This window comes from Quercus lobata, chromosome 11 (genome assembly GCF_001633185.2).
Source record: "Quercus lobata isolate SW786 chromosome 11, ValleyOak3.0 Primary Assembly, whole genome shotgun sequence".
NCBI lineage: Eukaryota > Viridiplantae > Streptophyta > Magnoliopsida > Fagales > Fagaceae > Quercus > Quercus lobata.
In genome coordinates this window covers 18,167,239-18,239,327 of record NC_044914.1, presented here as the reverse complement: position 1 = coordinate 18,239,327, position 72,089 = coordinate 18,167,239, and the positions used below count along the sequence as shown (strand labels likewise).

The following is a 72,089-nucleotide window of genomic DNA, read 5'->3' as shown; positions in this document are numbered from 1 at the left end:
TTTGTGACCATTGCAAAACATCCATCTCACTATTTTGGTACATTTTAGAATTCATTTCCCTTCCTCTTATTGGATTCAAGAACATATGTTTTGACGAGTCATTCACTATTTTGGTGCATTTTAGAATTTCTTTCCCTTCTTCGAATTGTTGTAACTATATATTGGAAAGTGCTACGATCATTACATTTTTACAATAATTTATAGGTTGTTAATTATTATTGGTTTTAATTTAAATCTACTACTAAAATTACGTTTTTGTCAACCAATAACAATCGGTAACAATCTGTCATATATGATTTGTTGTGAAAATATTGTAAATATAACATTTCTTACTATGCATTTGCTCTATCTCATTTCTTTTAATTAATTACTTTATAATTTTGTAAAACTTCATTTTTTATTTATAATCCTATTTTTATTCATTTTTAATAAATATGTAAATAGACATGCTTACTATTTGTTACTTAAAGATTTCAGTAAGTTTGCCTCTATTTATTATATATATATATATAGTGAAAAATGTTAATGCTAGCTTGGGTATTTACTCCAATCTCCTTAAAATTTCTCCACATCTATTCGACGACACTATTTCCACACTAAGAGTATGTGTTTCCAAAAAACAACCCTCTCAATAGTAATAACAAACTCATTTTATATGAAAAACCATTTGATTTTATAGGTGATTCATATCTTCATTTTAAAAAAAAAAATTAGAAAACAATGGTAAATTTTATTATTCATAATCAATATATATAGGGATTGGATAGGGGTTAGCTTCAATACTCTACACAATGCAAACACTTAGCAAAAATTAAACATGTGTCTATATCGTATCGGTGGGGTTAGGGGCTCAAATCACATACTGGGCCTTGGGTCTTGTCCGAGGAGGTAAGTAATCCGAAGACAAGCAAGCAGTACAAAATGGTTTGAGTTAGACTTTACTAACAGAGCATGGATGGGAAGGTGGTCCGAGGAGGAGTGTCTCCTCGGACCGGCTAAGAATAGGTCAAACACAGATCCTAATGATCAAGGCGACCTTCCAAGAAACATCAGTGACAAGGACGTACCCCAGAAATGTGCAAGAGAGAAGGAAACCCCAAAAAATATCTAAGGGAAAGCTGCTACCACCGCATTGAATGCATTGCATCTATTTTTCTGGCCGCATTTATGTGGAGAAGACCCTTGAATAGTACTGCCTTGGCAACCGCAACTCACAAAAAGTCAAAGTGAGTGTCTGATGTGACAAGTACTCAAATAAAGATTCAGATAATCAACAAGTGTGGGATCAATATGGCCCAAAGAGGGCTATATAATGGGAGAGACCCTCCTTTTAAAGGGGGAGGGAAAAAGAAGAAAAATAGAAGAAACATTGTAGCAATCTAGAACCAGACTTGTAGTAAAGTTTTGAGAATAATATTTAAGAATCAGTCTCCTCGGACTTGGCCAGAGACTTTTTTTCTTTAGTGAACGTCTATTATCTTTCTTTTTATGTCATCAAAATCCATAGGTCGGTTACTTAATTCACTAAAACCCAGTTTTCCAACACATTCTCTACAAATTTATTACTTTGGGCTTTTTGGATTTAAGTCCATACATTTGTTGGGCTAAAAGTTCAAACTAGGTCCTTACAGTATCAATTCCAGTACACTAAAGTTAACTTGTATCTAGTTTGAAATAGCTCAAACTCCACACCCAGTGAAAGTTTTGTATGCACTCAACCTATGAGACTTATGTCTCATGACATGTAAGCCCTACACATATTAATGAGACATAAATCTCATATCCCGGGCACATAAGATACTAGCTCCATACCAAGAGGGGTAATATTCCCAAACAATGACAGCTAATAATTTGAAATAATGACCATAATTAATAGCAACATGGCATGATTTTTTTTGTATATGATATTAATAATAGGTCATGCTAACGGGTGCCTGTATTAGAATAGTTATCAATCAATTTTTTTTTTTTTTAAGAAAATGTTATCAATTAATTTTAGGAAAGTTTTGACATTACTTTTTTGAAAAATGGAAAAAACTGTCAAAACATTAATTACTTTTTTTTTTTCCCATAAAAATTTTCTTTAATTGGATTGTTAACCATTACCCTAAAAAAAAATTATTGTGTATTCCTAGAGTACCATAAATGTATACTCCCTCCTCTCACATGAATGGTATGTCCCACTAATTAAATTTATGATGGGATCTACTATTCAAGTGAGAGAGGAGACTATACATTCATGATACTCTGAAAGTACTTAATAATTTTCCTACCCTAAGAGCATTCATTAGCTTTCTCGTTAATAATTTAACAACAATTTTTACTTCCTTGCTTAAAAAAAAAAAAAAAAAAAACAAACAAACAGCAACAACAGCTTCCTTGAGAATTGAGAATTAAGAAAACGTGTGGATCGAAAATTATGTGAGCGTTTGGATTCAGCGTTTTCGCTAAATCCCGCGTCACATTTTGCTTCTTTTTTTTTTTTTTTTTTTTGCTTTCACGCGTTTAAGGGAGCAAAATTTACTGTTCATGAGACAAATTTTACTGTTTACGCACTGTTCCATCACTGTTCACGAACTGTTTATCACTGTAGCAATACTGTTCATATATTAAAAAAATATTAAAAATGGGTCCCACGGTACTATTCACACATTTAAAAATTATTTTATTACAATATTTTCAGTTTTTAGTTTCAGCAACAATAAATTCAATTCAAACAAAACTTCTACATATATATATATATATAGACTTGTGAACATCAAATTGAAGGCAAAAGAGGGACCATATATTATATTATATTATATTTTAGTGAGAAATGTAACTAGTGCCTATTTCAACAGCTCAAAACTCAAAAGGGCTTTCTCCAAAAAAAAAAAAAAAAAAAAAACCAGCTCAAAAGGGCCAGGCTCACCTGCATCAAGTGGCCAAGTGAGTACCAACTGTCAGAGCCACCTTTTTAGGCATACAATACAATACAATACTTTATAGGAGTAGGTGCTTTGTTTTAAAAAAAACTCATAATTAGGAGCTCACGGTTCCCTTCCAACTTTGGCTTTTTGTCAAGTTTTGTGGGACTGACTAGTACAGGTATTCCTCTGGTGTGACTGTGAATGAAATCTCAATATGTCCTTTTGCCTCACCCTGATTAGACAATTACCCTTCAATCTCTCTCTCTCTGCTTTCTCTCTCATCTGTACATATCCCTCATTTCTTCTGACTCCTTTTCACTTCCCCTTTACTTTTCTTTTTATTTCCTCTTCTGTATAATTATCTTTAGTCTTCATCAACCCAATATTTCTTTTCGGGTTTTACTTAAAAAAAGAAAAAAAAAGAGATTTAATTTTGATTTTTTTGGGTTGTTATTTAAAGTCTTTATCATATTGGTTTTGATTTTTTGTTTGACATTGATGGGTTTGGCTGGTTGGTTTTGGAGGTTTGCGTGAATCCAGGCCTTTGTGGATTCCTTTTCTTCATGCATGATTATTTTTCTTTTGTCTTTTTCTTTCTCTCTCTTTTTGAGTCTCTGAGTTTTGGCTCAGAGTTCGGAAAAAAATTCAGATTCCTTTTTCTCATAAGCTAATTTGGGTTCAGAAGGTATTGCGTTCTTAAAAGGTGAGATTTTTTTTGTTGTTGCAGTTTTTGGTTTTTTTTCATTGGAAACAAACACAGACACAACAACACACACACACACCCAGACTCTCTGTCTCTCGTGACACCTCGAAGTTCTTTGGCATTGCACGCGTTACTTTCTCTTTCTAGTACTTTGTTGTTGTTTTCTTGTGAATTCTGGTGTTTTGAAAAAAGATGGTTTTGAATCTTTTGATGGTGCTTTACCTGAACGCAGTTTGATGAGAGTATCACGTGGGAATCTCTTGGCGCTTTCTGCCTTGAGTTTGGCATCTGGGTTTGGATGCCTTTTGCTTCTTTCACCCATTTCATTTCCCATTTGAATTAAGGTGCAATGCAAAGCCTGTCAATTTTTTCATCCCTAGTCCTGTTCTAGATCAACCCCTTTTTTTTCTTTGGATCTTTTTATTGATTTATGGTTCTGTTAATTTTCAGGGTTAGGCCGATTGTGTGCAACTTTTCTCTGGATTGATGTGGATTTCTTGTGGCGTTCAAGTTGGTGGTGTTGGACTTGAACCCATAGGATTGAGTATTTACAAGTGAATCTTAAATGGACATATCATCGTCTAATTGTAAGCAATCCAAATTCTGTGGCCGGCATTTGAATTCAATAGCATGCAAATGTGTTATTTTGGTTGTGATTTCTCTGGTTATTAGAGCTGCTCTGCTTCCCACTATTACATACTCTGGCTCTGGTGGAATTGAGCAGAAAAGCTTGGTCTTACTCCACAACCGATCTTTGTCAGTGAATTCTGACTTGGGAATTCGAAAAGATAAGTTCTTGGAGGTTCCTCAGATTGTATGGGGTTTAAACAATCAAAAGATTGCATTTGCAAGAGCTTGTCTAACTGCTAGAATGCTGAACCGAACTCTTTTGATGCCTAGCTTAAGTGCTTCCTTGTTTTACAAAGAAGTTGATCTGTTGAAACCAATTTCCTTGGATAAAGTGTTCCAATTTGACAAGTTCAATTCACTATGCGCTGGATTTGTCCGATTGGGTCGATACTCGGATCTTTTGAATCAGACCGGAGTGTTTGAGCTTCATAAAGGAAGTGGAAGGAAGTGGACAATTGAGAGAGATTTAGATCAGTTGAGACAGCATACAGAGGACCCTATTGATGGATATGAGGTGATACGCATAGTTGGGAAGAACCCCTTTGTGTGGCATGATCATTGGCCTGTTAAGGACTATGCCAAGGTCTTTGAGTGCTTAGTTTTGGTGGATGAGATTACCAAAGAAGCAGATAAAGTTGTAACAAAGATTAGAGAGAAAGTACTGGAGTTGAGAAGCAATACCGAGCCTGTACAAGATGGGGCTAATTCTGAGGGGTCTACATTGCAGCTAGTGCCTTATGTAGCTGTCCATATGAGGATAGAGATAGATTGGATGATTCACTGTAAGAAGTTAGAGCAGAGATTAAACATAAGCCAAATTTGTAGCAGCAAGGAGGAGATTATTGAAAGAGTGAGGAACATTGTGGGCCTGAAGACTCCAACTGTAGTTTACCTTGCTGTGGCTGATAGTCTTCTTGAAGATTCTTCTATATTGAATGGTTGGAAGGAAGGCTTGCTTCCTTTGGAGAAGAAGAAATTGGGTGTTGATGGAATTTACAAGAAGTATCCCTATCTCATTCAATCAGCAATTGATTATGAAGTGTGTTTAAGGGCTGATGTCTTTGTTGGCAACAGCTTTTCTACATTTTCAAGTCTCATAGCTCTTGAGAGAACACAGAAGATGATCAAAATGGGCGTCACAAGCTCGTGCGGGATGCATGTAAGGTGGCCATCATATGCGTATAACATATTAGGGGAATCGAAGGGCCCTCGAAGCTGGATGACAAATATGTCAGATTCAAGCCTTCAAGCTATTAGCTATGGCTCTAATGACATCTCTTGTTGATGGTCATGGTATGTGATTCTGCTGCAATCTTTCCCATTTGATGGAGTTATTGAGGTTGCTTTCCTTTTTGAAATATATAGATAGTTAAACTGTCATACACTGGCAGAATTGGTTGGTATAGTTACAAGTTAACAGGGATTTTTATTTATTTATTTTTTGTAGACAAAATCAGTGATAGATAATGTCCAGATAGCAGTTTGATACTGAATTGGTACATTTTGCCTTTATGTAATTTTGTGTATTGCTTTTTTTTTTTTCTTCAACTCAGTGGCTACATCTTTTGTAGATTTCCCTACAGCACACTAATGTAATCACTTATACATTTATCATTCAGTAATAGAGATCCCTTCAGATTTCACATTACTTGTTGGATTTTCTATGTTGTTGAAGGTAAATATGTTGTGCTTTTTGGAAAAGTTGGATCCCAGTAATTATAATGATCTTGGGGAGCCTTAAATTTTTTGCAGGCTGCTATTTAGAGAACAAACGTCCTAACTATTTCTCTGTTTGTGGGCAATACTGTGAGTCTGAGGGAAATGAAAAGAAAATTTGAATTGAGTGGCACTGGTATGCTAGGTCTGTCTCAGTTTGCTGATCTTCCGAGAATTCAAACACAAGATTTCCTTTCTCTCCCCCCCCCCCCCCCACTTTTTTTTTCTTCTAATTTCCATTTTAGAACCTTCATTTTCATAGTTAATTTGACGTTCAGAGGCAGTCTATTGTGCTGAGGATCCAACTTTTACTCTTTTCTTCTAATTTCCATTTTAGAACCTTCATTTTCATAGTTAATTTGACGTTCAGAGGCAGTCTATTGTGCTGAGGATCCAACTTTTACTCTTGATGGATTTGATTCTTAAGTTACTTACATTCATCTTTGTCCTAAACTTTCATTTAGAATATGTCATTGTCACCTTTTCTTGCCAAATGGAAGTCAAACTTCATCTTATAAAGTTGCAAAATTTTCCTGATCTTGCACATGCAATTATGCAAATTAGCCCCCTTATGCATAATGTCATCTTTACCTGTTTTTGCCAAATGGAAGTCAAAGTTCATCTTATAAAGTTGCAACATTTCCTGATTTTGCACATGCAGATTAGCCCCCATTTGTAAAATGTCATCTTTACCTGTTCATGCCCAATGGAAGTCAAAGTTAATCTTATAAAGTCGCAAAATTTCTTGATCTTGCACATGCAATTAGATTTAGACCCCATATGCAAAATGTCATCTTTACCTGTTCTTGCCCAATGAAGTCAAAGTTAATCTTATAAAGTTGCAAAATTTCTCAGATCTTGCACGTGCAAATTAGTCCCCATAAGCGAAATACATCTTTCTCTGTTCTTGCATAATAAAAGTCAAAGTTAATCTTATAGAGTTGCAAAATTTCCCTGATCGTGCCTTTGCAAATTTCCTGAACTTGCATATATAAATTGTTATGCGTTTCATTTTGCATTTTTAAATTACATTTGTTATGTGTAATTATTTCTTATTACAAATGGTATGAGTAATGTTGCATTTATGCCATCATTTTCATTGATAAAGGACTTGGTGAATCAAAGAGTCTAGTATATATTTTGTACATAAGCAAATGCATTGATTTTAAATTTGATTAGACATTATTATTGTAAGAGAAAATCATATCATAGGAGTTCAGGAAAATGACAATTGGAATATGGGGGATCTCCAGGTTGCTTACATCTCAATGATCCTCTGCTTTTTATTGTGAACTTCTCCAAGTAAAGCTTCTCAAACAGCAGGAAACTAAATTTTTTCTGAGCTTTTCTCTTCCTCTTTATTCCTTCTTTTCTTTACTTGAAGGTTGGTGCAACTAGGAAAACGTTTAGCCAGTCACCCACTTTGTCACCTCCACAATAATTAAGGAATTATGGTCTCCTCCTGATAGTCAAATGTAAAGATTCTTTTGGCGTATACTCTTTGTTTTATTTTATGGTATAGTGCTTTTACTGAACATTTAGATAATCCTAGATTCCTTGAGTGGAAGTGGAAAACATTTACTGCTCAGAAGTTTAGGTAATGTGGAGTGTGGACTTTGATGGTGTGTCTTGCTATTTATCTTTGTAGCTGCTCTGATCAGGCTGTTCTCATAATTGAACTAGGCATCGCTTATGAGCATTTATTTGTTTAGCTTTTTAGTCAAATTTGAGGTCACGATAGCCACACTCTTCCATTAAATGTCAACATTGGGGCTTGAATAATTTAACTAGAGCAGTTTATGACATGACTGCAGATAAAATCATAAAAATAAAAAATAAATGCAGTCCTAACTTAGTAGGTATAAGACTGAACCAGTCAACCAGGCCTTTAATTTTAGGCTTTTACTAATTAGTTTACATCATACTTGAAATGATTAGTACTAAAAGCTATTTGAATGACCTTTTAGTTGGGTGAGTAAAGTACTTGAGTCTACTCTCTGCTTCAATTGTTTTGTGTTTCTTGCTGATTATATTATATAAGAATCTTTCAATTATGTTCTTAACACAAAACAGGATGGAGATTCTATTTTTTTGGCATACTTTCATTAGTGCAAATAAAAGTGTTGTCAGTGTGAAAGTGATTTTCTAATCACAATATTCCATGTTAACAGTTGGTGAAAAATTTTGTGTGCCTAGCATAATTCATGAATAATGGAATCCATTTCTTCGTCTGTTAAGAGTAGGTGTGACCTTTTGATAAAAGCTTCAACTTTCAAAGCTAATGTCCTGCGTGACAATTTTTCCTTAAGGCTAATGCAATTGCATGTTTTCTTTGGGTTAGTTATGCCTGACTATTCAGCCTTTTAAAGTAGTACCTGACCTCTATGTATATATATTTGTTGAAGGAAGCTATGAGTGGGAGTCAATGGGAGGTGTTAGGAAATAGGATACCCCGTTGAAATGAAATACATGGTAGGTACTATAAGATTATGATGTGAATATGGAGGTGGTAGATCGGGTATCCAATGTTTTGCCTCTGTATTTAGTATCTAGATTCTATACTTAGGCCCCGAGCTTGTGATTACTGTTTAGATTGTAGCCAACCGGCTCCCTTGACTGGCTTGTTAATAATAAAGATTGTATTTAGGAATTGGGTAATGAATATTTGTACTTTGCAGTCTGGTTATTTGTAATTGGTAATTTCTGGGTTGTTACTTGTTAAGCACGTCTCATGATTTCTTCAAATCAGCATCTACAATTAGGAATCCGGTAGTAGCGTTGGGCGTAACTCGCAAAAGACTTCACTACAGCCACAGAAATAATTGCTGGATTTTCATCAAATGATGCATGATTCTTTCTGAAGTCACATGTATATCAGGTTATGTAACTATAGCCTGTTTATAGGACTCGATAACGAGAATATGGTGGCGCAATGCAAGCGAAGTCATATCATCCCCAAATTCACCCACAAAAATTTGCATAAATAGCACTACAATAATCATCACTCTTGTTACACCCTTTGTTTTTTCGGCTTTCTAAACATTGGCTGTTTGAAAAAGCCACGCCTATAATAAAAGGGTTGTGTTAATGGGCACCGTGCGGTGCCCATTAACCACAGAATTTTTTTACTTTTTACTGACACAATTTGTCTTTTTTACAATTCATGTCATTTTTTTTCAGTTTTGCAGGTACTATGCAGAATTTTTTACTTTTTCTGACAATTTTTTTTGGGTCTTTTCTGCACTTAACCAGCACCAGCCGGTGCCGGTTAATATTCTCCATAATAAAAATTCCAAATATGAAGTTTTTAAAAGTTGTTACTTTGAAAATGTACAATTTCAAACGGAGCATGATATTGCTACACACTTGTAAATGAACATACCACCAAACTAAATTGATTAGCAAATACAACTGGGACACCCATCTGATGCCATTTGGTCCAAAACTGGTTAAAAGAAGCTCAACAATGAAAATTTCAGCAACTCCTATAAGATAACATAGAAGAGCACCAGTTTTGAATGATTTACCAAAACATTGCTCATCTAACCACAGATGTCAGTCATTAAAATGGAAATATATGTTTCATTAGCTTTACTTTTAAATTCAGTAACATAGTAAATATCCTCAGTTCACTAACATAAGAAATGTTCTCTATTCTATTTCCTTTTCTTTCGAGAAGAAAGCAATAAATCAAGCATAAATTCTTCTTCTCAATTTTATGCAAGGACCATCAGGATCACAATTTTCCAGTATGTAATGACTAGGAAAACTACGTAGAAAGAAAAGAGCCAATTTCTGCATGGGGCTGTGAATGAAGTTGGAGTGAGTAGAGTGAGAAACTCTCTCCCTCCCTTTAAGCATTGTTGGGAAGCTGCAACTTATTTCCTAATTTCAAGAGGAATCCTGTCTTTGCTTCATTGGATATAGTCTTCATAGTAGTTATCACTTATCACAGAAACAAACCTCTCAAGCCAAGGAAGCTGATGGATATCTTTCAAAGCATCTACGTAGGAGTCTGTACAGCGGGGTGGGGATTGGTAAGGGTGATGGTCACTCAGACTAAAACCTCCGGCAAGGAACCTTTGGATCAATGCCAACTGTGATCTTTCTTGGTCCGAGTATGCATCCATAATCATAGGGAGCGAATTGAAAGTCTCCCATGCCCATTGTTCCGATTCTTGCATAGAGTGGGTAAAGTCTTCAGAGTTGTCTTCATCCCAAAAGGCACATTGACAGGTCTGTTGGCCTTCACTATATTCCGCACCACAAGAATAACAGAACTCATGTCCACACCTGAAAATGAGAGATGTTAACAAAATTGTCTCTGGCAACTTAAAATCATGCCATCAAAGTTGAATATAAATATAATCCATAATTTGGCACTATAATGCAGTGCATTTGTGCATACAAAATATTGAAAGAATACCCAGCAAAGTGACGTAACAATCCTAAATCTTTCCTAAGGTACCAGAATCAAAATAGTTAGTTTTTACACTTATTGTCTTTACCTTAAAAAATCATCATACTTAGTTTACACTTTCATACTTTCATAAAGGTTTGGCTGGGTTATTTTGAGTATAATTATAAGAAATAAACATTTTGAACTTTATGGTTGCAGCTGTGCTTTGAGTGTTGAATCATCAACAGCTTACTCCCATCTTAATCAAATCATAAGATGCAGTCAACAGAAAATTCCACTCCATTTGTTAAATTAAGAGAAAGATTCCAAGTATGGAAGGAAATTCAACTAGTAAAGATCTAAATTTAGTTCACTCCAGGTGTCATCTCCCAGCAGAAAGAGAACAAAATGAATCCAGGTTAATCTTAACAAATACAAAGGCGAATATGATGTACGTAGAAATCAACTTTCTTAAAAATTAGTATCTAAATTTTCTAATCCAATCACTTATCCAGAGAGCTAAGAAAAATATGGGCATCAAAAGAACTTGAGAAGTTAGATTCACCGCATCAAGAAAAATCTGCATCTCTCTCTCACAGCTTTCAATTCCTTTCTTGGTTATAGAGCATCATTAAGGCCAATATTTATACTCCTAAGCATGTGTGATGCCAAATTGGGGCTCAATAGGACTGAGGCACATTGGTTCTCTTACTATTATAAACGAAACACCAACACTATAATTTATACATGATTTGTGGAAAAGATCTGATGTTAAAAACCTGGAGTAAAAATTTAATTATCAAGAAAGATAGATTGTCATTTTTTAATTGGCTGGACTGATATTTGGATCAGCTGCACTGGATATCTTAAAATCCCTGTAGGAACTGTTGCATTGTCTGAAATTTAATAATCACAAAAAGAAAATTCTATTCTTAAAGCTTTGACTGCATGAACATTGAGAGTTTCAAAATTGACTTAATATTTTACTTATTATCTATTCAGATTTTGTTAGGATACTTTTTAGTAATAATAATATAATCTATACAAGTACAAGATGATGGTAAGGGATATGTAGGTGAGAGAGAATGATTATATTGTTTTTCATGGCTGGATTGAATAAGATGGAGAAGAAGAATAGATGTGGCTGACCCTAACTAATCTGTAGAGGATCCATAGCTGACCCCAAAAAATTTGGGACTAGGCCTTTGTTGTTGCTGTAACTTGTAAGTGTAGTCGCAACACTTTCTATTTGGGTTGGATCTGGGCAATAAATCATTTGTTCTGTCATCAATAAAGGTAGGTTTGTCTAAGGCTACCGATGCATTTAATTCATAAGGTCAATATCTAAAACACACTGCTACTACATCAAAAATCAGTTTCTAAGATTCCAAGAATAAATCATGGTCTGATCAGCTTTACATCATTCAATAAATGAACTTCTCTAAAATAAGAATCTCAAATCATGGTCTGATCAGCTTTACATCATTCAATAAATGAACTTCTCTAAAATAAGAATCTCAGAAGAAAGAAGAAAGAAAGTCCCATACCGGCAGGTCATGTGGTAGCAACCTTGAGTAAGCTCAATCATTCTACGGCACTGCTGACATCGTTTCCACCTTTGATTTTGTGCCAAGCGATGCAAGGTAATGTCTGCAGCATCTCTCTCTTCCAATGGGAGGTTTTGGTAGTCTTCACATCTCATCGAAGAATGCCAAGGAACACCACATACCACGCAGATAAGCCTATGGCAAACTGGGCAGTCGACACAGCTATTATCTGATTGACTAGATGAACTTGCTCTGGTTGACAAACATTCACGAGGATCAAGCAGGACAGAACAATTTGAATATGGGCAGTAGATTCTATCTGAATGGAGAACATTTGCTTCAGCAAGTGCTCTCTCTAAAGATTCAAAGGAAGTGACTGGAAGAAAGGATCTGCACTCAGAGGTAGAGATGTAATATTTGCATCCCAGCTGAGGGCATTTTATTGGGACTTGAGAGGACTGCACTTTCCCATCAACATAGGTTCTCATACAACTCGAGCAGAACTTGTGAGAACATTTCATAGTAATCATCATCAGCGATTTCTTGTCATCACGACAGATAAAACAGTTTTCAAGTGATTTATCACCCTGGGAAGGAAAAGAAACAACCCCAATTGCCACTTGGGCTAATTGCAAAGGCTGCTCAAGATCAATACTGGGAACAAGTTTCAAATCAAAAGCTTCAAGATTACTGGCATGTTCTAGAATCCTTTCCCTAAGTGCCATCAGAAGCGGGATCTCAAGCTTTTCCTCATGTGATAACTGTAAGAGATTCACACCACATCACCAAATCACATTTAAAAACTCAAAAAAAAAAAGTATATATATATATATATGCACATTATTTGTGTTGTTAGCTATCAATCACATGCAATAACAATCATGCTGAAAAATGCATTATTGCAATTAAATCCATGTAAGGTAAAATCAAGAAATTCCCCATAAGCAATGACATGACACCATCTTTTATTCCAGAAACAGATAAATTATCTAGCAAACCAAAACTTTGGAGTTTTCAGACTTTACATCTCCTCCCTAAATTTTCAATCTTATCAATGTCCACTCTGTACCTCTTGTCTCAAAATTGTCCTTCCATTAGAGACAACCATTGGTATTAATTTAGTAGGCTCCATGTGACATATGATCTTATTTATTCCAAATTAGAAAAGATCAAGTTTAGTGCCAGTTTAACCATTTATGAGCAAGCTGTACTGCTATCTTTGTTTGTCCAGAGAATACATACCTCATGCAACTATGGATTGATAGAAAATCCATTGTTTATTAATTTTTTTAGATTAATAAATACTACCAACTTCATATCCAGACCAAATCAAAGAAGCTCATGCTTAACAACGATGTTAATGAAAGGTTCATAATTCATGGGTTCAAGTAAATCCAGAAAGAGATAATTGTGATTATTTCTCTTCATACTTGGTTCTAAAGGTTCATTTTTGCACCATTTTTTCACTAAAAAATGATTCTCCAGTTCAATGTCAATGACAACAACTGATTCAATTATTAAGTCAGAAGAAAACTTCGATAATTTCCCTGCCATCCCTTGTCACCAAATCCCAAATTCCTTCTTATATTGTCTTTTAAGTAAGAGCTAATGCTGAGATTCATTTAGAACCGTGTTTACAAGATTATCCACTATTCTTCTGCCCCAAGAAGCATAGGAGTTACAAGTTACAACCCAAAGGAACAACTTTGCCAAGGCAATTCATCATTAGAGGAAAGTTATAGACGCATGAAAAATATAAACTGGTCTCATTTTTCTTAAGTGGAATACATAATGCTGAAATTGCATTTCGTAATGAACCCGTAAAATTGTCCCTCCAAAGAAAGAAACAAACCCCCTTATAACAAATGAAAGTAAACCAGAATTAATTAAAACACACACACACACACACACAAAATTAAATTTCAGAGTATAGAAATTAAAAAAGCAACAAAACTGAAAAAGAAAATAATAAAATTCTATGTTTTGCATCAAGAAATTCTGAAGAATGACAAACTATAAAATGATAAAACAATGGCAATATACTCATATAACAATGCCAATTTCTAAATCCTCATGCAAAACTTATATCAACAATGGCAACGATTTTCAAATTTGATTATGCAAACCTTATCATCTGAGATTGAGAAATTTTTAAGAATTTTAGAAGAGCAATGCCAATTTCAGAATGAAGGAATGACTCACCTGGTCAAACAACAACTCGGAATCGGTAAAAGCATATACCCTCCTGATGTTATTTTGGGCAGCCTCCACCAGACCATCCATTAGAGCTAAGTATTCAGCCACAGATTCCTCAACATAAAGATCAAGCTTTTTCTGCACCTGAATAACAGGAACATTGGCTGATCTTTCCATGACCACTCCAATTCCAGAAATCCCAGAACCAGAGTCCTCAACATCAGATATTGAGATGCCCTTGAAGAACATCTTCACTGAAAATTCATCAAGATCTTCTTTTGACTCTTCCTTCACCAATTCTTCTGTCTCATTCCACACTTCCTCATCTTCACAACAACTACAAAAATCTTCTTCATCTTCTTCCCTGACGATATTCACATGAACTGCCTGATTCTCCATTTCCAATACCACTTTCTCAACTCTCAACTAATCCACAACTGCTTATACTTCAAGATGTGACTTTTATCAAAATCTAAGCTTGACCCATGAGCAAATCGATCTGAAACTCTGTATTTCGGCAACTATATCTCCCAAAATCACAAAGAAAAATCCTTGTCAAGCAGTGATCTTTCAGCCCCTACTTCTAGATAATATACAAGAAAAACACATCAAAGACAAAGTCCACCCAAAACTGCAAACTCCTCCAAAAATCAAAAAGGAAGATTCATATCAAAACAGTGCTTTAAGCTCCTCTTACAAAATCAACACCTGAAAATAAAAAACCCATCAAGGAATCAATCCAAAACTCAATATTTAAGCTTATTTATCCCCAACAAAAAAAATGACAAAACAGATTAATCCCAAAACTTGTAGGCAAAAAAAAAAAACCAGGAAAATAATAATTTGATATATAAAAGTGTGCAAATTGAATTGAAAGGCAAGAAGTAAAGCTTCCATACCATGGTGGGTTTGACCCAATCTGCAATTTTTGTGTGTGTCTGTGTGTGACTGTGAGTAAATAAAAAGAAAAAGAAAACCCTAATCCAACAAGTAAAGAATAGTAACAGCTTCCTTACCAAAATGTTGTTTTTTTTTTCTTTGTTTAGAGTTCAGAGTTTAGATTAAGATTAGGATGTGGATTGTGGAGAGAGAATCATCAGTTACTACTGTTGTTAATTGGCGTAAGCGGAAAGGGAGGTCCTCTCTTTCTCTGTCTCTCTCTCTCTGCTTTGCTGGCATTCTTCTCTGTGCTTCATTTACATACAGTTTGGGTTTGTACAATTCTCCACATTTCTACTAAATTAATCACCTCTCTTCCCGAGTATAAAAATAAATAAATAAATATATTTTTGGCAAGTGAATAATCATATTTAATTATATAAAAAGTTTCTCAAAAAAAAAAGTGATTATATAAAAAAGTGAATAATCATATATATATATATATATATAAAATATAATATAATAAAAAATTAGAAAATTCATATTAAGGGTATGTTTAGATATAATTTATTTTACTGAAAACTGCAAATTTATTGTTGAAAATATTGTAGTAAAATAATTTTTAAATTATGAATAGTATCGTGGGACCCACGACTGACCTGTTTATGAGTGTTTTTTAAAGTTTGGCTGGGTCATGAATAGTATCGTGGGACCCAATCAAAAAATGCAAAACATCTAATAATCCTTAAGTAAAAGCACGCTAAGTCTATATTTTTCATCAAGATTAAATTTTGTAAAGATGTGATGTAAAATCTATGTTTTACCCTGTCAATTTCAACATACTATATCATCTTCTCAAATATATATATATATATATATATATATGTAAGGACACGATTTGGTGACGAACCTAAACAGTATTGGGTTCGTACGTAAAAGGCCCAGACAACATGATTTGTAGAGCGTGGGTGTAAAGAGCTAGATTAACTGTGGTATCTACCTCCAAGATTTTCTCTCAAGCCCATACCATGTTTTCCTTTTCTTTTGTTGGTATAATCAACGTCTTTTCTTAAGTCCCTAGTGTTACTCTCTCTCACTTTCTTCTTCCTTCTTTCTCTTCAGTTTTATGTGTGTTCTCCTTTTTTTCTCGATCCCCTTCTTCATGTCCCTCTTTTAGTTTATATACTCCCCTTCGCGATCCATCTTCACCGAACACGTGTAGATTGTGTCCGTGGGATTTCTTTCTGTCCCATCTGGCGCCTCCTGGAACTTCCTATGGGCAGCTGTAAGGCTGCTTCCCTACTGCTCAGGTATCACCTCCACATTAATGCGGCCAGAGAGTTGGTTGAGAGGTCATTAATGCGGAGGCAGCTATAGTTTCAGATATTTGTTTGCCTTATCTCTTTCATCTTTAGTCGGCTACTCTACCCCTTGAGATGACCTACTTCTGAGATCTGATCGTGGTGATACCACGTCCTGATCGTCTTCGGACGCGATCGTCCTCGGACGCATACTGCCGAGGAGCATGGCGTCCTCGGACGGGTGCACGACCTCGGATGGGCCACTGGCCCAACAATCCTCAACCAATTCTGAATCCTATGGGCCTATCAACCGAATGATCCCCACAATAGCCCCTCAAAATCCTACTTTTCGACTCCTCAGGAGAAAAGGTGGGTTTTGACGTCATGAGCCTGCAGCTGTGCGCGTTTCGGGGCATGCCCCTGACGCTTCAGCGCCCCGATTTTGGCAGCATTAAATTCTGACAACTCCCTTGTCTCCCACGTTCGACGGTTAGATCCAAATCGAACGGTAGGGGGCTTCTCTTGTTTTGTGAGCGGGAATTTCGCCGCTCACAATCTTCACATGACTATAAAGGCGTTCCCAGATTAAACCTGTACCTTACCCTTAATGGTTACGCGGTTCCAAGGCCTATACACTGAACCTGCCTTCTTCCTGTCTTCACTGTTCTCCTGGCGACTACAAATAATCGTACGTTGTCCGAGGTCCTTCCTTTGAACCTGTAAGTCCTCTCGAAACTTTTACCATTTTTATTCAAAATCAAAAAGTTTTTTCTCTACTAAGTTTCTTTAGAAAAAAGAAAAAAAATGGGGAAGCAGAGGAATCCCTTTCGGTGTCTCGTTGACTCCGAGGAGGGCATTAGAAACTTCCGCATGAAGTACAGTATCCCACCAACGGTAGGGATGAGGTATGCGGCCCAAGGGGAGTGGGTTGACGCCAGGCAAACTGGGGAAGTGGTTATCCCCATGATCGCCTTTATTGAAGGAGGGATGACCATCCCCATGGGTAGTATCACTAGGGGTTACCTTAATTTCTTTAGGCTATCCCCCACCCAATGCGCTCCCAATATGTTTAGGATTCTGGGAAGTATAGACGCTCTGAATCAGAGAATGGGTCTAAATCTATCCCATCACGACGTGAATTGGGTGTACAGCCTTCACCGCCTAGCTGACCAGGACTACTATCTCAAGTCGAGATATCCGGAAGTAAGGTTGATTCAGTGCCTCCCTACTTCAAATAAGCACCTAAAAGAAGATTTCCTCATTTTTTCTGGGGAATGGCATGATGGTCTATCTTGCCCGACCGTGGAGGGAACGCCAGGTGGGTGTGAAGTTATAGACCTATGCTACTTAGCTCATAATCACATTTTAATCACCTTTATTATTTTCGCGTCTCACAACTTTTAACTTTAAAATCAACGGTCTTGCAGATAGACGCTACACAAAGCCCAATCTCAGATTGGTCAATAAAGCGAGCCTAGACAGATTATTGAGAGCTGAAATATACGTGAACGAGGCTGATGGTCAACTACGAGCAGCACATTTAATTCTCGGATATACCCCCCTTTCTTTTGGCTTTCAGGCGCCGAAGTGCGTGATTAGGGCACGCGATCCTCGGCTTCGCCGTATCAGTGTGGCCTACGAAGGATTCATTGTTCCAGAGGGTATTCCACTTCCCGAACACACACCTCTCACAGAACCTTTTTCCGTGGCCAGCGTCTCAGCGGGGCTTTCTTCACCCTCACCTTTCCTCAAGAAAAAGGGCACCAATAGGAGAAGGAAAAGGGAAAAAAGCAAGCAAACCGTTGTAACAGTATCGGAATCCACGGACGATTTTGAGATTCTCGATCAGCCCCAAACCCAGAGGAAAGTTCTGACGAGATGGGGGTAAAAAGGATACCCCAAAAAAGCCTAATGGAACTGATAGGAGGTCAACAGGGAAAGTCTGCACCTGCCCAAACAGTACCATCCCAGGTTTCATCTCTTCCAGCCAGGTCTCCTCCTCCAGTCCCCCGCCTCCCTCCTCAATCATCTTCGCAAACAGCACCGCCAAGCATTGCCGAGCCAGAGAAGCGCAGAGAGCAGAAAGGTAAGGGGGTGGCAGATGCGAGCAGATCCCGTCCCACTCGAGAGGAAGATATCCAACGAGCGACGAAGCAGCAGAAAACCAGACAGCCTTCTACGCGGGACCAAGAGAAATCCGATTCCCCACATCCCGATTCACGAGCATGGCTGCCAGTTCCTATGCTCGGTGGGGAACCCCTGCGAGACGATGCCTCTGTAAGGGACTATAACGGCGGCATAGGGTGTCATGTGGCCTCGGCCATAGAGGAGGCCTTATTGCTCCCAAAGGATATGGCTGAGCTAAAGAATGTGAGGAAGAATCAACTCATCCTTGACAATAAACGATATTTGGGCATGGTGAGAAGCTGTCTTTTATACTGTTTCATTCTGTGACCGTTACTTACTAATGCGCATTTTTCATAGACTATAACACTAACTCACCCCCCCCCTTTCTATTTTTATTTTTTTGCAGATCATCCAAAATACCTTCAAGCTAGATGAGATGCTCAATGCTTGTTCCAACCAGCTAGATGGTGAAAGGAAAAGAAGGGTAACGGCTGTTCAAACCTTGTCCAAATCTGAACAGGATCTAACCGTCGCAAGGAAAAAGCTACAGGTCGAGGAAGAAGCTCGCAAGAGTGCTGAATCGTCATCGGAAGGCTACCAGAAGCAGGCCGAGGAACAAGCCAAGCTTCTGCGTGAGGCGAATGCCGAACTGAAGAAGACTCAGGAGCAAGTTCTTGTTCTTAAGAAGCATCTAGAAGAAACTCAGAGGTTAAGGGAGAGAGCTGAAAAGCTTAAAGAACAAGCCGAGAAAGCAAAAATCGAGTCTGAGAAGGCAAAGGATGAAGCCGAGCAGAGGGGCTACGAAATCGGGATAGTTGAAACTGAGAAAGCGTTAAGAGCCGAAGTTCCGGAGGTTTGCCGTATTTTCTGTGCGAGAACCTGGAGCGAGGCTCTTAACCGCGCTGGGGTTGAAGCCTCATCTGAACTACGTAAGCCAGAGAACGTATACTACCCCGAAGCGATACGCCCCTCAGCTCCTCAACCACACCAAGCTGATATTCCAGCCCCAGCTATTAACCCCAGCGAGGAGGTTTTACCTCGCACCTCCTCTCCAGGAGCTTCCCCAAGCCAATCCATCACTGCTTCGAAGGCATATACGGTCTCACAGGGTTTTCAACAAGAATTGGACTCCACAGTTCAATCGGCTGGGGGCATCATCAAAAAGTAAAAAGATAGAAACTGCTTTGTAATTTTAATTTAGACACTTAATAGAGGACTTTCTTGCTTACTTTCTTATCATTCTGATGGTTCTAAGTTATCTTTACACTTACTTACTTCGTCGTAATTTTGGATGGATTTATTTCAGACGCCTCTTTCATTGTACGCCAATCTTGCATTTGAAGCTCTCTCTTTCTGACTCCTTAACGAATATTCATAAGGCATTACTTTTACTAGGATTATGATTTAGAAAAACTCATCACCACTTTTTCTGCCGTTTAATAATTCAATGCACAACTTAGCAGGTAAGTTTCTACCGAATTAGTGGTCTAAGAATTTGACATAACATAGTTTCTGTTTAGCAATTCAGTATGAATGACAGGATGTTAATTTCCACTAAGTTTGCGATCCTGGGACCTGGCATAACTCGGTTTCTGTTTAACGATTAAGTATGAATGATAGGATGTTAATTTCCACTAAGTTTGCGATCCAAGGACCTGGCATAACTCAGTTTCTGTTTAACAATTCAGTATGAATGATAGGATGTTAATTTCCACTAAGTTTGCGATCCAAGGACCTGGCATAACTCAGTTTCTGTTTAACAATTCAGTATGAATGATAGGATGTTAATTTCCACTAAGTTTGCGATCCATATGACCTGTTAATTTCCACATAACTGGCGTTTCTGTTTAACAATTCAGTATGATAGGATGTTAATTTCCACTAAGTCTGCGATCCGAGGACCCGGCATAACTCAGTTTCTGTTTAACAATTCAGTATGATAGGATGTTAATTTCCACTAAGTTTGCGATCCGAGGACCCGGCATAACTCAGTTTCTGTTTAACAATTCAGTATGATAGGATGTTAATTTCCACTAAGTCTGCGATCCGAGGACCCGGCATAACTCAGTTTCTGTTTAACAATTCAGTATGATAGGATGTTAATTTCCACTAAGTTTGCGATCCGAGGACCCGGCATAACTCAGTTTCTGTTTAACAATTCAGTATGATAGGATGTTAATTTCCACTAAGTTTGCGATCCGAGGACCTGGCATAACTCAGTTTCTGTTTAACAATTCAGTATGATATGACAGGATGCGGAACTCATAGAATGCATATTTGACGTAAGTTAAAAGAGAATATTTGAATTAAAACTTCTTTACTAATAATAATACCTTCTGAGATTATTTACATTCCAAGGATGGAGTACAGGTTTTCCGTCTAGATCCTCTAGATAATAAGCCCCTATTCCAGCTACAGAAGTAATTCGATACGGTCCCTCCCAATTGGGTCCCAGTTTTCCCCAGATTGGATTCTTAGTGGGCCCCAGGACCTTTCTCAGCACCAGGTCGCCTATGGCTAACGGCCTCATCCTCACATTGCTATCGTAGCACTGCTTGAGTTTGTGCTGGTAGTAAGCTAGCCGAACCATCGCGCTTTCCCTCCGTTCTTCAATCAGGTCTAAACTTTTTTCCAACATCGCATCATTATTACTCGAAGAGAATGCACTGGTCTTTAATGTCGGGAATCCAGTTTCCAGCGGAATAACGGCCTCGGCTCCATAGGTCATGGAGAAAGGAGTTTCTCCCGTCGAACGCCTGGGCGTTGTCCGATACGTCCAAAGCACATGTGGGAGTTCCTCCACCCATCTTCCTTTCGCGTCGTCTAGTCTCTTCTTAAGCCCATGGACAATGACTTTGTTAACAGCTTCAGCCTGCCCATTGCCTTGCGGATAAGCTGGAGTGGAATATCTGTTTCTTATTCCCAGTTCTGAACAGTAATTCCTAAAGGCATTGCTATCGAACTGGAGCCCGTTGTCCGAAACAAGAGCTCGTGGGATTCCAAATCGCGTAACAATGTTCTTCCAGACAAACTTCTTCACATCTATGTCCCGGATGTTCGCCAAGGGTTCAGCCTCAACCCATTTGGTGAAGTAGTCTGTGCCGACCAGCAGGTACTTCTTGTTTCCTATAGCTTTAGGAAAAGGGCCGACGATGTCTAGCCCCCATTGTGCAAAGGGCCAAGGACTTGAGAGAGGGTTAAGAACTCCTCCAGGTTGGTGGATATTCGGAGCATATCTTTGACACTGATCGCACTTCTTAACGTACTCCTGCGCTTCTTTCTGCATATTCGGCCACCAATAACCTTGCGTTAGTGCTCGGCATGACAGGGATCTTCCTCCTGTGTGGCTTCCACAAATACCCTCATGCAATTCTTCCAGGATTAATTCTGCTGCCTCGGGAGACACGCAGAGCAAGTATGGCCCAGAGAAGGACCGTCTATATAGCTTTTTATCTTCGGATAACCAGTACCGAGGTGCTCTCCTTCGTATTTTCTCAGCTTCTACCTTATCTTCGGGCAGCACATCACTGTCGAGAAATTTTAATATAGGGTCAATCCAGCACGGCGTCAAACTAGCTTGACGAACTTGGCAAATCTCCTTTTCTGGTGAAGTGGGAGTATGCAAGTCTTCCACGATAATTACCCGAGGGAAATTTCGTGCTGAGGAGGTGGCAAGGGTCGCTAAGGAGTCCGCGTGGGTATTCTCGCCTCGTGGAATATGTAATACGTCGAACGACTCGAACTCTGTTCGCATATGCCTAACCCGGTTCAGATACCCTTGCATTCTCGGGTCTCTGGCCTCCAACTCTCCAGTCACCTGGCCAACGACCAGCTTCGAGTCCGAGAACAGTTTTACTGCCTTTCCACCCATTTTACGGACCATACTCATTCCCATTATCAGAGCTTCGTACTCTGATTCATTGTTAGTAGCTGAGAACCCCAGCCTTAGCGACTTCTCAATGATGACCTCTTCGGGAGATATCAGGACCAATCCCAGTCCAGCTCCCCGTTGGTTTGCGGCCCCATCCACGTATGCCCTCCATACCGGCCCTCCTGGCGCGGATATTATGCCAACCGATTTTTCATCCATGTGGTCTTGACTCCTACTAACTTCCTCAGGGCACTCAGCGAATTCCGCTACTAGATCGGCGAGTACTTGACCCTTCACAGAGGTGCGGGGCATGTATTTGATGTCAAAAGCACCCAGAATCGTTCCCCACTTGGCAATTCTGCCGGTATAGTCAGCACTTCTAAGTATGGATTTGAGAGGCAATTGGGTCAAAACAACTACAGTGTGAGCTTGAAAATAGTGTGGGAGTTTACGTGTCGCATGGACGACCGCCAGTATGGCCTTCTCTAACGACAGATATCTCACCTCCGCTTCATGGAGGGATTTACTTACATAATATACCGGCCTCTGGACGCCATTGTCTTCTCGCATCAAGACAAAACTGACTGCGTGTGGAGCTACCGCCAGATAAGCATACAATATCTCATCCACTTCAGGGCTAGACATGATCGGCGGTTTGGATAAATAATTTTTCAACTGCTGGAACGCCTCAACACACTCCTCGGTCCATTCGAATCCCTGCCACTTATGTAACAGACGGAAGAAAGGACGACACCTTTCGGCTGACCTGGAAATGAATCGGTTTAACGCAGCTGTCATCCCCGTCAACCTCTGCACTTCCTTTGGATTCCGGGGCGCTTGCAAACTGTTAATAGCCCTAATCTGATCTGGATTAACCTCAATTCCCCTATGGGTCACCATGTACCCCAAGAATTTTCCTGAACCTACTCCAAAGGAGCACTTCGAAGCATTCAGGCGCAACCTGTGTTCTCTCAGTATCCCGAAGATGCTAGTGAGGTCCTCCACATGTTCAGTCACTACCTTGCTTTTCACCACCATGTCATCAATATAAACTTCAATACTTCTGCCCAGCTGTGGCTCGAACATTTTCGTCATCATGCGTTGGTAGGTAGATCCAGCATTTTTCAGACCGAAAGGCATCACCTTGTAATGGTAGTTCCCAACCGGGGTCACGAAAGCGGTCTTTTCTTGATCATCGGTGGCTAACGGTATTTGGTGATACCCTTGAAAGGCATCCAAGAAGCTCATCCTAGGGTGGCCCACGGTCGCGTCCACCAGCTGGTCAATCTTTGGCATAGGAAATGGGTCTTTGGGGCATGCCTTATTAAGATCCGTGAAATCCACGCACACTCGCCACTTCCCCGTCTTCTTCTTCACTACCACCGTATTGGCCAGCCATTGGGGGTAAAAGACTTCTTTGATAGCCCCAGCCTGTTTGAGCTTGGCAACTTCACTTCGGACTGCCTCGGCATGCTCTTTCGATGGTCGCCGAGGAATTTGCCTTCTAGGGGGAACGGCAGGGTTTACATTGAGTCGATGACAAATAAAATTTGGGTCTACTCCTGGAGCCTCATACGGGTCCCATGCAAAGACGTCCACATTAGTTCGAAGGAACTCCAGCAAACTCGCTTTCTCTTCCAGAGGCAACTTGGCCCCAACCCGAAAGAATTTCTCTGGATCATCAGCAACGGTCACCCTCTCCAGATCTTCGCACTCTACCCCATTGGTTGGTACGTCTAAACCTGATGCTGGGATCTTTAATTGCTATGACTCATTATCGGCTGTAGCCGAGGTTTCTGCCTCAGGCCGATGCAGTATAGCCGCTACCTGGCATTGCCGAGCAGCCGCTTGGTTCCCTACTATCTCCAGCACTTGGTCTCCGGACGGATACTTCACCTTCTGGTGCAGGGTAGATGAAACCGCTTTAAGTGTGTGAAGCCAGGGTCTGCCCAGGATAGCCGTATACGGAGAAAAAACATCTACGACAATAAAATCCACCTCCACCACCTCCGTGCCTGACTGCACGGGCAACCTGATTAGTCCCATGGGAATGACTAACCTTCCCTCAAAACTGACCAGAGGGGAATTATAGGTTGTCAAGTCCTGCTGCTTCAAACCAAGCCCCTTGTACAAATCCGGATACATCACATCCGCTGCACTTCCCTGATCAACCATCACCCTTCGGACATCGTACCCACTGATCCTCAGCGTTACCACCAAGGCATCCTCATGGGGTTGTATGGTTCCCTCCAAATCTTCGTCTGAAAAACCCAAAACCAAGGAGACACGCTTCTTGGCTCTCTTCCATGCTTGAGAACGATCCTCAGCCGGGGATCGGGACACCGACAACACTCTGGTGGGGCAAGATCCAGTCCTCCCTGGGGCCGCAAAGATGACGTTGATTGTTCCCCGAGGGAGCCTTGATGAAGCATCCCCACGCACCTCGGAACCTGCTTGGCTCGCCCTTCCACTAGAGTGATGCAAGAGCTGCCTTAATTTTCCTTCCCGGACCAATTGCTCCAAATGGTCCCATAAATTTCTGCAGTTGTCTGTCGTGTGTCCATGGTCCTGATGGTAATGGCAATACAAACTCGGGTTGCGTTTTGTAGGCTCTCCTGCCATCCTGTTAGGCCATTTGAAAAATGGCTCGTCCTTTATCTTCTCCAAAACCTGCTGAACAGGCTCCCGAAATACCGCATTAACGACCTGGGCATCTGCCGAGACCGACTGGCCAACAAAGTCCCGCCTTGGTCGGTTGTTATTATAACGATCCGACCTGAAATCCCTCCTCTCCTGAGGGATCATCTTGGCCTTTCCTTTCCCCTGAAACTGATCCTCCTCTATCCTTTTGTACTTCTCTATTCTGTCCATCAGTTGGCGCACACTGGTAACAGGTTTACCCGTCAAGGATTTCCTCAAGTCGTGATCAGCTGGGAGGCCGGCTTTGAAAGTAGTTATGGCCACAGCGTCATTCTTCCCTCCTATTTCGTTGAACATCTCCCAGTACCTATCCGAATAACTCTTGAGAGTCTCGCCCTCTCGCATAGACAAGGTCAACAAGGACCCCAGCGGCAAAGGAGTCCTGCTGCATGTAATAAAACGAGCACCAAAAGCCTGGGTCAGTGCTTTGAAAGATCCAATAGAGTTGGCCCTTAAGCCATTGAACCACCTCATCACCGTCGGGCCCAAGCTCGACGGAAAAATCTTGCACATCAGGGCATCATCTCTGGAATGAATAGCCATCTTCTGGCTGTAATAGCTTACATGTTCCACCGGATCCGAATGGCCATCATACAGAGAGAACGTAGGTTGATTGAACCGCCGAGGATGGGTAGCATCATCTATGCTTCTTGTAAAGGGTTACCTGGAAATTTGACTCAAGGCTTTGTTCATGGCATCGTTTCCCACGCCCCTACTAGTTGGACTTTTGCGCCTACGCCTATGGCGACGTTCCTCCTCGTAGGAGAAAGTCTCCCTCTGCGGAGTTCTCGATCTCCGCCTGTAACTAGTTCCATCCGACTCCCCGGATGATAGTTCGGAGCGAGGTGGGGAACGCTCCCGTCGTGCATGACGTAACTCTCTCTTCAAGTCTGCAATTTCACGTTGCAGATCCCCATCATGCTTCACGTGGGAAACGTGACTCTTCCCGCGTGTACGGGTTCTCGTGGTGTGGGTAGTATGTATGCTCCCCTCCTGGACTTCCCTCCGTTCGGGACTTTTTCGAGGACCATCATGCTGAGAGCCCCTTGACTCCGCCTGATGCGGGCTGATATCACCCTGATGCAGCCCCGCTGCGGGGTGAGGCAGTTCCACTCCTTCCATCGAAAACGTTGTGTCGGAGGTTGTACAAGCTAATACAAGCTCTTCCCACAGACGGCGCCAATTGTAAGGACACGATTTGGTGACGAACCTAAACAGTATTGGGTTCGTACGTAAAAGGCCCAGACAACATGATTTGTAGAGCGTGGGTGTAAAGAGTTAGATTAACTGTGGTATCTACCTCCAAGATTTTCTCTCAAGCCCATACCATGTTTTCCTTTTCTTTTGTTGGTATAATCAACGTCTTTTCTTAAGTCCCTAGTGTTACTCTCTCTCCCTTTCTTCTTCCTTCTTTCTCTTCAGTTTTATGTGTGTTCTCCTTTTTTTCTCGATCCCCTTCTTCATGTCCCTCTTTTAGTTTATATACTCCCCTTCGCGATCCATCTTCACCGAACACGTGTAGATTGTGTCCGTGGGATTTCTTTCTGTCCCATCTGGCGCCTCCTGGAACTTCCTATGGGCAGCTGTAAGGCTGCTTCCCTACTGCTCAGGTATCACCTCCACATTAATGCGGCCAGAGAGTTGGTTGAGAGGTCATTAATGCGGAGGCAGCTATAGTTTCAGATATTTGTTGGCCTTATCTCTTTCATCTTTAGTCGGCTACTCTACCCCTTGAGATGACCTACTTCTGAGATCTGATCGTGGTGATACCACGTCCTGATCGTCTTCGGACGCGATCGTCCTCGGACGCATACTGCCGAGGAGCATGGCGTCCTCGGACGGGTGCACGACCTCGGATGGGCCACTGGCCCAACAATCCTCAACCAATTCTGAATCCTATGGGCCTATCAACCGAATGATCCCCACAATATATATTATCTTATCATATATTTAAAAATAAACACAACCATACTCAATTAATTATAACACCCATTATATAAATCCAACTAAATTGGGAGTCTATTAAGATGTTATTAGGTGTGGTAAGATGTATTGAATTCCAAATATAACACTGATGTAGTAATCTCTTATTAAATGGTGTAAAATATGAGTTTTACACTCCATCCTTACCAAATTCAGACTCTTTTTCATCTTCCCAATTAGAATCTCAATCTTTGTTATTCCAAGTTGTAATAGAGTATAGAAAATCATGAAAACACTTTATAAAACTTTGCATTTCACATAAGTAATTGAGTTCGAATTTGGTAAGGATAAGGTGTAAAACTCATGTTTTACAACATCTAATAAGAGATTATCACATTAGTATTTTACTTAAAATTTAATGCATTCTACCACACCTAATAACATTTTAATAAACTCTTAATTTGATTGGATTTATATATGGATATCAGAATTGATTAAGTGTGGTTATGTTTATTCTTAAATATGTAATAAGATGATGTGGTATGTTGAGATTGGAGGGATAAAATATGAGTTTTACATCACATCTTTACAGAATTTAATCTATAAGTAATTAGCATCTTATGGCATAAAAGATTTATTTTCACTTTCTTAGTCTAAATGAAGCAATCTCTCTCTAAGCGGAGCTTTCTTTCTTTATACCCTATGTTCAATGGTACTAATTTGAGTTATGAACAAGCCTGAAGTAAAATGCAATGTTTTATCAACAATTTTCCACTTTTTTATATTCAGTTAATGTTAAAAAAAACAAAGACTAAAAACAAAAAGAGATGGACGTTTCAAATTGAAACAATTTCATAACTTTGGGACTTTAATTGACAAAATTAAACATGAGACCTAATATCATCTTGCGAGAGTACTTTGATTTGGAGTAAATGAGTATTAGATGGGACAACCTACAATTATCATCTATATCTTAGTTGATTGAAATGCTAGTTGACCCACCATATGTGTTGCGGTTCAACGAGGAAAATAACCAAGTCATGACTCCTTCAAACTTAATTGTGATGCTGTAGTTAAGCAAAGTTTTTCTTCCATGGTTGTGGTAGTTAGAGACTGGAGAGGGAAATTGGTTTTTGCTCACTAAAAGAAGGTAAATACCAATGTCTCTCTTTAAGTAGAGTTGCAGAGGTCAAGACAATGGCTCGTTTGGTAACGTTGTTCTAGTAATATTATTTGTATTTTTTAGAAATACATGTGGGTGAAGAAGTGTGTGAAAATACATGTAATATTGTTTGAAAATTGAAAACATGTGTTTAAACATATGTACCAAACGGGCCATTTTAGTACATCATATATTGCTACTAAAGTTGCATGCCTTTCACTTTGTAACCGAAAGCGACTCCAAGATATGCATAGATTCTATAGGGGCTTCTATTTATCAAGTTCCATGGAGATTGCTTAATTTTGTATTGGCAGTTAACTTTGCATTTGTTGATTTTGATTCTTTATCCTTAAGCTAGGTTTATCGTGAGGTGAATCTTAGAGCCTATAAATTAGCTAAATCGTATTGTAGTCTATTCTTTCACAAAGATTTTTCATCCTGATTTGATAAAATTTAAGTAATATTTCTATAAAAAGAATAACTCAATTGCAATTGCAATTGTTGTGACTGTTTTTATAAATGTTCCATAAGTGAACAACTAGCCACCGTATTCATGAGACTACCTAAAGAGTTGAACAATTTAAAATTTATTTGGAGAAAGCAACTACTTTAAGCAAAAGATATGATTTGGGAATATATATATATACACACACACATCATCGACCGGTTAATAGGCAATCAAAAGTGGGTAAAGAGAAGTAATTAGTGATAGAGTTCTTTTTTTTGTTGTGGTTTGTTGAGTATGGAATGTTTCAAAAATGCTTTTAGCCTTATTGAAGTTATTTTTCATTGGTCACAAAAAAATCAATACTATCATTTTAATAATATTTTGTGTGGATTCAAAATCAAACTATTTTTGTAGGTCTTACTCTTGATTCATAGATGGCTCTTGTGAATATAAGGAGAGCCTATCATGAACACTTGGCAGCTTCATTTGCACTATAAATAAGCACTAAAATCTCTCCCAGCTTCACCAGTGGCAACTTCCTCAACTAGGGTGGGTAAAGATTAATTTTGACGTGACCATTAGACCTTTCTCCATAGCTATTGCGATCGGCAAAAATGATGTTGGTGAAATCATTTTAGCTCAAACCTCCATATTGCCTCATTCTCAGCCAATCATTGGTGAAGTCAATGCTGTCCTCTTAGCTTTGAAATTGATAGTTCATTACCAGCTTAAGTTTGTTTAGTTTGAAGGAGACTCTAAATCGGTGATTGACAACTTACAATCTCCTCCCAACATTGCTCCATATTTTCTTTCCTCCGCTATGTTGTTTGTTTCTTTAGCTATAAAATCTGTTTCATGCTAGGATTTTTGTTTTGTAAACAGGAACTTGAATTATTTAGCCCATAGCCTTGCTTGTTTGGGCGCACATTGTAATTGGGATGGACCTTTATCTATTCCATCTGTTCTAGTTTAGGTTTTCGACTCCATAGATAGAGATGGTCCAAGACCCTCCTCCTCATCTTTTGATTAATATATGCTAATAAGCTATCTTTGTGATGCATGGATAATGTTATAATGTTTTATGTAAGATGATTTGGAGTGTTGTATAAGTGTTATAGTATAATTGTTATAGAACTTTATTAGTAATAAGTTCATCATAAAAAGCGACAATTATAAATTGTACACATATATCCATTATAATTATTCAACTGAAATAATGATTAAAAAAAAAAAAAAACTTTAGAGGAATATTATAAAATAAAAATTGATATGGAATGTGTCTTTCTTTTTCTCTGTAATTCTAAAACAAAATACATGTCCTAAACATTCACAATCAATCACTTCATTTACAGAACCCACAAATTCGCAGTGTCCTTAACATCAAAATCGTATTTGTCGTTGTCACTCAATATAAAATACAATCCCCATTTCCTTGGTTGTAGACAACTTATACGAGTTAGGATTAGATGAAACAATAATGTTAGAGCTAGGTAGGTGTCGTTGAAAGATTGAACGTAAATGACATCGTTTTTTGTTTGTGTGTATTTGATATGAACTGACATGAAAGGCTGTGGGTGGGTATATATAAAAAAGTAGAAGTGTAAGAGATAAAAATTGTGAATTAAAATATAAAGAGACTTGTGTGTATCAGTGTATGTGTGAGAGATGAAAAGTCTTGAAATATTGTCAATATTGAAATTGTTCTTATCTCTTATGTGACACTTGAGAATATTTTAATTATTTTTACATAAAATGTGTTACTTGACAAAATCTCATATTTTCCCACGTGAAATCTCTACTTTATATATATATATATATATATATATTTTGATGTGTGGGTAAAAATTGCATCCCATCCATGGAATGAGCTTTGATCATTAAGAGGATATTAAATTATTAATCTATGCTATTAAAAAAAAAAATCCATGTGGAATTATAAATATAGGATATGTACCTAGTCTTGAACTGTAGAGGTTGAACCGGTTTGAAAGCCAGTACAATACAACAAGCATATAGGGTTGAAATATTAAATGTATAGTAAACGACTACGCCCCTTCCAAGTTATTCCCTCAATCACCAAGAAAAAACTTCGATTGGAGGAAAAAAAAAAAAAGGCGTTAAAATCAAAATAATAATGTTTTAGATTCTCAGTCAGAAAGCTTGGTTTTAAGAGAACCAATGCTGTTCCTCAAAAAAAAAAAAGAGAACCAATGCTATGCTGCACAATCACATGGGTCTTTCATCATTGTCTGTCTAATTGGAGGAAAATATGTGGACTTTGTTTTTTACTTTTCAACGCCATTAACATTTCCTTCTTTTTATTTTTATTTTTTATAATAAAAAGTTATCTCACTGACAATGAGGTCGGAAATTAAGACAATAATGATTGCCCACTGTCTCCTTCTATTTTTTTATATAAAAAAAATAATATATTGATATCTCATTTCTATATTCTTTTAGCAGTGTGAACACTAGAGGTTTTTGTCTCGTCTCTTACGTCCCACCAATTTGGATGTTTTGGACTATCAATACAAGACCAATTCCACATTAATTAATCGTTATTGTATGTGTATATATGTATCTTGCACTTTCATAAAAAAAAATAAAAAAAAAATGTCTTGCACTCAAAATCTACCTTTTAATGACATTTCCATGTCTTACAAATTGCCACTATAAATATGTATGTGTCATAATCAGGAATTCTATTCTATAGTAACGCCAATGAGAAACCAAACAATATTCCCTTGTCCAACAGATCCATATAACATGCATGTTTATGTTAATACAAGCAAAAAAAAAAAAAGTACCTACTTATATTTCTCACCTTTCAGTAATGAGCTTATGTCATTTCTTTGTTTTTGTTTTTAATGCTTTCTTTTTATTGACTTAAAATATCACAATTAATGGTATTTTAAAAATACTTAATTATTATCGATGTTTATTGAGTATGAAATAAGAGCACACACGGCCAAAGACGTCAAAATAATGTTTCCAAGTGCTATTCAATATAAATTAATTTCAAGCCAAAATATTACTGTGTTTTTGTTGGAAGGTCTGTCAATATTTTTCTTTTATTTTTATTTTTTGAAAAAGTTGGCCCGTTTAGTACGCAAATTTAAATACATGTTTTTAGTTTTTAGATAACATTACACGTATTTTCAAACACTTTTTCACCAATATATATTTCTAAAAAAACTAAAAACTGTTGTTTAAACACACGAACCAAATGAGCATTTCTTTAGTACACACTTTTTTAATTGTCTCTAACCCTTGTTTGTTTGGCCAAATTGTTTTTTTTTTTTATCTCTAAATTATGTATTAATTACTCATAGAAATTGAGAATATATACAATACCACAATTACCTTTGAATAAAAAGTTAACTACTTCTGGGATTTTAGCCCTCCAAGTTTTGTTAACTTCTAGGGTATATATGTTTGAAATGTTGGGAGATGGATTATGGAAAGAGATGAAATGGTTAGCCTCCATCCAAACCTAAGGTTAATCTTGAAGGAGATTACTCAGGCTGCTTTGTAATGTGCTATGTTCTGTCTTTAATAAAAAATTTCCATTCAGCAAAAGAAAGAAATATTGAGAGTCAACAATTTAACCAGTGAACCTCTGTGGTCTACATCATAACAATTATAGCATGGGATTGGTATTTGTTACTTCTACTGAATGATCAACCTAAATTATTAAAGCAGAATTGGGCTGATGCTGACGCTGATGCTGATGCATCTTTTGGATTCAAGTCACTTTCTTGTGCAACCTACCAATGCCATTCCCATTCCCATTATCAATAGAAATTAATTGTTTAAATCACATCTTTTGGTAGGGTGGGTATGGTAGGTAACGTGGTTAATTGGAATATGAAACCAGGATATATAAATAGTGATGAAGACAGGAATCCTATGATTTTCATGAATTGAATCATCGGGACACTAATGATGGATTGCCATCAAAAATTGACTGGGCAACAAAAAACATTGGTAATGTTTCATTACATTACATTTAAGAAAGTGGATAGGTAGGTGTCGAAGCGATAATGGAAATGACATCTTTTTTGTAAAGTTATTATATGTTTATTGTTTAAATCTCCTTTTCTCCTTCCATGTAAAATGCTGAGCAAAAGTTGGTTAAGATTTTTTTTTTTTAAATTTTTTTTGATACAAGATAGAATTTATACTCTAAAATAATCTAAGTGTATATGTATGTGAAACTCCCTCCTGGAGACTTGAATTCTGCCCTTACCCCCTCACACCCTACAAGCATTTATACTTGTGGAGTGACTACCGCATCAAAGGTGCGCGGTGGTAATTGGTTAAGAATTATTAATATACAAATAAGTAAAAGACATTTAATAAATTGAAAACATGAAACATCTAACTTTGAAAAATAAGATGTACTGTACGTTAAAAAGGATACATGAAAAACTGAAAGGAAAAGAAAAAAATAAAATGTTAAATTACAAATTACACGATCTAACTTTAATATGTTTTTTAATTAGTTTTTGAGTTTTAGATATGTGTGTGTGAATATATATATATTTTTTCTTATTTCAATTTTTAACTTCTATTCATTTTCTATGTAGTCCTTTAGTTAATTTTTTTTTGAAGAAAGTAGTCCTTTAATTAATTTATTATATTCAATGCACAACGTTTTATTTTTTATTTTTGATAATTCGATAGCATGTGGTGGGAAGGATTTAAATTCCTAGATGTGTCTCCATTAGAAACACTAAAAAAATCCACAACGTTAAGTGTGCCAAAATAACGTCGTTATGGAAAGTGAACAAAATACTAAAACAAAAAGCAAGATTTGGGTGGAACTAAATAGAAGTATTAAATTGAAATTGTTAAAAGACTTAATAGGGAAAAATAAATCAAACTTGAATGTCTGAATTAAAACATGTCAAAGTTAAATGGTGTGATTTATAATTTAGTCAAAATAAAATAAAGAGAAAATAGTTTAAGAACAAGGAGATGGTACTTGGTTGCAAGGACGTGTAATAACAAATTTGTATAATATTATTGTATATGAGATACACTTTCCCCTAATTAACTATGATACAGATGCAAGATTTTCCCTAAATTTCAAAACTGATTAATAAATTCCTCAACTCTTAGTAGTAAGCAATGTGGTTCATATCATTTGGATTTTTATCAAGGTTTCATTTGTTTCAACATGAAATGATTTCTGATCATAAAATATTTTCCGCCAAAAACATTTTGAGAAAAAAATTTTGTGTTTTGGTGTTTGATTGCATTTCTAAGAATGCTCTAGTATCAATTATATTCAATAATATGGATTTTTTTTGGGTATTTTGCCAAAAAAAAAAAAAAATTTCTTTTGCCGTCTAATAAAAAATCTTACAAGAGAAGGAAGGGTTAAAGGATAGAGATTTGAAGTGATTACTTTTGTTTATTAATGTAGTTGTAGCTTGTAGGTTCATTGTGTTTTTAGTAAGCTAAGCACCGAGTAACTCAGTGGTAAAAAGAATAAGGATTTGTCAAATCTTTCCTCTCCCTTTGTTGTAACAATGAATTTAAAAAAGAAAAAGAAAAAGAAAAAAAGCCGACTTGAAAGTTGAAACAAGGGAAAACAACCAATGGAATGAAATAAGATGAAACGAAGAAAGTAACAGTAGACAATGGACATGGAATTGGGCCAAGCACATTATAAATTAAGTAATGTTTCTGGGCGACAAGTCTTCGGGCTTTTCACAATTGATAATGGTTGTTTGTGGGTTACTTCATGTTTAGTATTGGAGTAGTATTTCAAAGATTGCACACTTTTTAGATTACTATTAGTATTTATTACTCGCAAATGAGTTACGTTTGAAAATAATTGGATTACTGTGAATTTTTATTATTATATTTATTTATAAACTTCAGCGTTTAGAATGAACTTGCAGTTTTTAATCGGTTGGTATGAATAATCTATGCTATGATAACCAATATCAAGATTGATAGGATTATAGGACCATAAATAACATAAAATAGTAGTTTTTTCCCCCACAATTCAAGTCATTCAATTGGTGAAGGATCCTCTAAAAACTTTGTAACTCAACTCATACATCTTAGTGTTTCTAACAAAGACGTCTATGGTTCAAATATCTTTTCCTCAACTATTAAAATTTTTATTAAAAAAAATGATGAAAACCACTCTTACAAATGAGATAATAAAATTTGAAAAAAAAAAAAAAAATCTGCCTTTTGGTTTTGGCTCACACATTCACAACTAATTGTTAAAAATAGAAGGTAAGTTGCTTAACTGATTTCAATTAATATTTCAAAAATCTCAGCCATTATAATTTATTAATAATTCAATAATTATATAAGTTAAAGAATGGAAAGAAAACCTAATAACTTATAAGTCACACGTGCAACAACTTTATAAATCCCATTGCAACTCTCTTTCTCTCTCTCTCTGGGGTTAATCGATCTCTTTATTTTTTTCTTATTTGAGTATTTTTTACATTTTTTATCATACATACATGAATATGAAATCATCTTTATTAAGAGTGTTTGGTAGGAGTGGCTTTAGAAATGATGGAAAAGACAGGAGAAAATAGATAAAAGACCATTTCCACTTATTTGGTAGGAGCGAAAAGAAAGATAATTGGGTTTTTTTTTTTCTTTTTCCTAACTCACTAATGCTTAGGTTAGAAGTTGATTTGAAACCATCTAACCATTCGATATTGATTAGATCCATGATTTAACAAATGTTGGGGGTCATAATTAAGAATGTCAATCCTTAATACAAGTTAGTGATTGTATATTACCAAGAGTTTTGTAATCTATTGAAACTTTCTAGTCTTTTCAATAAAAACATTCAAAGTTCAAATTCTTTCTTCCCTATAGTAACTATCAAATTCTATAATTGAAGAAAATGTCATTCTATAGCACACTCAGATAATTGATCATTATGTCATTAATTGTGGTTGGTTTTAGGTTAAAAAAAGAGTAAGTCTGATACCACAACTAATTTCACAACTTTGCTACAACTTTGCCATATGACACCTCATGAGTAGTAAAATTATGGACTCATATAAACCCATCATTTTATTTTCATCATTTACAACTTGCCACTTAGGCAAGTTGTGGCAAAAATAGTGGAATTTGTTGTGACACCAGACCTACTCATCAAAAAATAAGCAAAATATAATACATTTTGTTAAGGATAAGGTTGCCAGCCCAAAATAATGGTGCCGTGTAGCCATGATGTAACTGCATAAATTCAAATTTGAATCAAATCCGTGTGGCAGCTGTAGATAGATATTTAAGTTCTTGATTTGAATTGTAACAGAGTTTTAGATTGAGATATGATAGGATAGGGTAGAGTTATTTATATTTTGAACTTTCTTTGTATTTGAATTTGTATAGTTGTATAACTCTATAAATGATAAGTCCTAAATCAGATTGGATTGGGTTTGCAATTTATATCTGATAACTATTGTCTTTACACATTTTATTGAATACATAAGTATCTTTCAATTTGTTACATAGATTTTCTCAACATTATTTTATCCATATATAATTAATTATCTCACGCCCATTTTGCCATCAAAGACATGCCACCAGAACCCAAAAGAACAGCAACGAAACATTTAATCTGGAGCTTAATGCTAGCTTGCAACTTTGGAGCCATAAAATCTGCAGAAAGAAGATCAACGAGAGCCATGTAGATCAAAAGGCCAGCTGATGATGCATCAAGTAGTCCAACGGTGATCAAAGCACTAGTGCTATTTTCTATGTACGTTTTTGACAACGCAATCCCTAAGGCAACACCAAATGGGGTTGTCACTGAGAAGAAGAACACCATAATTGCCTTCTTTAATAGCTTGTATTCTGCCTGTATAAGAACAATTAATGTAAAGAGAATTGTTTGAGTGAAAGTGGCATTTTATTAGTCAGCTTAGAATTTTGAAGGACCTGGAGAATGCAACCACCAAGACTCATCCCTTCAAACATTTGATGGAAGCAAAGTGCAGCCACAAGACCTTTTATTGTGCAAGTATTGTTTGAGGCACCTAATGAAAGCCCTATCACAACTGAATGAACAACAATTCCCAGTTCTAATACCTGCATTTCATTTTATAATAAAAACATATTCTTTTGAAGAAATCTACAGGTTTATGTAAATTGTATCGAGAGTCGAGAGGGGATCTGTGGTGCCTTTTTTTTTTAGTGTTTTGTATTCAAAATGGTAACTGGTAAGGTATCTAAACACACATACCAGCTGCTTGCTTGTAATAATAAAGTAGAAAGTCTTCCACCTCCGGCATATTTTAAAGAAAAAAATCCTTTCGACATTGCATATGTTAAATGGATTTTTTTTTTTTAAGAAAAGAAAATGCGAAAGTCGAGTTTTAATTCAATCTTATATATGCATAAAATATAGGGATATATTTTGTTACAAAATTTATTAACTTTTTATTGTATCAATATTTTAAAAATCTTTTAGGTGAATTATATGTTTTATTAATTTAGTTTTAATATCCATGTTAAATTTTATGTTAATTGAATGCCTTTTTTCTTATATCCACTTCATAAAATTTTGTTATATATGTATTTTAAATACCCTCTTATAGACTTGAATCTCGACTCTTATTCTCTACACTCCACAAGCACTTATACTTGTGAAATAATTATTGCGTTAAGTATGCGCGGTGGTGAGAACAATTAATTTAAAGGAACCTAAATATATTCTTACCATGGCTACCACACGATAACGTAAAAGTTGTGAGCCTCCGGTACTTATCCCTGCCTTTATAACTACTTGATGGTGAGAATGTAAATGCCCCGTGCTCGCCACTGCAATTACTTGCTCTCCTTCATTCACACTACTACCACTACTACCTTTATCTGCAGTGATAAATCCGGCATTACAATAATTCCGGCTATAGATACTAGTGGCCATGGAATCCACCATTAGTGTTACTATTGCAAACAACATAGCCACAAAGCCTGAAAAGGGGAAGTTGTGCCATGGGTTGTGTTTGAGGCAATTAGACCTCAACATATCAAAAGAGTCAGGCAAAACGTGCATGAACCCGGTTGCGAGTATAATGCCACCGGCGAAAGACTTAACGATAATAAATAGATCTTGATCGGGCTGTAAGGCTTGGACTGAACGTGTAACACTAGGTAATTAAGCTCACGCCAATCATACTAGTTACTAAGATGGACACAATGGCTATGTTCTTGAGGGGTAATGCTCTAATTGCCTTATCATTGCAAGACTTGGATTCTATATTGCATTGGTTGGACTCTGAAAGAGCTTGTGGTATGATCATGAAGATGGAGATGAGCTTGAAAAGTGAAATGGCCATTGACTCTATTCTGCAAGATTGGTCTCTTGGGCTTAGCTATTTAGCATTTCATGGAGCGATGGAGATGACCTTGAGAAGTGAAATGGCCATTCACTCTGTCCTGCAAGATTGGTCTCTTGGGCTTAGCTATTTAGCATTTCACGGAGCTTCTTAATATATATAAAGTTATTATTATTCTTCTTAATAAATATATATAAAGAAACTAAATTTATCCATTAATACTAGAATATTATGCGTGTTACGAATTTATCTATGGTTCAATTATAAATTAATAACATGATTGTTTTGATGTTCTTAAATGTAATGGTGATGTAAACTAGTGCGTCAGAATTGAAAATTTATAGGGATGAGATCGTTAATGGTGTCATATTCACCTTTTAGATTAAAAGAAAGAAAAAAATCACCATAAAGTGGCTTTTGACTCTTTCAAAAGGAAATTAAGCTTGAGTTATTATCTGAGAAAATCTTAACTTTTTTGAAATTAAACTTGAGTTGATATCTGAGAAAATATTAACTACTTTTTTACAGGTCACAATAAGGTGATAAAGAAACCATAAATCTCAATAAAAAAGGGTAAACTATTATATTTTGAAAACGTTTTGATTTTATTCTTGCACCCACTTGACATGAAAACTAACCATTGAAATCTTATCAATCTTGAATCCTTCGAGATTTTAGGTCTTACTAAAAAGATTCTAAGTTAACTACAAAGATTCTAAGTTAACCATCGAAAGTGGCTTTTGCCTCTTTCAAATGGAAATTAAGCTTGAGTTATTATCTGAGAAAATCTTAACTACTTTTTGACAGGTCGCAATAAGGTGATAAAGAAACCATAAATCTCAATAAAAAGGGATAAACTATTATATTTTGAAAATGTTTTGATTTTATTCTTGCACCCACCTGACATGAAAACTAACCATCGAAATCTTATCAATCTTTAATCCTTTGAGATTTTAGGTCTTACTAAAAAGATTCTAAGTTAACTACAAGGATTAAGCACTTGATTTGAAAGAAAGAAAGGAAAAAAAGAAGAAGATTTAAGAAAGGAGCAAAGGGCTTCATGTTTTAAAAAGGAGGAATATGGCTTCCATTTGCTACTTGCATTTTCTTTAATTAATGTTTCAATTAAAGTTATAAATTTCTTACCATCTTTTATTTTATTGACGTTGTGAAGGATTTTTCCTTAAGCTGTGTTCCTTTACAATTTTCCTTCGGGGATGTATTAGATCTAGTACATAGATTTTAATTTATAAAATAAAAAGGGTCAGAATGCAACTTTTACTCCTTAAATTATATATAGATTTCAATTTCATCTTCGAATTATTGAATTTTCAATTTGGTCCTTAAATTGTTATCCTTACCTTAATTGTGCTATTCTTACTACTCAGAATGATAATTGGTGATGTTATGTAGCAAATATTTTGTTTACATATGTCCTTACTTTTTATAGTACTGACCTAAGATGTTATGCGATATGCTGGTCTCACAAAATAAGAAAGTTTTAGGGTCATATTTTGTATAATTTAGTAATGGTAAATTGTATCTAAAACATGTCCAATTATACTTTGAGTTGAAAGTCTTTCGTGTTCTAGCTAGAATTTGTTGTTGAAAATCAAGTTGAAGTTGCAAGCTCGATTACAGGCTCAATTGCGCACTTGACCGATCCAACATCACTTAAGCCTGACTGCAGTCTTGATACTACTTGACTGATTGAGAGGGATTTTTTTTTTTTTTTTGGTATGGCAATCTAGATGTCTGCAATAACTAGAACTAGCCGCTAAGTACGTGTTCACGCGTGTGTTCAAAGGCTCTTATATTTTTTGGGTAAATTTTAATAATTTGCATCCATTATAATTTGGAATTACTACATTTTTCATCACAAAAAATTCCTAGGGATATGATGAATATTATATATTTGTGGATAAAATAATTTTTTCATTACACCCCTAGGTTTTTTTATGATTGGAAAATGTAGTAATCTTAAATTATAATGGATGCAGGTTATTAAAATTTATCCAAAAAATAGAAGAACCTCTGAGCACACGTGTGAGCATTTGCTCAGATGCTAGTTTATAGGATGCACTTGTGTATTTCCAGAACTCATATCTAGGTAATACAAATTTGATTAAAAATTTAAATCAATGCTTCCCATTAGTGAATTAAGAAACAACAAAAGTGACATATTTTGTGGTAGTTTATAAAAATCTGATGGTAGATAACAAAATATTATACGGATTTGCAACAATAAAAAGAAAAAAGAAAAAATGCAATAGATGGACTTTAAAAGTTTAAATAAATAGCAAACACTAAATAAAGCAATTATTTATTTTATAAAACAAAGAATTACTAAGGACTTGTGCATGATTGCATGCAAATTTTAACTTCTCTTACTGAACTCAACTAACGCCAAATTGTGATGCTTTGGCCTTTATGGAATCCACTAAAAAAGCCACCTTGTATTAAAAAAAAAAAAAATTATATGAGTTAAATTTGTTTTATGTTTTTGGACACTGAAACAAATAACATGGTTGTTGTGTTTTTTTATTTTTTGACCACGTTAGAAATTAGTGCAGAGAAAAGTCTATAATTAAAAGGGAAAAAAAATACAATGTAGAGAGATGTGAGGAAAAAAAATAGTTCAAACACCAAAATAATAACAGTAAAAATGACGCACCAATTCTTAATTATAGCATGTGTAAATTTGTAGTGATTAGTGGATTTAGCAATCATAAACAAATTCTCCAAAAAAAAAAAAAATAATAATAATAACGATACCTTGAAGAAAAATTACATACCTTTTAATGAAATAAAGCAAGGTTTGTAGAACAATTTTGATGTAGCACTCAAAAGACATGTTTTTCTCTTCTAGTTTTTGGCGTGTTTATTTTTTTTATTTAATTAAATCACACGCACGTTGCTTTTATACAAAGAAGTAGCTGCTTGACAGAGTTTGGTTATCAATTAGGAATAGGAATAGATGTAAAAACGATTGAGACTGCTGACAAAAATTCTATTTCAATTAGGAATAGAAATAATAGTTCTTGTATGTGCAGGGAAGAGTTTTTTTTTTTTCATTTATTATTATTAACTACTGGGAAGAGTTTGTATTTGTGAGAAGTTCAGCTACTAAGAGGTTTTTTTTTTTTTTGTAGTGGGTGGAGTGTTATTTCAACATAGGGGAGTGTTTTTTGTTTGTATTGGGAGTTTTTTTTTTTTTTTTTTATTAGGTTTTTTTTGTTTTACTTGATCAAATTTTTAAACGTGTTGTGTTCCACAAATTTCTACAGTTTTTATACTTTAAATTTGAAACAAAATAATGGGTGGCCGGGGTAGGTTTTATTAAAAAGAACATGGGATAGTATTTCAATGCAGAAGTAGAAGTAGTGTTTCAACGTGGGTAAGAATTTATTTAGGAGAGAATTTACTATTTTAACTTCATTTTGATTGGTTTAAATTATTTAAATTAAGGGTATTTTTTTACATTAAAAAGGCAATACATAACTTTCCAAATCCTCTTAATATATACAAATACAAATAACCATGCATCATTAGAAGCAACAATATAATATTCCAATTCACAATCCAAAAATATTTGAATACAATAAATATATACTCCCTCCGTCCCACTTTATTTGTCCTGTTTGAAAAGTCAAACTTTTTAAGGGAACATCATTTATTGTCTTCTATACATTTTAAAAATATATAAATTTCCAAAATTACCCTTAAATAAATTTATCAAAAAATTGAATTATTAATAAAATAGGGGTATAATAGGAAAATTAGTAAATTAATGACTTTTATTTTTAGAAACAGGACAATATTTTGGGACATCCCAAAATGGAATAGAGGATAAACAAAGTGGGACAGAGAGAGTATAAAATACATTTTGGCTTAATCTTGGTGCCTTTTAAGATGATATAATTACAATTGAATATGAAGTGTATGATCTTTTACTTTATTTTTAAAAAAGTATTTAGTTTGTTTTGGTTTTTTTTTTTTTTTTAATATAAAACGTTAATTGAAATTTTCTTTATTTCTTTTTATTTTTATTTTTTTCTAAGAAAAAAAAAATTTATGCATTATTTCAAATGTCAAATGGATATAATGAATATTTTTTTCTATTGTATACATCCACAATAATAAAATTTATGAATCCTCTTTAAGCTAATATTTTATAGCTTTTCGTGCCTATTAATTTTTTGATAATGAAAATCAAAAGCTATATATAGAAATGAAGTATATTTGTTTCAGATTGAGACAAACATAATTAAACTATTTTTTTCACAAAAATTTGGTGCTCTTTAACCTTTGTTATTGATTAAAAAATGAGTATTCATACACACAATATGAAAGTTGTTTTTCAATATTGAACTTAATGGTTAATTGTACTAAGGGACTGGAAGAATAGGGAAATTGGTTGTGATGATGTTCTCTCAGTATAGGGAGCTATTTAAGTTTGGTATCTACTATTTTTCTTCGAAATAATTATTCAAACAAATATTATCATTCAGTATATAGTTGGAATATTCCAGAATCTTGGGAACCCAACTAACAATCAGAAAAACAAGGAGAGAGAAAAATTGGGGGTTGAGAATTGAGAATATTGTTCAATTTGTTGCATGTGATATTCTATTTAAAAATGCTCATTAGTTGCATGAACTAATAAAGTTATATTTTTATCTAACAGATAAAAACAGAATTTTGATTGAAAAATAATTGTTTCATGATAACAGCTAAGAATAGGTTTATCATTTTATTTTGGGTGAATAATTAGAAATGATTAGTTTAGTTTCTGCACGATGTGCGGTACAATTTATTATTAATTTTCTCTAATATTTCAATAAATTGTACAAAAAATCTTGTAATTTAATTGATTGACACCTCAATTTCTAATAGAAACATTCAGAATTCATATTCCCACCCCAACTATCAATGTATAAAAAAGATATTTCAATAAATTTCATTGTAAAAAATCGTAATCTTTAGTTATTTTATATATAGAAAAAATAAAAATACACTAAGAGTAATATAGTGATTTGATCATACTATATATATGTGTGTGTGTGTGTGTTTAAAATTGAAAATTCATGATATAATATCTAATATAGATAGAAATGTTTCATATGCCTACTAAAACATGCATATATCCTTCATTTTCTTCTTCTTCTTCTTCTTTTTTTTTTTTTTTTTTTTTTTTTACATTCTTGATTGTGTGATACTAAAATCCCCCCCCCCTCTATTTTTGTTAGACATGGTTTCAATTGTTGCAAAAACAACTAAATTGGAGTAAAAATGCCATATTTCAGATCAATTGTTTCTTACATAAAAAAACCAATTGTTTCTCATATAAATCTTATACAAATGATATTAAAATTTCATTATACTTAAAATAATCAATATAAAAAAATAAGCATATTTATTATATTAGTATTCTTTCTAATTGCATATAATATATACTACAGTGTTAGTTCCACAGACACACACAAATGAGTTAGGAAATTTAAAGGATTAAAATTAATTTTAGTGAATTGACAAATATTTAATTTTTTTTAATGGTTTTTGTGACAATTGTTGTCAAAGCAACTAAACATGAGTAAGAATGTCATATTCTAAATTTATTATTTTTATTCCAACTAAAAATTATTTTCTATATAGATTTTATAAAAATAATCATATAAATTCATTTAATATAAATAATTAATGCACAACAATAGATAGTTAATATATGCATTTATCTATTCGCTAATTCAATGAACTAATACTTTATTATAAATGCAAACTTTGTTGAAGTAGAAAACTAAATAAAAGGAATTTCAAGGAATGCAGCATATGGCACAACCTCATACTCTCTAACATGAGATTTCTGCTTTTATATATATTGATTGGTTGATTGATTGATTGATTGATTAAGTTACTAATAAGTGCAGTAATTTCTTAGTGTCAAGGTATAGTAATTTGTCAAACGGCTCTAATAGAATTAATCTTGTCCTACATAGAGACAAAAAATTCTCAGATTTTGGTTACTATCTAATAACCTATCTCCAAACTCCTTAAACAACAATAAGTCTAAGTTTTTTTAGTCAAAAAAGAAAAAGAAAATTATACTTTTTCTTGTATTTCACAGTCATGACCTTGAAGATGAGCTAAAAAATGTATTGTGGGGTTTGGAATGTGCAAAAAAATTAATAACATTTCTTATATGGTTCATAACATGCATATTGTGTAAACCAATTACATAATCAATATAATATAAAATTTTAAAAAAATCAACAATAATTCTCACAATTCCAAACACACCAAAATGCTTTTTATCACCAAACTTCTTCATATTTTTTTCTTATATTGAGTCTCCAGACTTTTTTTCAGCTCCCTTGAATCTTTAAGGCACTGCTTCATATATTGTGCAAACTCTACTGACTTTTTGATCAATGAACCATGCAAGTTGTATAATATAGAGAACAGAACTAAAACAACTAAAATTCTATAAAATAAAAAATTGTTTTTTATATCAATTCTTTGGTTCAAAGGTTTCATCTTAGTATAGTCAAGCTTTCTCTTCTCTCTTAGGAATGGTTAGCATGACTTGGTCCTAAAATACTAGGCAAGGCGCAATAAAAATATTGAAGATATATAAATATCAAATTAATGTGCTGGCATTAGAAGTAGTTATAGCTAAGGATTAGTTGTGGCAGAAACAACTGTTAATAACCAAAAGAATCAATAAGTCCTAGTATTACTCTATGACGGTTTTTTTTTTTTTTGATGGACATATATGACATGTTATTTAATATGATAGAGCTTGCTCATTTGCATTATCACATCAAACTTCGCAGTGGAATATATATGACTTTGATAATAATGAGAGCTCAACACTTTCTATTAAGGTTCCAATTAACACGAGCACGCCAGAGCTTTTTTCCAGAAGGGCAAAACTAAAATAACAAGACAAAATTCTATATAAAAATTTTTATATATATAATTAACGTTAAGTCAATAAAGTTGTACTCTTTCCTCTTTCATGGTTATATAGATCTTGAACTAAATTTTTTAGAAATAACTAGTTGATCGAGTTTCCGCATGATGTGCGGTGCAATTTATTATTAATTTTCTCCAATATTTCATTAAGTTGTATCACAAATCTTGTAATTTAACTGATTGGCACCTCAATTTCCAATAGAAACATTCAGGATTCATATCCCCACCCCAACTATCGATGTATAAAAAAGATATTTCAATAAATTTCATAGTAAAAAATTGTAATCTTTAGTTATTTTATATATAGAAAAAATATAAGTACACTAAGAGTAATATAGTGATTTGATCATACTATATATATGTATTTACAAATTGAAAATTCATGATATAGTAGCTAATATAGATAGGCATGTTTCATATGCCTACTAAAAAATGCATATATCCTTCAATTATTTATTTTTACATTCTTGATTGTGTGATACTAAAATTTCCACCCATTTTTGTTGGACATGGTTTCAATTGTTGCAAAACAACTAAAATGGACTACAATGCCATAATTCAAATCAATTGTTTCTTACATAAAAAAAAAAAAAAAAAAAAAAAAAACCAATTGTTTCTCATATAAATCTTAGAAAAATTATATTAAAATTTTATTGTACTTAAAATAATCAATATAATTAACAAAATAAACATATTTATTATATTAGTAATCTTTCTAATTACATATAATACATACTATAGTGTTAGTTCCACAGACACACACAAATGAGTTAGGAAATTTAAAGGATTAAAATTAATTTTAGTGAATTGACAAATATTTTTTTTATGGTTTTTGTGACAATTGTTGTCAAAACAACTAAACATGAGTAAAAATGTCATATTCTAAATATATTATTATTATTCCAACTAAAAATTATTTTCTATATAGATTTTATAAAAATAATCATATAAATTCATTTAATATAAATAATTAATATACAACAATAGATAGTTAATATATGCATTTATCAATTAGCTAATTCAATGAATTAATACTTTAATATAAATGCAAATTTTGTTGAAGTAGAAAACTAAATAAAGAGAACTTCAAGGAATGCGCTATGCACAACCTTATACTCTCCAACATGAGGTTTCTGTTTTTATATACTAGTAGTGGGTTCCAATTAGTTCAATTGGTAAAGTCTCTGATGGTTATATAAGAGATCTAGGGTTCAATCCCCACCTACACCAATAACTGATTGGTGTCTTGATCTGATGGTAAAGAGTTATCATTATGAGTGGACGTCATAGGTTGAAATTCTCTAAAAAAATACTAGTATTATGCTCGTGCGATGCACGACTTAATTAAAAAGTTATATGTAAATAAATCATAATTAATTAACCATACTAATAAAACCACATTAATTCAAAACTTTTTTCTTTTAGAAACTTCATGACTCCACATGTTTGTCTTTATGCTCCACATGTTTGGCTTCATAGAACCCTTTACAAACCTATTTGCAAAATTAAATATTTATAAGTATTATAAAATAAATGATGAGCAAAATGAATAAAAAAAATATTTGGAACTAAATCATATGTAATATGTATGTGTGTGTATATTTCTCCCATGTGGCTTAATTCATAAAGCATAAATAGCAATAACTTCTTATAAACAAATTTGAAAGTTAAGCCATAGAGAGTGTTTCAAACTCCATGAAATTATTATATGTACAAAAACTAATCAACATGACACGTGGATAAAAAATAGGGGGAATCATAAATAATATCGGTTGTTATTGATTAGAATTTTAATTCTATTAGGAGTTATTATGAAACATCATACCTTTATGTTTAGCATAAATCTAGCTAAATTTTCTAATTTTCCAAAAAGAAATTACAATGCACTAAGACATGCAAATCTAAATATTAGAAACTAAAACAAAGTGAAGATAGAGATCAAGGTTAATTTACCTGATTGGCACATTCAATACCAAAATGAAGAAGCAAACTACGAACAATAAGCATCCAAACCCTTTAGGCAAAACCATTGATAAATGCAACAAATATTCTAACCCAAAGCATCGTAGTGTCCCACTTCCATATCTATATAGAAATAACACCAATTATATAAGAAAAAATAGAGAAGGGTTGCAATACTTGTAGTATGTTACCTAAAATTTGGAGATCATAGCCTAAAATTGAATCACTCATAACTGAAAGCATGTTATTAAGAGTTATGACTTTGGCAATAAGCTTTCATGGATGATTGAAAATACCTCCTTTAACATTAACATAAGATGAGAATTGAGTAGTAATACCTTTTGGCAAGGTCTTGCATGCCAAAAGTGCATTCTTTCTTGGGCTATTCTTGTGAACAACAATTTGTATAATGAGTAAAATCAATAAAAAATAATTTGCATACCCTATGTAAAACAAAGCAAAGATCAAATTGAAAACAGGAAAAAAATTTATATAAAAATATGTCTCATTATAAAATAAAAACCACTTTAAAAAAAGGCTAACTTGAAAAGAAAATAAAATTCACACATCCATTAGCATCGTTGAAGCTTTCATTACTCACCTAGCATCATGATTGAAGTTTTATTATTTCATTCAAGGTCACACCTATATTATATAGATGTTAGATACATCATATAGAAGTTTGATTGAAAGAGGGCCTCCAACTCTTCATGCCTAATGTTTTTAAAGAATTGTAAGTCTATCCATAATTCCTCTTATGCACAGATACTCTTTTACTGTTTTCGTGGTGTGAGTGGGCAGATGTTTATGATTATAATTTTCTGATATGGATTACATCTTGTAAGATTATAATTTTTGTTAAATCTTATCCCTTAATCAAGAGTTTTGTAGCCTGATATTCTAATAAAATATTATTTATTTATTTAATAATAATTAATATATAAAATGTAGGTTGCAACTTGAGGAAAATAAAAACAATGAAAACGTGGGATGAGATTTATGTAGGTTGCAACTTGAGGAAAATAAAAACAATGAAAATGTGGGATAAGATTTAAATTTAGAAAAATTTTAAAATAGACTTTTAGTTAGAGTAGAATTACAATTCTAAAATTTAGATGATAAAATTTTATTTGAATTAAATTTTTGTATGTTAAATACTATCCCTTAATTTAAGAAATATATCCTAACAAATAAAAAATCTAATTTTATTTCCTCTTGGTGCAACTACAGCTTTTAAACTCAATTTTTATTATATAGTATATGATATTGATTGATTAATTAAGTTACTAATAAGTGCAGTAATTTCTTAGCGTCAAGGTACAGTAATTTGTCAGATGGATCTAATAGAATTAATCTTGTCCTACATAGAGACACAAAATTCTCAGATTTTGGTTACTATCTAATAATCTATCTCCAAATTCCTAAAACAACAATAAGTCTAAGTTTTTTTAATCAAAAAAGAAAAAAAAATTGTACGTTTTCTTGTGAAGATGAGCTAGAAAATGTATTGTGGGGTTTGGAATGTGCAAAAAAATTAATAACATTTCTTATATGGTTCATAACATGCATATTGTGTAAACCAATTACATAATCGATATGATATAAAAAAAATTTAAAAATCAACAAAAATTCTCACAATTCCAAACACACCAAAATGCTTTTTATCACCAAACTTCATATTATTTCATATATTGAGTTGCCAGACTTTTTTTTCAGCGCCCTTGAAATTTTTTTTTTTTTTTTTTTTTGAGCTGAAATGATAGTAACTTTATTAATGTAAATCACATTGTATAATAAAAAAGAGAAAAGATGGGCATTCTTCTAACCAAACAATGACATCTTCCTTCTCTTTTGTAGCACTAGCTAAAACTAGTGCAGCACGATTACATCGTAAATGAATACTAACAAAAGAAATAAATTCAAAACTTTCACTAATTAAACTAATGTATTGCATTCCACTTCCACTTTTGAAAAACTAATACTTTGGCAGAAAGTAAAGCTTTCCTTATTATAAAAGCTACTGTGCACAGGGGATTTAAGCTCTTCTCTACTCGGTCAAAGGATGCAGCAAGCACTTCACCCTTATTGTTGCGAATAATAAGACCAAAACCCACTGATGTAAACTTCTTTGACTGAAAAATAGCCACGTTAGCCACGTTCAACTTGTGAATAGAATCTATCTGAGGAGGCTTCCAAGTTGCTGCTAGAATCACATTCATCTGCACATTTTTCTGCTGCACTTCCATGAAATCTAATCTGTATACCTCTGCCCGAGTCCATAAATCCTTGTGAGAGGGAGCAATGTTATCAAAAACCAGCTTGTTCCTACGCAACCATATTATCCAGCACGCTATGCATAAAGTATCAAAGACTATTGCAGGTAACTTCTTTAGTGCAGTATCCATGACATCAACGAACTTAGTATTAGATGGGAACCTGTAATCATTTGAGATGGGAGATTGCAGCCAAACGGCTTGGGCAAAGGGACACTCCAAAAACAAATGATTACAAGTTTCAGCTTCATCACAGAACATACAAGAATAGGAGAATCTTCGGACCTTCTTCGCTTATCAGGCAGCGGAGCTCTTGTACTGCCTCTCGGCAATTGAGGCTTAGAATTTTCATGTAGGAGATGGAGAGGGGAGAGTATCCCAATGAACAAATGCTGACCTGCCTTGACTATCACCCTCCACAGCTAATTTTTGAAAACCCGGAGACCCTTGCTGTACGTGAACAGTCTGACTGTGGACGTTTTAGAGGATATAAGGGTGTTTCATGAACTTCAATGGATGAAATAGTATTGGACTGTCGAAGAATTCGCTTCCAAGAGCGTAGGGATGATTTTCAGTATGTGGGTGTCTATTCAAATTTGAAATTGAAATTGAAAGGGGGATAGAGTTTGCAGCATATTCAAATTTGAATCAGGATTTTGTGATTTCGAAGGCACCTGATTCTCCGAAATTCTTCTATAAAAATATTGAAGATATATAAATATCAAATTAATGTGCTGGCATTAGAAATAGTTTTGGCTAAGGATTAGTTGCGGCAGAAACAAATTTTAACCAAAAGAATCTATGAGTCCTGGTATTACTCTATGACGTTAAATGAGAGCAAAGTAAATTTTATTAGCAAGTGACATTACATCTTTATTTAAAAATATATATATTTATAAAAAACCCAATAATCAAATGTTCAAAACCCCTTTAAATTGCACAGATTCATAATTTAAATATGTAGCAGATTTGTGGTTGTTTGGTTATGGTCATAATGACGGTGTGTGTGATGAAGTGGCTTTAATTAATTATTTGGTTTGGAGTGTGATGTGGCTTTACTTATTTGTGTGTGACTCACATGCCATATGTGAATTAAGGCGTGTGTTGCCATGTGCTCACCGCATGTATTACACTCTTAAGCACACGCCTCAATTCAACAAATGGTAAATCTTCCTAATTCGTTAGATAACTTTTTCAAATATTCACTCCTTATATACCGCCCCACCTTACTACTTTTGTGATACACAAAGCTAGTCATTGTGAATTATCACTCTCACTCTGATCACTCTCAGTCATTATCTCTAGCCGAGCCAACAATGGCAGCAGTATTCACTAAGTTTCATGCATTCTTTCTCTTCCTTCTCCTTCTATCTTTCGCATTACAAGTTGTTTCCGGTGAGGATTCTCAATGTGTGACCGAATCTACACCTGGTTGTCACGACAAATCCAAGGCGTTAAAACTCAATCTCATTGCTATTGCTGCCATTTTAATCTTTAGCATGATTGGTGTGTGCCTTCCACTATTCACACAATCCTTTCCAGCTCTTAACCCTGATTCCAAAGCATTTTCTATTATCAAAGCATTTGCCTCTGGTGTAATTCTCGCTACTGGCTACATGCATGTTTTGCCTGATTCCTTCGCTTGCTTACAGTCCGACTGTTTGCCTCGTCACCCTTGGAAAAAGTTTCCATTTTCAACATTTGTGGCTATGCTATCTGCCTTGTTAACCCTAATGCTAGACTCACTTGCAATGTCTTATCATACCGGCAAACCTAAAGCTCATGCGGATTTTGGAAGCAGCAGTGATTTGAAAAAGGCAGCAGCCACCACTGAATTACACACTACTGCTGGGACTGGGAATGGCGAATTGGTGCACAATGATAATCATTCCAAATTGTTAAGGCATCGTGTTGTCGCTCAGGTATATATATATATATATATATATACATTTGTTAATATATACCAACATCAAATTTTGAAGTTTTTTTTTTTTAATGTAATTACCTTTTTAGCTTCGACTTTGCTCCATTTCATTAATTCATTTGTGTAAGAATTTAAAACTCCGATATTCATATAGTCATTCTTAGCCTTAACATATTTGTAACTTAATAATGTGTCATAGCTACAATCAAACATTCGACAATAAAAACAAAGTGTATGCATTAAATGCAGGTTTTAGAAGTGGGGATTGTGGTGCATTCAGTGGTGATTGGGCTCTCATTGGGTGCCTCACATAATCCATGCATGATCAGACCACTCATTATTGCTATGTGCTTCCATCAGCTCTTTGAAGGAATGGGTCTAGGAGGATGCATACTACAGGTTAATTTTGATAATCCATACACTCCTAATTATTTTTTTTTTCAATCCAAATCATACAATTACATGGTTTCTAACATGCATTATATAAATACATGATCAGGCCAATTATAAATTGAAGATGAACATGATAATGGTGTTCTTTTTCTCGATTACAACACCATTTGGCATCGCTCTAGGGCTGTGCCTATCAAACATTTATAGTGAGAACAGCCCAATAGCTCTTATTGTGGTGGGAGTATTGGACGCAGCATCAGCGGGTATATTGAACTATATGGCGTTGGTTAATCTCCTTGCTGTTGATTTCATGGGGTCCAAGTTGCAACAAAACGTAACGCTTCAAATGCTAGCTTTTCTTGCTGTTTTTCTTGGTGCTGGAGGCATGTCCTTGTTGGCAAAATGGGCTTAAAAAGGGTAGTGTGAATGTGAAGCACAAAACTTTTTTTTTTTGGGTTAAATTTATTTAGTTGTTTTTGTCCATGGATAAAACTTGAACTTCGTCTTTTATGGAAATAAAAGCTTCTATTTTGAAGTATCTTCAAGTATTTACTTTTAATATTTCTCTTTTATAGCTTTTGAGTAGAGTTATGGTATGCCTTTATGTTAGAATTTCTTTCTCTCTCCCTTGTGTGTGTTTGTTTCTAAAAAAAAACATCTCTCTTCTATAGAATCATCTCCCTAATATTTGATAAATTTTCTTTTTTTTGTTGTTGTAATGAATTCAAGTTATTTTGATAAATTTGCTAAGATTTGTGCAAAATTATTAGTTTGAGTTTAGTTTTCAGATGTGCATGTGCACAAATTATGCATTAGGCAATAATTATAAATTTTGTGTTCCACTTTATGTAGGACCAATTATTATCTGTCATGTATTTATTTGATTTTTTTTATAAAATAACTAAAATTTAAAATGAAAAAAAAAAATCAAATACAAAAAATAAGACAAATAATTTGTATTAGTCTAAACATATGTAATTGAATTAGTAGGGATTGTCAATCATTTTCATACTGTTGTCCATGGGGATAAGCGAAGAGGTTGTCCTGATAGCCTAAGAAAGACCATGTTGGCAAGGTTGACCATTAATTGTAAATTTCTTGATAATTTTCTTTTTAGGTAATTACAGTAAACTCAAATGTGATTTGACTTTAAATTACTTTACCTACTTGTTGTTTAAAAAATATCACTTTACTTATTTGAGATTTGCTTCGTTTGTCTGTTGTAACCAATCTCTATTAAAAATTGAGACAAATATGTATTTTTTCTCTAATTTTATGTCTCTCTCGCCTCGAAACGTACAAAATCAAGGAAAACAAGATCAAAAAAATGTTATTTGGTAATTTCCCCTTTCTTTTTAATTGTCATTGTGACAATACATGATGAAACATTCATTCAATAATCAAGTGAATGGAGCACCAGTATGTCTACAATAAACTTATTATAAAAGGAATAACTTCTCAAAAGTCAAAACATGACGATAAATTCATCCAATAAAGCAATTGTATAGGGCACCAATATAGGTTGTACGTACTCCAATATCTTCCAAAGTTGTTAACAGATGCATTTCAATTGTCAAATTGATCCCGTAGCAGTCATTCTTGAATCATATTCTGATATTGATTCAGAATTTCTTTTGATTTATTGCTTTACGTTAAAGACTATCTCAAGTATCAACTACTTCATTCTAATTATGTCAAGTTAATAAATTTTCGTAATACAAAATGTATACAACTTCTACAACTCTGGTGCACCACGTTACCTTCTCTGTTTCATTTTCTAATTATCTTATACAAACGCATGTAATAGCACACACTTCTTTTCTAAAGTATTCTATCCTTTTCAACCAAGAGACGTATTCCCGTTAATGTTTTATTATTTGGTGACTGCGAATGATTTGAAAGAAAATGAATTTAAGTGGTCCATATGACATAAAGATTTGATTCTATTTCTAGCTATCTCAAGAAGCCTTTTTGGTTTGTTTTTCCTTTGACCAAGAATGACAGGAGAGGATGCAACGAAGATTAAACTTAGTTTATTGACCTTATCCTTCTTTATTATTCAATGAATGTGAACGATCCTTAAGGGTGTTTGGCTTTCTTTATCTAAGAAATATGTGGATTTTAGTTAGTTCAATTAGTAAAGTTTTTGATAGTTGAATAAAAGATTTGGGGTTCAATCTCTGTCTATACCAAAAATCAATTAGTATCTTGGTGTGATAATAATAAACAAAAAATCATAAAAGCAAATACCACAAATTGAAACTCTACAAAGCAAAAACGAAATTGCGGTGATTGAGACGGTTTGTGATATAAGAAAGAATTAAAAACAGACAGGAACAGGAGTATCTCACAGTGCACAAAAGAAACAAAAGACTCATCTCACTCATTACTAATTACTCCTCACAACCCTAATAAATTTCATCAACATGCTCATCACAATACATTGGAAGAAAATATGGAATGTTAATTTTTTTTCCCTTTTTTTTCAAACCAGAAAGTGAGCTTGGTCCATACAGCAGAAGGAAGAAGAAAATAAAAATTTAAGGGATCACATCAGCCTTGCATTAATGGTGAAACTGAAAAGGGGTTGTGTGTTAGGTAAAACTTATACGCGATAGATATATATTTTTTGTTTTCACGAATTGTCTTGTTTTACTTAAGCATGGCGTCAATCTCAAAATCAATGGTCTCACATGTCTTCCAAGCTGATTTTTGGGATTTTTGAGTGGGTCCAAGTGGATGCTAACAAAAAATGTCTCTTTCGCCTTCCATACAGCAGAAAGAAGAAAAAATTAACAAAAAATGGTCCTCTTGCTAATTGGTATTGGGCTTGGTGTTTTAGCTGATTTATCACTTTCATTTTTCCTCCAATACACATAAGAAAACTTTATCTTTTCTTGGGCTACACCAATAGGTTTGGGCTAAATTTCATGAGCCCTATTAATGTGTTTTAGGCCTTTGGTTGTGCCCCATCAAAAAAAAAAAGGCCTTTCGTTGTGCCAAAATTGTCCTCAACCATAGGCATAGGTGAAAAATCACTACCCTCGCAAGACAATCAGAACAGATCCACATGGAACACATACCACCACAAACCAAATCATGAAAAGACAAAGGAAGTTTAACAAAAAAATTTCTTCTTTTTATATTCTTTACAATTGACAAGATAGAAAATTCATTTCTGTCATTTTCGTTACATTATAAGGAACCAACAGCTAGGGCCTATGGAGACAACGCAGTACTCATACTTAGCCACTTTTTCTTTATAGATACATGAAGAAGATTCCCTCAGAAAACACTGATTCATTGAAAGACCGACCTCCAAAGAAAAACCCCTTTTTGGATTATATGGGGAGGGAGGGGTCGCTCTTAATTATGAAACAACACGATGAGTTGGTGGGACATGAAAATGTGACACAAACTTTTACCATTTGTCTGTATTCTAAAGGACATAAAAAACTTGAAGAGACAGACACTCACAAACCAAAACCCAACCCCACTGCTTAAATTTTCCAGATTATGATCTCTCTCTCTCAATGAGTCATGACCTTTGTGGGTTACCATTCCCCAGTACCCAAAATTTGTACGACTACACCAACTCCACGCCGGTCTATTTGTCCCAATTTGTCGGCAATGCAAGTAAACCATAGGACCCAATTATCAATTATGATGCTTTGTGACTTGGTTGTACTCAACGACTATGAGATTAAAATGCTAAGGGTAAGGTGGAGGCAACCTCACATGTCATTCACAAAAAGCTATGTGTGTGCAGTGTGACCCGTAATCTTGTGACACCAATATGTGTGATTGAAAGTAACTTCATATTTTATCAAAATAAGTATTTATCATTACAAAATAAGACCATGCTACATCCTTATTAATTAGTTTTTCTTTATTAATAAAAACTACTTGTTTGTGTTATAATACCTCATGCAAACACATTATTTAAAAAAAAAATCAAATTAGAATTAATTTGAGGAGAATATTATCTATTGGATGTAAGGTAGCTATAGTGACATATTGGAGTGCATGCCCGTGAGTCCAATTAACTCTCAAATAAAGGAAGTAGTGAAAAGTGAGATAATTGCACTTCAAGTGAATGTCAATTAAACACAAAATAAATATATGGTATATGGAGATAAAAGATAGCCGTGTACTATACTTCACAAAGATTAGAAAATCTCAAAGGAAGCTGTGTTCCATCTTATATTGAAATAGACGGATGACATTATATTGATGATTAAGTTGATAACATTAGGGGGATATGGTAAGCCTAACCCCACATTTTTGTCACGAATGAAACTCCATTTTAACGTATATAATTGTCATTGGGACACCTACTTGGAAGTTGGAACCAACCTGTCTTTGGCTTAAATGAATAAGTTCTTAGTTCTACCGTACAAGGAAGGGTCGCAATCGTTTTGCTAATATCTTCTAGGAAAAAGTTTAGATCATAGAATTTTTCACAACTTTTTGTTATAATTATTGTTCAGAATACACGTGTAAGTAAAGTCTCACATTGAATAATGATTAATGATGAAAAAAATGAGTAATTAATATAACATAACATAATTGAGCACATACCTATTAGGCTTAGGCCTTTTGGATTAAAATGTGTCTCTATATATTATATTAATTATTCAAAAAAACTCTCCAAGGTACTTATCTTCCAAACAAGTGGTATCAGAACCCATGGTGGTGTGGGGTAAAGGTGACAATGTTATGGAGGTTCCAATGGTGCCAGACAACAATAAGGTGCAAGGTTCCCATGGAGGATAAAAGATGTGTGGGTTGATGCGTGGAGGCTCATATATGATGCACTAGTGAAGGAAAAAGGCCATTAGGCAAGGGGGAGCAAGTAGGATTTGTTCATGACTCATAGAGAGGTCTTGAAGCCCACTAAGAGGTAGAGATAGTGAGGGGGAGATTGTTGGGTATACACATATAAGTAAAACCCCACATTGAATAATGATGAGAAAAATGAGTAGTTAATATAACATAATTGAGAGGAAACAATAGTAAATTTTATTAATTAAGAAACAAGATAATATAATTGAGCACATACCCATTGGACTTAAGTTTTTTGGATTAAAGTGTCTCTATATGTTATATTAATTATTCAAGAAAGCTCTTCAAAGTGCTTATCTTTCCAACAACTATAACATGACAGTGTGTGATTGATAAAGAAAAAATAATAAATTTATGTATAAATAATGATTAACCACCCATAATTTTTCAAGTCAAAATTGTAATAAAAAATTATAAAATAATTCGTGGTCTCGTAGGTACTCTATTTTCTAGACCAGTTATATAAACTAATAGGTCAAAACCTAGTGTGTACCAAAAAATAGGTCAAAACCTAGTATAGGATCCCAGGTGAGTGACTTTGGGACGAGCACCTATATGGTGGTGCACCATTCTCGACAACTCGAACCTCTTTAAAAAAAACATCTCTTTTTTTTTTTTTTTTTTTTGAATCATTAAAAAAACATCTCTAATTGATGAGCTCATTTGGTGGCCAATTAGATAGTATTGTTGCAAAATAACCTATCAATCCTTACTAATCTAGCCAAGAGACTCTGACAAGGCCCTAAATTGGTTTGGGCACAAGTACCGAACATAAAATTTTTTAATTAGAACTTGAGTTTGGATGCCACCGACCATCCCAGAAAGCTATCTCGGCGGGAACTGAGATCCTAAAATAAGGCTAAGATGGAGAGTAACTAAGGAGAAAACATATTATCTTTGGATATAGTTTACTCCCAAACCAATTTCGAGTTATTTTCTCCAATCTAATGTGGCATATTATAAGACTATTCATATATATTATTTGTAAAGATAATAGTTATCTGATATAATTTGCAAACTCAATCCAATCTGATTTGGGACTTATCATTTATAAAATTATACAACTATACAAATTCAAATACAAAGGAAGTTCAAAACATAAATAATTCTACCATATCCTATCTTATCATATCTCAATCTAAAACTCTTGTTACAATTCAAATCGAAAACTGAAATATCTATCTACAGCTGTTACACAGATCTGATTTAAATTTGAATTTATGCAGCTACATCACAGCTACACGTCACCATTATTTTGGGCTGGCAACCTTATCCTTAACATTATTAAAACGAGTCATACCATACGTTTAAAAAATCATGCAACTAAAATCATACATGGACAATAATATTATAAATTCCCACATTGTAAGTTGAAAGAAGATGACTCCAAGTTGATTTATACCTAAACTTTTTCTTATTAACTCTAATTATGGTCATGAGAAGGTATCTCATGCACTAAACGCATAAATTTTTTTGCCATGGTCATGGAAACCTCCTTGAAAGCATAAGAGCTTATCAACATACAAGGGAATTGGCAACTAAAGTTTGCGCTTGATATTGGCTTAAAAAACTAGCTATTTATGGGTTTTATTGCACTTTTTGGTACTAGTTATGAATCTCATTGTATTATTTCAACTACCTTTTAGTTTTATCTATGGTACTTTCAATAAAAAAAATTTTAATTTCAATAAAATAAGCAGTTTCCAAATACACAAATAACTTTTCATTCGAATTACAATTACACATGACTGACATGAATGAATTTGATTCAAGCCACACCAATTTCTCTCTTTCATCAACCCCAGATACCCTCCTCCTGTTTAGGACATTGAGCCAAGTCCTCGATCAAAGAAGCATTCTTTTTTCTACAAAAATAAAATAAAATAATAAAAAAAAATCCACCATCCACAACCAAGGGTCGTAGATGGATTTGTAATTTTTTATCCCAAATAAAATAAAGGTCTTAAATTATTTCGAAATGCATACATAATCTCACCTTCCAACAAGAAATAGCATTTTTGCACATGCAATCGTAGAATAGCTAAGTTTGCACACATTGTGATAATTCAAAACCACCTCAAATGTGCTCCAAGATTAATTCTAGTTAGGCACAACAAATTATTAGACCTCTCTATATTCTGTCATTGAATTCTTCACTATTGCTACCATATGCTTTATAATCTAATTGCTTTTTTCCTTATATTATACACCACCTCTTATTTTATTCCACTCATTAATTTATTTTATTTTATAATAAAAAAAAAAAAAAAAAAAAAAAAAAAAAAAAAAAAAAAGAGAAGTACAATGATAGCGGTCAACAGGTGACCCATTGCTTGAGTTTCATACTAAACTACATATCCTCTGCAAGAAGTACTAATTCAAAATATTAACTTATCAAAGCACGACATGTGTTCAAGTGACAAAAAAAACTCTCTTCACACAGCTCATCTAACAAAGGGAGCTAAGTCTGGGAAGGGAAACAATATAAAATTGATGGAGAAATCAAGGAATTTTGAAGCTACCATAATCAAAATGTAGGTCTTCAGAAATTTTCTTTTGTCTTTTTATTTATTTTGCCTTTCATTCCAGATGTTAATTCCAAACAATTACACCATGGAATGGAAGCCATGCCCACAAGCATCATTATGCCTTGTGAAAGTTTTTACAAAAAATCCTGAAAGCCCTGAACACCTACCTTGTATCAGTTTTATGCACTCTTGTGTTTGAATCTAACCTAATAGTTGTCATTCATTTGCGATTTTTCTAGAATAATACCTCCCTTTTAATATAATTATATTAAACATATTTGCAAATTTTTTATTTATTTATAATTTCACTGTTGGTTAATCTTAGTTGGTTCAGTAGATTTTGTGTGTTCATAATTATGTCATATACTAGTACTACTTCTTATATATAAAAACTACCATAATTTAATTATTAAACATAATAAACACTATTTTTTTGAGAAGATAATCATTAAACACTTGATCACCTATATTACCGAGGATTTATCCTAAAAGATCAAAGGATCTCGATCCTTTCAAGTCAAGTTAATGTATGTATCGCTAAAATCTATACATATATATTAACATGTAAAACTTAGAGAAAATTAGGGGGGTCAATGTTTGACCCAACCCGCAAACACAACACGAACCCAACACGGGTTTTTTCGGGTTAGGGTTGGGCCTTAATGGGTTTGGGTCATAAACGGGTTGACCCGAAAGCGATACGATAAGAAAAGTGTCATAAGCGGGTCAACCCGCGTAACCCACAATAAACACGTTTGACACGCCAATTTATTTGTGTCAACCCAAAATGACTCATTTAACACAACCCGTTTAATTCATATAACAAATAAATATTTATTTTATTTTAGATTTGTCAAATACCTTTTATATCCAACATATATTTTAAATTTAAAAAGAAAAGTGAGTAATTATAAAAATTTACAAGGGATATAATTGGAAATGGAAACTTTACAGACCCTAGAACTACTAATACTTTTTTTTTTTTTTTGGCATAGAACTTGCACAAATGAAATTGGATGAGCTTGTGGAAGATGTTATGAATTTGGACATTAACAAAGAATCTATAGATGGTAATTGTGGTCATAGTCAGGATTAGTCTACTGTTTGCTCAAATTCTTTCAATATTGATACTTAGCATTTGGCGAGTTCTAAGGATATTATATTTTTGTTGAGCTATGTTATTTTATTTTTGTTAAACTTTGTTATTTTGAATTTGGGTTGAAGTGTATGCACTTCTTTTGGAGTGTAAAAAACTTATTTCTAGATGAATGTTATATTTTTGTTGAACTATATTATTTTGAATGTGGGTTGAAGACTTGAAGTGTATGCACTGCTTTTTGAGATGTAAAAAAAAAATTATTTCTAGATGGATGTTATATTTAATATTATGCAGGTTGAAATAAGTTGTGTTACATTTATGTCAACCCAACACGACTTATTTATTAAGCATTTCAAATGGGTTGGGTCAGGTCAATCCGCTTTATTAACAAGTCGGGTTAAGGTTGAAGGATCATGACACGATTATTAAATGGGTCGGATTAGAGTTGAGCCATTTAGTCGAATACCACTACCTTGACACGACACGAACCCGACACGCTAACTCGAATTGACACCCCTAGAGAAAATCCAATTAGATTCTATAATTGAGGTCTAATTTTGTATCTTGTGTTCTAAATTATTTATTTTTAGAGAGTTTTATTACTTAATTTTTGAGCTAAATGTGGGACCATATCATAAATATTTATTCAGGTGAGTTATTGAGTACAAAAACCAAAGAGTCTAGAATTAATTAATTGTAAAAATTAAAAAAAAAAAAAGTGCTTCACAATATCAAAAATTAAGAATTAGTAAAAAAAAACTACCTAATAATATTCTTACAATATTTTTTAAAGAGTTAAAAAAATATAAAAATGATTATATATCAATAGTATTTAAATTATATATATATGAATTATACTATGCATTTTAATGTGTATATTTTAAGTATATTCATGCATATGCATGGGGTTACAAGTTAGTTCTTTTAATGCAAGATCAATTTTCCGTGATAATATATTTTAAAATTATTTTCATGGCTGAAATTGATTGAAATTTATCATGGATTTACCCTAAGAATTGAAATTTACTATAGATTGCTCTAAAAAATAATTAAAGGCCCCTAAATTTGGGTTTCTTGATAAACCTACAATTACCCATAAAAATAAAATTAAAAATTAAAAAAAAAAAGAAAAAAAAAAGAAGATAAAAGATAAACCTTCTGTATCGCAAATAGTATGTTCTTGATTGGTTGTTTTCTCCCAATCATATAATAGAACATAAAATTAAACATATTTGTGGGGATAATTATTGTTTCTTAGGTTGTATTTGGTTAGACAAAAATTGGAAAATATTTTTCATATTTTTAGAGTTTGTTTATCAACAAAATTTGAGTAAAAACTAAACCAAGCAAATCCACATATTTCTTATTCATACAAGAACTAATCCATAACAAAAAAATTCACTCCTACTCTTTTTCTTACCAGGAAAAAAAAAAGATACCTAACAAAAGTTTCTAATTATAGGTTTATACCCATCAAATTTCTTGTCATGCATGAGCTAATTCACAATTCAAACATTAAAAATAACAAATAAAAACCCAATTTTTCTTCCAACTAAACCTAAAAAACACAAACCCATATTCTAAAACTTCCTAATATAACAAAAACCAACAAAATTATAAACACCCACATAGCAAACACAGTCTAGAGAACATAACGTTTGTGCAACTATTTTTTTGTTTGAACGGAAAACTTCATTTTCATTGATTTGAATAATGGGGTATATGCCAAGGATGTCAATACCATATCGGAGGCCGTACCGGTTTGGCCACCGGTACGATATATTTCGGATATCGGTCAATACCGGTGTACCGTTTCGGGTTTACCGCTATTTTTTATATTTATAAATAAATAAATAAATATATATATATATATGTGTGTGTGTGTGTGTGTGTGTGTGTGTGTGTGTATGTATGTATGTGTCTGTGTATATATATATATTATAATAAATATAAAAGTTTACCATAAAACATTTCCTCAATTCAGAACTAATTATTCATGGTTTTAGACTTTAGTATCAATTAAAAGGGAAAAAAAATAATAAAATAAAATAAAATAGAAAGCTTAAAAGTTACCATTGCATACTAAGAAAACAAATAATACTAATAAGTTAATGCAAATAAGTTACCATTTTGTCATAACAAAAATTCAAAAATTACAAAACTTAAAAAAAAAAAAAAAACTTTTTTTTAGTACCGGCCGGTATTGCCCGAAATTGGCCGGTATGCCCGGTATTTTTTCCGGTACGAAACAGGGGGGTCGAGCGTACCGGATTGCTGGCCGGTACGGTATATTCTGGTCATACCGGCCGGTACGATACGGAATCGATAACCTTAGTATATGCACTAATAAATATCTTTGAAGAAAACTTGGGCCTTGTTCATGTCTAGCTAAGCATGAGTAATTTATTATACCTTCTCGTCTGGTATTACTTATTGTTTGAGCAACTTGAAACTATCCTAATTACTATAATGAGGTGTATATATAAAGGAGTCTAAAGGTAAAATGAAAGAGTTAATGCTATTTCGCTCATTCTTATTCAAAACATTTCCAAATTACTGTCAAAAAACAAAGTTGTTGAAAGGTTTGTAAAGTGTAGCATTGACAAGGGGGAGGATTGAACGTTGCAATCATTTTATCACAAATTGAGAAGTACACCTATAATCATAGGGTTAACTTTAATTTTTATGACAGGTGTGACCACTAGGAAACTAATGATTAATTTTTGTTTATATAACACAACTAATTTCTCTTTGGAAAAAAATAAAAAGGTAAATGAGAGTATCCTTTCCATAGGTGCTTTGGATTTTGCCATCATAATCATATCATCGGTGATAACTTAAGCCTGTAAAGATAAGAACTTTTTATAAAGTCATGGAAACTTTGTTTACATGGAAGACTTATCTCAAAGAGTACATGTTTTCTTAAATTTCCAAGAGTAGGTAATGGACAATGATGGAGGAGATAGTGCTCGACACAAATTGGCCGATGGCTTCGAGTATAGGGTTGTTGAGTTAGAATATCATCTTCTTGGCAAATCATGATCTTCTAGAGTGGGGGAGAGCTTAATTTGTTTTTTTGGCCCTACATGAGTCAATTTGAGACTGTGATTAGTCTAATATCACTTTACACTGCCTTATCATTCATACTTATCTCAATCAGTAGTGAAAATGGTGTGTCAAAAAATGTGTGCATAGACCGACCTCCCCTCCCTCCAGCCTTAGGCCACAATGTCCTATAGTTGAATATATAACTTATAACAAGTTACATTGGAGTAATTTTTGTTAATTACCTAGAGGAAACGGTAATAATAAATGAGTTTTGGACGCTGCAGTAACCAGAGTGTGTCTTTAATAAGAGTATAAGACATAACGTATGGGCTTGGGCTAGGAAACCTATGATCCTGTAAGCAATAAATTCGCTGAGTGGGCTCCCCAAGCTATACGTAGAACTCACTGTGCTCTTTGGGTAAGAATTTTTCATATGAGATAAAAGAATAAAATCAAAAGGCAATAACTTACTTTTTTTTTTTTTTCTTTTTTTAAGAAAGTTTCAACTAATGGCTTCCGTTATTTATAAAAGTTCTTTATTATTAAACCAAAACACTAGTCGGTTTTTGGTATAGATGAGAATTGAACATCAAATCTCGGATCTCTTATTCGATTATAAGAGACTCTATTAACTGCAATTTACCCAAAAAAAAGGGGGGGGCCTCAATAACTTACTAGACTATATATATATATATATATATATATATATGACTCTTTTGAAGGTGTCAAAAATCTAGTACTAGCAGTATTTATCATTACCTCCCACCCAAAAAAAAGGGAATATAAAAAGGAATGGAAAAAAGAAAACTTATGGTCCTTCAAAAGAACAATAATGGATAAATTGACATTAACACTTTGGGTATGATCATGATGGCATCAAATACCCGTTATCTTTTTTCAAAATAGTTTAAAACCTACTTTTTCTTCTTTTTCCCTTTATGAAAAATTTAGGTCTGCCTCAACTTTGAACGCTTTGCCTTTACTTGCCTATATGATTATGAATGAAACGAGAGAAGAAACAAAAAACCACTGAGAGGCATTTCCGAAACTGTTGCCCCCCATATTCCTCGTGTTCCTTCATTCATTCATTCACAATCACATCCCACCACACCCACACTACACCCACTCAAATTGCCTTTCCCATAAAAAAGAATGCCAAAATAGAAAAAGTTTAACCTTTTTTTTTTCTCTCAAAAAAAAAAATTTTTTGTTGCACTTGCACACGTATATAATAGGACACTTTGTTGTTGGAGTTTTTAACATTTTAAAGAAAACTTTAAAACAAGTAAAACTGTCACTATTTTTGTACCGTTTTAGCTGGCATAAAGTTTGACTTCTCTTTGTTTGGTTAAAGAGTTAAAACTTAAAACAAACAAAAAAAAAAAAAAAAAAAAATAGTAAATACCAATTGCATATCAAGCCTCATATGGCAATTTCCTCGATAACAATGAAATTTGACCACATTGCCAAATCTAACAGTCAAGAAAAACAAATGGTAAACATTAATTCCAATAAAACAAAAATCTTCCAAATTATGAAATATTTACCAAAAAAAAAAAAAATCAGAAACTAATCAAAATAATAACCAAAAGTCAGATGCTAAAATTGAAAAAATTTCTATGGTTTATCAACTTTCTGTTTTCCTAACATGAATTTTTCTTTTTCTTTTTCTTTTTTTTTCCTAAGACAAATTAACATTTACGCTAGCAGTCATGACAGAATGACATACTGGACAAGTGCGTAGAGTGGAGCCACAATTAGTACACAAACATAGATGCCTGCATGGTAGCAATAACACCCTTGACTCCCCAACCCCACAATTCTTACACATCCTATTGCCACCACTACCCACCGCCTCATCACCGCCGTCATTGAGCGGAGGCGGCGTGCACCGCCCAAAGTCGTTACTCCCGCAGCTCGATTCGGCGTCGTCCGCCGTGGCTGCCACGTGGCGGTCTTCGGCAACGTGGGCCAGGACTTGTTCTAGATTGCTGCGTAGAGTATTGGCCGTGGCCTCATTAGTTTGTGCCAACTCTCTCCAAATCTGATTCTCTATAGATAGGCTTTTCACTCTTTCTTGAAGGACCCAATTCAGCTTTCCCATTCTCTGAATCTCTTCGTCTTTTTCTTTCAGTTTGTTCATGATTGCTTCCTGGAATACTGATTCCAACATTCTTGATTGCCGCTCTTCTTGCTCACCAATTTCCAATCTTACTTTTTCAGCCTGTAAAGAAATTAAAGAAAAATTTAACAATCAGTACATAAAATTCCAAAAAAATATGCAAACTTTTCAGTTCAAAATCACTGTTTTATATGATCAATATAAAATAGCCAAATTTCCAAATCTTATAATGAAGAAATTAAAGAAAAAAAAAAAGATCCAATTAAGAACACAAGCTTATTTGATTTGTCATCAACTTTTTACAACAAAAAGATTATAAATTTTTCCAAAAACACAAACTTTATATAATGAAAAAGTAGGAAAGACAGAGTGAAGAATTACTTACATGTTGGGCAAGGAAGCGATCGATCTCTAATTGTTGTTGATGAGCCCGGAGGATAAAGTCCTGGTCGAGAAAAGATGGCAAGCCTGAGACTTTGTTGGTTTTTTGACGGATTGGTAAAGCATTGAAGTCATTGATTGAATCTCTAGGACGCTTTCGCTGATCAGGGACAGGGATAGCATAGGTGAGTCCACTATCGGCCTTGTTCATGAAGGTCTTGGTTGAACCACCCAGATTGCCGCAATCAACAGATTGGTAATAAGGTGGAAGCGTTTCAGGCATTGCTGCAACCTGAGGCAACATAGAATCCATCTGGGTATTGTACATGTTGGGATTTCCCTGATTGAGTTTCACGAAATCTCTGCAAGAAAATCAAAACCCAAGTCAGAAAAATAGGAATTCATAGCGAAAACAAGAAAAACCCATCATGAAAAAAGCACTGGAACAGAGATATAGACGGTTATGGTACCTGTTTGTGATGAACTTAGACTGGAACAGGTTCATATGCCGAGCTTCAACTGCCATGAAAGATGGTTTTTTTTTTTTCTTTTTGCTTTCTTGTGTTTTTGAGAGAGAGAGAGAGAGAGAAGTTTATAAAAGGGAGGCAGAAGATTATGAAATAGAGAAGTGGGGAGGGGGGGGGACTGGTTTATATTTAAGGCGTTGGTTTGTGAGTTGTGAGTGTCATTTAGAGAGGGAAAGTCAAAAAGAATTCTAGAGAGAGAAAGTCATTTTACTAATACTACTACAATACAAAAAATACACATATCAAAAAGGAATTATATTACTATACTCTTAGGTGGGGAATTGGGGGATATCGCAGATTTGGTTCTTGGATTCGCTTTTTCTATATTTAAAAGGGTGCTAATTAATTATTATCAAAATAATAATAATAAAGGGTTTTAATAATTACTTAATTTCATTGTCTTAAAACTTTTTATTTTTGGAGTAAAAGTTGTCTAGAACTTTTAATCTTAGTAACCAAGAAACCTTTCTCAAAAAAAAAAAAATAGTAACCAAGAAACCAGGCTATCAAATCTAATAGTAGTAGGGGTAGTATTATTATTTGCTACTTTCCCTATTGGAATAGGGAATAGTAGTGTATAGGTAGTGTGTCCAAATTTTGAGGCTTTACTGTTTTTGCAGTAGTACTAATATAAAGTGTGTTTGTGTGTTTCTCAAAAAAAAAAGTGTATGAGTGCGTGTGTGAGAGATAACGTGCGGTGAGTGAATGACATGGGGATGTGGGGGAAGGGGGGGGGGGAGGAATATTTACCACGTGTGACCGAAAGCCTCGTGGGTGTGACTTCCTCCCCCACTATTTGCCACGTATGCTGATATGCAAAACTACGAGACTCTCGTTGGGTACGTGACCCTACTATGGTGGGGTCTACTTTTTTGTCGCACGTGTGAAGTGGAGGGTCCACTTTGTTTGTACTCAACCTTATTTAGGCAGAGGGTGACCCTGTTGGCACGTTTTGGAGGGACCCACTGATTTTAAGGGGGTGGTGTTGAAAGTGTGGACTTGGGGGGAAGGGTGGGGTCCCACTGACAAAAGGGAACACAGACACACACCCAATTTACTGTTCGATTGCGGATTTTCCCCGTTTTTGCAGACCTTGCTTTGTCTGGTCTGGTCCCACTTCCCAAGTCCCCCAGTACCTTGTAGTTGTAGGGTATTTCATATCTGGGTGTGTGAGGCTCATTAATTACTCTTTACCACAATTTTACTCTTTTTTTTTTTTTTTTTTTTAATTTCCAAGTTTAATGCATGTCTGTATTTTAAAACAAAGTAAAGTCTAAGTTATGAAACTAAAAGTCATTAATGCTGCAGCCTTCATTAAGTTTTAATAATATATTTATATTTGGCAACATCTCAAATTAGACACTATACTTTTTTTTCTTTTTCTTTTTCTTTTTTTCAAAATGAAATTAGATACAAGACTTGCACTATGGGATAAAGAGATTACATTTTTTTTTTCCTTCTAAATAAAATGGTATGTGCATAATTCATGTCAATCTTATCTAGATATAATCATAATCACTTCTAGTTAAGGTTATATTTAGGATTAAGTTTTCCTTTAATGCTTAAGTACACTCAACTCAAGCCAAATTTTAAAATTTTTGTAGCCTAAAGTGACCCAAAAACACTATCCAAGGTACTACACTTTTAAACAAGGGAAATAATGTTTCCAAAAAATAAAAGGACATGGGAAATAATGGTACTTGAACCACACCAATGTAATCAATGATGAAATCAAGAATTGACTACACATGAACAAACTTAGGTATACTTAAGAGAGACACTCGCCGTCGAGAAACAATTGTGCCTAACTTGAACCCACCAAACACCCATTCTAACCCAATTTTTTCCTCTCTTTTTTTTTTCTCTTTTATTTTATTTTATTTTTCACATTTTTAGGTATTTTTTGTTCATGTATCTCTTTCAAATAAAATGAAAGAAAATAATTTCCTATTCTATTAATATTTTTAGAGATTTAAAAGTTACAAAATGAAAAGAAAGAATAAATAAGTAAAAGTTTTAGTTGAATAAAATAATACCATTACCTTTCAAAAGTTTTAAGAGATTGAATTTGTTATATAATGATCTTTTTCTTTTCATGAAAATAATTACTATAAAAAATTTACAACACAGATTATTTATATATAAAAGTTCCTAACAAATAAAGAAAATATAATGGATATGTTATCTTTTTAAGGGTTTTTTAACATTAAAATACTGAAAAATATTCTCTTGAGTGGCATTTTATTGTCCAAATTGGTCTTAAATATTATATGTATAATGTGTGTAAATATACCTATTATCTCATATACATGAAGACGTATATGTTTGTTAAAAAAGATCTGCCCTAAATTTAAATCATGACTTCACCACTAGATTCACACAAGTTGTGCAAGGAAAAACACACACTATATATATAATGTATATATGCACATGAATACCACTCCTATGAAAACTTAAGATGCCACTAATGTCAATACTTAAGCCCAATTTAGACAATAAAATATCATTCATGTGAATATTAAATGGTTTTCTAATGTTAAATGGATATGATTTAATTTTTATATATATAATTCTTGTTAGAATTTTATTTTATAGTCAAAATTTTATTTGTAATTCCGATAACGATTTTCAGTAACTAGGTAATACCGTAGCTTGCGTCAAATTTTTTTTTTAATAATTTATAAAATGATTAAGTATATCAATTTTAAATTATATAGTAACCATTTATGCATCTAAAACTTTAGTATTCAACTTTAAAAATTATACCAGATTATAGAGTTTATTATATAATTATTCCGAAACTTTATTACTTATTAACTTATTTTTATGAAGAATAATAAATTGTTAAATTAAAAATTTGAGCCCTTAACACCTTCGAAAGGTAACAGTATTTCTATTTTGTAATTTTTTTTTCTCTTTTTTGTTTATTTATTTTCCTTTTTTGTTCTACCATTATTTTTCTTTTATAACTTTTGAAACATAGAAAACATTTGTAAAATAGATTTCTTTCTATGTCTTATTAATGAATTTTGGCATATAAAAGATATATCAACATTTAAAGAATTGAAAAAAAAAATTAAAGTATGAATAATGGTTTTTTTCTTTTTAATCTTGGGAAGGGCCAAGGGCAATTTCCCCCTCAACTCCATAGCCCAGTCCTTAAGCATCGCCCCCATTGCCTCTAAGGATTCAAATTTTGGACCTATCTCTTGTCATAACCATAATGATTGTGCCACAATCTTGAGTGGTCAATTAAACGAATACTCATAGATTCTAATTAACGTAATTGGCAAAGTCTTTTATCCATAAATAAGGAATTTGAGTTCAATATAACATATCTTTAATTGGCCAATTAGTGACCTGTATTCGATCAAGTTAAATCTGAAGTCTCTCGACGTAACTTGTTTGCCATATCTACAATGTGCCATAAGGATCTTTTACTGTGAATGTCCATGTAATTGGGAAAGTTTGAATTCTCTAAAAATGTTTAGATTATAAGTAAGCTAGTCCAAACCTACTACCCTAATGATAGTTGAATATGATGTCTTGAAGTAAATATGGTAATTGGTAAACACTTGTTTATATATATATATATAAAAGAAAAAACACCAAGGTTTGAAGGTTCAAGGCAAGTGCACAAAGCAGTGTGGGGGCAACAATTATTAAAGTGAAAGTATCACACGCATTGGAATAGAAGACACTATAGCATGCGTTGGAATGTCAACACATGCAAGGTTTGGACCAAAGAAAAAAACACATTCGGGGGGGTTGTGCATGCGATAAAACTAGAAGAATAGGAATACGAATTTTCTGGGAAAGTGATCTGTCACAAATTTAAAAGCACTTTCAAATCAAAAAGTTGGGAAAACGGAACGATCAGATCTTGCTTCTTCATCCATTGACCACAAAAACGAAGAAAAGAAATTAAAAAGGAAAGAAATTAAGAAGAAGAACCCTTCTCAAATTGAAACAGCGTGCAGCCATTGTCTTAAGAATTCAACAATTTCGATGTAATTGAAAAGGACCGTGTTTCGTGTATGGTAATAGAACATTAGATTGAATTAGCTAGAGTTGGATAGAATAGTTTGTCATCCCGTTCCTATATTTTGAATTGTATTGGAGATCAACTTCAGATTAGCTGTTTAATCCTAATTATTACATCTAATTGGATTGGAACTCAATTGGGTATTCCTTTTTTATTAGGCAATCTAAGTTGGCAAACTAGGGAAAATAGTCTATTTCAAAAACTATTTAAGACATGCATATTACATGATCTGCACCAACTTTATTTGACCATATAACAAACCATATATATGAATTCTTCATATGAAAGTAACTTGAGTTACATTCCCTAAAAATAAAAAATAAAAATATTATTAATTTTCTTGACTAGGATTGGCAGCTTGAAATTTGTTCCAATTTCAAGTTTTTTGAAGTTAATGTTTTGAATTGAAGCTTGGGATATGTCCAAACCTGATATCGTCTAGAATAATTCCCAAAGGAGTCCCATTTTCCATGTATGAATGAATATGTATTTGGAAAAAGGCAATCATCTAAATTATCAAAATAGTGCTATAACCTCAACAACTAATCCAAATCCGTTTGGTTGGAGATTTTTAGTATCGTTGTTTAAAATGATGTGAAAATTGTAATTTAAAAAATGTTGTGAAAACATGTGACATGTTTACAGTATTCATAAAGCAAAAAAATGTATTCAGTACCACAGTTTTCAGTATTTAAATACTGAAAACTGTTGTTCAAACACCCTAGCCAGATAGGCTTATTGATATGGCATAGTAACTTCCGTCAATAATTCTTATAAACCCCGAATTGAGTAGGATGCTAGGATGATAATGCCCAAATACAGATAAAGATTCAAACATCTGGAAGAACTACTTAAATTCCAAAACTGAAAGGAAAAAATCTGCAATATAAAAGTAGAAAATAAAAGTCAAAAAATTCAGCAACTAAAATTGGTCCCTCAAAGACCACACTACTCGACGTCCCCACCAAGTTGAATTGAAGGGACAAATCTTGTAAGAATGATGATAAGTTTATTGACCAAAAAAAATTGGGTCAGATGGAACAGTGCGCTCGCCGTGTCCAAGACTATCTAACATCGTCTTAATAAATTGCCCCACAAACACGCACAATTAAAAAAAGCGTACGTAGTAGCCTAAATAGTAAATGGGAGAGAGATAGATGATATGAATTTATAAAAAAAGAAAAGAAAATGAGTGTACACCAAAAAAGTGTGCAAAATTTAATGTAGACAGAGATGATGATATGGATTCCCACATCCACCACCTTCATCATCATCATCATCATCATCTTCTCATCTCTCTTTTTCATCTTCTCTATTATTGCTCTCACTTTTCATCATTTCCTAAATTTTCCACATCCTTCAAACCCTATGTGCTCCTCTCAACTTTAACACCACCTTAAAAACAAAACAAAGAACCAAACCAAACTACTTTAACAAATATATTAATGTACATGAAGGACCCAAATCAAGTATAGGTTAATTGAATATTGCACTTTCAAGATTTCAAACATATATTATTATTATTATTATTATTATTATTAAGCTAGTATGCGCATTGCATGGCAATCTATAGCTAGATATCCTAGGAAACTCACAATTCATCAGTTTTTAATAAAATATATGCATCAACTTGCATATATAACCAATAGTTGAATATTTTAGAGTAAGTAGAAAGTATGTGCTTCAAACATGTAAAGAACGTTTAAAAAAAATGAAGGTGTTAAGCAACTTCAGCAAAATTGTCGTCTAACATATATGACAAACTCCCAAACACTGCCTATGAAAACTCATTTTGGTTGCTTTATAGTGTAACATCATTAACACATGAATGTACGAAGTGTTCAGATATCATCACATGTCATAGTGTGCTATGATAGCATATAATAATATGAAGAAAAATAATATCCCGCAAGTTCCGAATGGAATACAAAAGATCTGAGAATTGCTGACCCTCCCTTTTGAAAGTAAGTGTTTCTTCTAAGCATCATGAATTGGCAATAGGCACTAAGTGCCCACTATTTTTTTTCTTATTTTTTTATAATCGCCTTTCTTATCTTTAAAGGTTGGCCCTTGCCAACCACTTGGGAAGATTCTATGATGATTCAAAAAAGTTCTCAAAATGTG

General features: G+C 34.1%; 6 protein-coding genes across 8 annotated transcripts; 2 read left to right on the top strand and 4 right to left on the bottom strand.

Moving 5' to 3' along the window:
* The first annotated feature begins 3,065 nt into the window (after window positions 1-3,065).
* LOC115969443 (O-fucosyltransferase 23) lies at window positions 3,066-5,890 on the top strand. 2 transcript variants are annotated; one of them, XM_031089102.1, is made up of 3 exons: window positions 3,066-3,612; window positions 3,845-3,956; window positions 4,063-5,890. In XM_031089102.1, the coding sequence occupies exon 3, from the start codon at window positions 4,178-4,180 to the stop codon at window positions 5,525-5,527; it is 1,350 nt and encodes a 449-aa protein (XP_030944962.1). In that variant the 5' UTR covers window positions 3,066-3,612; window positions 3,845-3,956; window positions 4,063-4,177; the 3' UTR covers window positions 5,528-5,890. The 2 variants fall into 2 exon arrangements, with proteins under 2 accessions (XP_030944962.1, XP_030944963.1); XM_031089103.1 differs by lacking the exon at window positions 3,845-3,956.
* Window positions 5,891-9,496: 3,606 nt separating this feature from the next.
* LOC115968321 lies at window positions 9,497-15,294 on the bottom strand. Of its 2 annotated transcripts, none has more exons than XM_031087684.1 (4): window positions 15,117-15,294; window positions 14,107-14,808; window positions 11,905-12,665; window positions 9,497-10,251 (listed from the first exon to the last, which is right to left on the bottom strand). In XM_031087684.1, exons 2-4 carry the CDS (start codon window positions 14,497-14,499, stop codon window positions 9,873-9,875), a joined length of 1,533 nt encoding a protein of 510 aa, XP_030943544.1. In that variant the 5' UTR covers window positions 14,500-14,808; window positions 15,117-15,294; the 3' UTR covers window positions 9,497-9,872. The 2 variants fall into 2 exon arrangements, with proteins under 2 accessions (XP_030943544.1, XP_030943545.1); XM_031087685.1 differs by lacking the exon at window positions 15,117-15,294 and adding an exon at window positions 15,000-15,110.
* Window positions 15,295-20,727: 5,433 nt separating this feature from the next.
* LOC115966507 lies at window positions 20,728-24,112 on the bottom strand. The gene is made up of 2 exons (XM_031085730.1): window positions 24,106-24,112; window positions 20,728-23,993 (listed from the first exon to the last, which is right to left on the bottom strand). Exons 1-2 carry the CDS (start codon window positions 24,110-24,112, stop codon window positions 20,728-20,730), a joined length of 3,273 nt encoding a protein of 1,090 aa, XP_030941590.1.
* An 11,842-nt stretch (window positions 24,113-35,954) lies between these two features.
* LOC115969545 (probable zinc transporter 10) lies at window positions 35,955-37,843 on the bottom strand. Its single transcript, XM_031089217.1, is given in 4 exon segments — window positions 35,955-36,363; window positions 36,444-36,593; window positions 37,225-37,665; window positions 37,667-37,843. Coding segments are annotated over 4 exon segments (1,074 nt in total). The 3' UTR covers window positions 35,955-36,057.
* A 12,447-nt stretch (window positions 37,844-50,290) lies between these two features.
* LOC115969151 (fe(2+) transport protein 1-like) lies at window positions 50,291-52,026 on the top strand. Its single transcript, XM_031088720.1, has 3 exons — window positions 50,291-50,975; window positions 51,227-51,376; window positions 51,477-52,026. The coding sequence occupies exons 1-3, from the start codon at window positions 50,370-50,372 to the stop codon at window positions 51,780-51,782; spliced, it is 1,062 nt and encodes a 353-aa protein (XP_030944580.1). The 5' UTR covers window positions 50,291-50,369; the 3' UTR covers window positions 51,783-52,026.
* A 12,434-nt stretch (window positions 52,027-64,460) lies between these two features.
* On the bottom strand, window positions 64,461-66,087 carry LOC115967451 (BOI-related E3 ubiquitin-protein ligase 1-like). The gene is made up of 3 exons (XM_031086546.1): window positions 65,864-66,087; window positions 65,398-65,755; window positions 64,461-65,114 (listed from the first exon to the last, which is right to left on the bottom strand). Exons 1-3 carry the CDS (start codon window positions 65,917-65,919, stop codon window positions 64,572-64,574), a joined length of 957 nt encoding a protein of 318 aa, XP_030942406.1. The 5' UTR covers window positions 65,920-66,087; the 3' UTR covers window positions 64,461-64,571.
* Between the last annotated feature and the right edge of the window lie 6,002 nt (window positions 66,088-72,089).

Excerpts from the sequence above, each read along its gene's own strand:
- LOC115969443 (XM_031089103.1), top strand. The coding sequence starts at position 4,178 with ATGGACATATCATCGTCTAATTGTAAGCAATCCAAATTCTGTGGCCGG.
- LOC115968321 (XM_031087684.1), bottom strand. The coding sequence starts at position 14,499 with ATGGAGAATCAGGCAGTTCATGTGAATATCGTCAGGGAAGAAGATGAA. Across the intron at positions 12,666-14,106 it reads CCGAGTTGTTGTTTGACCAG|TTATCACATGAGGAAAAGCT; the intron begins GTGAGTCATTCC and ends AATCTCTTACAG. Across the intron at positions 10,252-11,904 it reads TGCTACCACATGACCTGCCG|GTGTGGACATGAGTTCTGTT; the intron begins GTATGGGACTTT and ends TCTCATTTTCAG.
- LOC115969151 (XM_031088720.1), top strand. The coding sequence starts at position 50,370 with ATGGCAGCAGTATTCACTAAGTTTCATGCATTCTTTCTCTTCCTTCTC. Across the intron at positions 50,976-51,226 it reads GGCATCGTGTTGTCGCTCAG|GTTTTAGAAGTGGGGATTGT; the intron begins GTATATATATAT and ends CATTAAATGCAG. Across the intron at positions 51,377-51,476 it reads TAGGAGGATGCATACTACAG|GCCAATTATAAATTGAAGAT; the intron begins GTTAATTTTGAT and ends ATACATGATCAG.
- LOC115967451 (XM_031086546.1), bottom strand. The coding sequence starts at position 65,919 with ATGGCAGTTGAAGCTCGGCATATGAACCTGTTCCAGTCTAAGTTCATC. Across the intron at positions 65,756-65,863 it reads TCTAAGTTCATCACAAACAG|AGATTTCGTGAAACTCAATC; the intron begins GTACCATAACCG and ends ATTTTCTTGCAG. Across the intron at positions 65,115-65,397 it reads ATCGCTTCCTTGCCCAACAT|GCTGAAAAAGTAAGATTGGA; the intron begins GTAAGTAATTCT and ends ATTTCTTTACAG.